Source organism: Staurois parvus, unplaced genomic scaffold (assembly GCF_062004578.1).
Source record: "Staurois parvus isolate SC_StPar_1 unplaced genomic scaffold, SC_StPar_1.0 ptg001349l, whole genome shotgun sequence".
NCBI classification, from domain to species: Eukaryota; Metazoa; Chordata; class Amphibia; order Anura; family Ranidae; genus Staurois; species Staurois parvus.
In genome coordinates, this window is record NW_028319145.1 from 62,312 (window position 1) to 134,400 (window position 72,089).

The 72,089-nt window shown below is 41.6% G+C and overlaps 1 non-coding gene across 1 annotated transcript; it reads left to right on the forward strand.

The window, feature by feature from the left end:
- The first annotated feature begins 33,785 nt into the window (after positions 1 to 33,785).
- LOC149436706 (U6 spliceosomal RNA) lies at positions 33,786 to 33,889 on the forward strand. The gene has a single exon (XR_016308285.1). It is a non-coding gene; the product is annotated as a U6 spliceosomal RNA (small nuclear RNA).
- Positions 33,890 to 72,089: the final 38,200 nt, after the last annotated feature.

A 72,089-nucleotide genomic window follows, 5' to 3' on the forward strand; every position in this document is an offset into this window, starting at 1 on the left:
GCATTTCAGCCACAGACAGTCATGTACCTTTTTGTGCACCGAACTTTGCATGTTTTTAACCATGCAGTTTGACAAGTTTGATGTTATGATGTGCTCAAAAATACACATCTGCTTGCTGCATTTGGAGTGTCATTAACATTTTTGCATGCACTCATAGGATGCTCAGACGTTAATGCAGCCTAAAAAAGGGTAAAATCCTAAGCACTCATTATCCAACTGCTGTGGGTAGGAGAGATTTCTATGGTCAGAGGTGACCAGGTCACTGTAGGAGGCAACAAGGATTAACTGAGATGAAACTTCATACAGAATGGCCCTAAACCAGGATCACAGTGCAACACTCCAGTTAATGACCCAGCAACTAATTCCTCAGAATTAAAATCAGTGGTGCCCAACCTTTAATAAACAAAACATGGACTACTCACAGAATGAGTCTTCATAAATTGGTTAACACTGGACGCTGTGCCATGGTTTTGGGCCTGGAAAGCGCTTAGTGGCTAACATAGTACACAGAGGCCCCAAGGTCAAATTCCAGATAGGCACTACAACTGTCTAGTCCAGCGAAGTCCAGGTGCTGATTCAAATCGCTGCATAAAGAGGCTAGCTCAAGCAGCGCATAGATGAAGTCTTGGTTAAAGAGAAAAGTTAGCAAAAATGTTATAACTTTTCTAGGTATAAAAAAAGACACCCATTCTCCTAGGACAGGCAAAAAATGAGACATGCTGAGACTGGGAGGGTTTATACCAGGACAGTCACTGTTCTTTTGCTAGCCTGAGTCCATAAAATCCAGTAGGTGCCAATATAATCCAATTGTTTCTGGATCCTATACCCCTCAAAGACTGAGAGTTATTTTGATATCCTGATGTTACTCTGATTCTACCTATTGTCCCATTGACTGATGGCTGTTCGCATTTAAGACTTTCACTGGTCTGGCAGCCTTGGGTACCATCCAGTTCCACCTGCTGTCTGAAATAGGACCAATCTTCACCCAGTCTGCCTATTCTTGGCTCTATTTAAGCTGAGCTCCGATCAGCCATCCTTGCCCAAGCAACATGTGTTCTGTACTGTAACTGCTTGTCCCTGGAAGTTTCACCGAGAACTCTGCTCACCTGTCCCTAGAAATCCTGCATGTTGAGCTGAATCCTGGCCCTGAAAGTTCCACAGTGCAATCTGCTTTACTTTCTCTAGAAGTCCAGCATGCTGAGCAAGACTCTGTCCTTGGTAGTTCCTCTGTGCGCTCTGCTCACCTTTCTCTAGAAATGCGGCATGCTAAGCATTACCCTGTCTTTGGAATTCCACTTTACACTCTACTTACCTGTTATTGGAAATCCTGTACGTGGAGTCATAAACCATTCCTGGGGAGACATTTACTGCAGTTTGTACCCATAACTCTCATTCTGCAAAGAATTTTAAACTTTCTACTACTACCTAGAAGTGTAAAGGCATTAAAATATAGCTCTCATTTATACAGAAAAGGGACATTTATAGTGCTTTAAAGTGTTACTAAACCCACAACAGTACAATCAGTCTGTATATGCAGTAAAGCATGCTTGTTATACTCACTGTGGAACCTAAGGGGTTAATTACACTGTTCAACAAATTTTTATTTTTTGCCAGTTTTGGAAACAAAAGGATCCATTTCTTAATGAATTTTACATTCTGAGTTCAAATATAACAATGAAATTTGTCAATTGGCTCTAGTTTTTTTGTAAACGGAAAATTTTCTACTATAGGCGTAATGACTACATAATGCACAATAATTATATATAGAGATGAGCGAATCGAACATGACGAAGTGGAATTCGTTCCGAAGATTTGGAAAAATTCTATTCGCGACGAATCCGAAGATTAGCAAACTTCGGATGCACGAATCGAATTTTCCCAAAAATGGCGGCGACGGAGAAAATGGACAGAGAAGATGGGGCGGGGATCTCTGGGAAGGCGCGCAGACAAGGCGTGCTGACCCATAATGCATTCATGACATGTGATCGCATTAGCCAATCAGCAGCCAGCCAGCACTGTGTAATGGTGGAGCTATAAATCGTGGCGGCTGTCGTGCACAGTTGGTGCTGCAGTTTGCCGATTGTGCAAAATAAACTGACTTTCTGCTTCACAACCACTATTGTACGTTCAAAGAGTTAGATCCATTTACACGCCGGGTGGCGGTAATATTTTTTGGGTGATTAGTGCATTCCAGTGACATAAACGTACAGTTTCCAGCCAACGGCAAGCTGCAATTGACCGATTGTGCTAAATAAACTGACTTTCTGCTTCACAACCACTATTGTACGTTCAAAGAGTTAAATCCATTTACACGCCGGCTGGCGGTAATATTTTTTGGGTGATTAGTGCATTCCAGTGACAGAAACGTACAGTTTCCAGCCAACGGCAAGCTGCAATTGACCGATTGTGTACAATAAACTGACTTTCTGCTTCACAACCACTATTGTACGTTCAAAGAGTTAGATCCATTTACACGCCGGGTGGCGGTAATATTTTTTGGGTGATTAGTGCATTCCAGTGACATAAACGTACAGTTTCCAGCCAACGGCAAGCTGCAATTGACCGATTGTGCTAAATAAACTAAATAAAATTTTAGCTGCTTATGCTCCGCCACTCTGCCATGGGCCCCTGTACCGCCTCCTCATGCTGCTGCCAGGCCCGTAATCTGCCATGGGCCCCCGTACCGACTCCTCATGCTGCTGCCAGGCCCGTAATCTGTCATGGGCCCCTGTACCGCCTCCTCATGCTGCTGCCAGGTCCAGAGTGTGTCATGGGTCCCTGTACGGCCTCCCATTGCTGCTGTCTCCATCGCCACACTCTGCCATGTGCCACTTTCAGGTCTCCTCACACTGCTGGTGGGTTCCATTTTGTCATAGGGTGCTGTATGGCCTCCCATTGCTGCTGCCTCCACCGCCACACTGTGGCTCCACACTCTGGTTTTGGCCCCGTGACTGCCCAAATGAGTGAAGTGTGCGGTGATTCTAAGATCGACGGCACTCATCTGCATGTCATACTGACTGACAGTATTATTTCTCTTCCCCAGCAGACTCCAAGGGCATTTAAATTAAAGGTACAGTGTTCTGCACTAATATAAAGGCTCTCTGAAGCCTAGAAACACCCTTTTTATAAGTTAAATTCGCAGCGAATATATTCGGCTCGAAGCGAATTTATTCGGCGAATTCGGCGAATCAGCCGAACCGAATTTTTGAATAATTCGCTCATCTCTAATTATATAGATAGATGTCTTTCCACAAATATAAAGCAAGTGATATTGACTACATAACAAAGCCTAAATGGCATAATATATTGCATAGGATTACCAAGAAAAATTATAGCCATAAGCTAAGTTGAATCATTTTAATACTTAGGATTCTCACTAGTTTTGTCTTCAGTTTGTGTCGGTTTTGCTTCTCTTGGCTTTTCTCTTGTATTCGAGGAAAGGGCTATCTCTTACAACTGTCCAGCAATAGTCAGCAAGCATTGATGGGCTCCATTTACCTTGATATCTTCTTTCCATAGCTGCAATGTCTTGATGGAAGCGCTCTCCGTGTTCATCACTCACTGCTCTACAGTTTGGTGGGAAAAAATCCAGATGCGAATGTAGAAAATGAATTTTTAGAGACATGTTTTTAGAGAATTTTTAGAGACATTTTTAGAGACTCTCGAAATCATTGGCACAGCGAAAGACATAGATGCCTTTCTTCCATTCAACCATTGCTCCAGTGCCGTCCCACAAGAATTGCAGCATATATGTGGTGCCCAGCTCTTGTCCTGGTCTCCTATCTTGCAGCCAAAATACAAGTTGTAGGCTTTCTTAATCATTCCTGTTATCCTCCTTTTTTGTGAGATAAAAGTTATTTCACCGCAGATATAGCAGAAATTATCTGCTTTATTCACACAAGTTCGAGGCATTACTGAGTAGCCTATATAAGCATAAAACGAAATGTAAAGACGCTGTCGATCTACAATCACCTACAGATACTGCATCTTTTATGCAGTGAAGTGATGCAATTAAAGGCTAATATTGCATCATCTCAGTATACATACAATTTTCTATTGGTCACCAGTATCAATTGCGCAATATGCAGCTGAAGTTGCATCATAATTTTGAATGGCTTACGTCATTAGATGGGTGAATATATCATGGAAACTAGAGCCAATCAACATTTTTTAGGGTCATTTTCATTTTCAGCACCCCAAAATTATGTAAGATTAGCTAATTTTATGCCCAAAACTTTTTACCTGTTGAACAGTGTTATTTGCATTGTGTAAAAAGGCCCTTTGATCCTTTCTTCTCTGTTCCTCCCTTTTTTCAAGCGACCACCTCTTATCTTCTGATAAGACAGACTAAACCGTAGGCATTTTGCACATGCTCAGTTTGGTGTATATTGCTAGAGATTTTTTTTTTTATCTTGGGAGAGTTCATGTGATCAGCACAGGGCCAACCAGCACTGGTCAGACAGAGGTCAGGGGTTTTGCATCCTCCTAGGGCAGAAAGAAAACTCCTCCTACAAGCTTTAGCTAGTGGTTGGCTGAACACTGATAGAAGCCACAAGACTGCTCTAACTTCTGATGAGAAAAAGTATTTAACAGTTTATATTTACTAAAATAATTGCATTCCATGTTCTGTGTATTGTGGGAGACCATATATAGTGGATGCAGGGTCCTGGGTTTAATAACACTTCAACCTACACTGTATCCTATTATCATTTGAGTTTTAAAAATAATTTGTTATTTAAGTACAAATGTGAAAGCAAAATTAAAGCTTCTCTCTTGAAATTGTACATCTTTCTGAAAACTAAAACTATTTCCACTACATCACTTATATTTGAATATCATTTAAATACATATTTCTCAAATTATTGAGCAACTGCTTTAAACAATTCAATTGTAAAACACTCAGTTATCATACAAACATTTTTCTAAATGTTTTTACTAATACATGTCTTCATGGATATCTGTCCACCTCTTCAGGTACAAGTCTGAACGTTGGAGATAAGGGAAATAATCTTTGTTTTCTCCCACACATAGGTTACCTTCATGTAACAGTGGTAAGTTATGTAACTGTGGTCAGGCCAATCGAATGGTTCCTAGACACAAACACTGCCATATGGGAGGAGGTTACATACTTCACCATGCCCTGGAAGCACCAGGTATGGTCTCTGGCTGCTGCTGTGACAGACGCAGCGGAGAATCGCTGATATTAAAAGGGCATTGTCCTTTTGCCTTGAATGGGTAAGATAATAGTTCTTCTGTAAGGTAAACCTGACATGAGGTAAAAACAGAAGCTGGTGACCCTCTTCTGTAAATTCTAGTTGCCTGTCTGTAAAGCGGACTCACTGGAACCAATGTTTGATCAGACAATGAAATGGAACAAATATCCGATTGTTTATAGGGGAGGGGGGTATATCTCTTCTCTGAGTTTATTTTACCAAAGTTGCAGAAGGAATCTGTTGGAAACCTTTTGCTTGTTGTAAGTACTGAATAAATATATATTTAAATAAGTACAAAACACTTATATGATTAAAAAGGTATTAAAATTTTGTTTAGGCACCCAACAAAATAAATACACACATACTCTAAATTAAATTATATATACAGTGGATATAAAAAGTCTGCACACCCCTTTTAAAATGTCAGGATTCTGTGATGTAAAAAAATTAGACACAGATAAATCATTTCAGAACTTTTTCCACCTTTAATGTGACCTATGAACTGTACAACTCAATTGAAAAACAAACTGAAATATTTTAGGGGGGGGGGGGGTGTGGGAAGTAAACATGAAAAACAAAAATAATGCGGTTGCATAAGTGTGCACACCCTCTTATAACTGGACATGTAGCTGTGAATCAGTACACACCTGCCACCATTTAAAGTGCCTCTGATTAATGTCAAATAAAGTTCAGCTGTTCTAGTAGGTCTAGTAGGACATTTTCTTAGTTACATCCTACAGCAAAAGCCATGGTCCGCAGAGAGCTTCCAAAGCATCAGAGGGATCTCATTGTTAAAAGGTATCAGTCAGGTGAAGGGTACAGAAGAATTTCCAAGGCATTAGCTATACCATGGAACACAGTGAAGACAGTCATCATCAAGTGGAGAAAATATGGCACAACAGTGACACTGCCAAGAACTGGACATCCCTCCAAAACTGATGAAAAGACAAGAAGAAAACTGGTCTAGGAGGCTGCCAAGAGGCCTACGGCAACATTAAAGGAGCTGCAGGAATATCTGGCAAGTACTGGCTGTGTGGTACATGTGACAACAATCTCACTTATTCTTCATATGTCTGGGCTATGGGGTAGAGTGGCAAGACGGAAGCCTTTTCTTATGAAGAAAAACATCCAAGGTCACATTTTGCAAAAACACATCTGAAGTCTCCCAAAAGCATGTGGGAAAATGTGTTATGGTCTGATGAAACTGAGGTTGAACTTTTTTGGCCATAATTCCAAAAGATATGTTTGGTGCAAAAACAACACTGCACATTGCCAAAAGAACACCATACCCACAGTGAAGAATGGTGGTGGCAGCATCATGCTTTGGGGCTGTTTTTCTTTAGCTGGAACAGGGGCCTTGGTCAAGGTGGAGGGAATTATGAACAATTCTAAATACCAGTCAATAATGGCACAAAACCTTCAGGTTTCTGCTAGAAAGCTGAACATGAAGAGGAACTTCATCTTTCAGCATGGCAATGACCCAAAGCATACATCCAAATCAACAAAGGCATAGCTTCACCAGAAGATTAAGGTTTTGGAATGGCCTAGCCAGACCCCAGACCTGAATCCAATCGAAACTCTGTGGGGTGATCTGAAGAGGGCTGTGCACAGGAGATGCCCTCGCACTGTGACAGATTTGGAGTGTTTTTGCAAGGAAGATATATATATGTATGTGTGTATATACAGTTAGGTCCATATATATTTGGACAAAGGCACAATTTTAGTTTTATTCAGGTATGTACCAAAACATATTCAAGCTACAGTTATATAATAACCAAAAGTAATTGGAAAATTGAATATAATCATAAATAAAAAGTTAATTTTTAATATTTTGTTGATAATCCTTTACTGGCAATGACTGCCTGAAGTCTGGAACCCATACACATTACCAAAGACTGGGTTTCCTTCTTTCTGATGCTTTGTCAGGCTCTAACTGCAGCTGTCTTCAGTTGTTCTTTGTATGTGGGCCTATCTGCCTTTAGTTTTGCCTTCAGCAAGTGAAATGCATGCTCAACTGGGGTGAGATCAGAGGATTGAGAACAGGCCATTGCAGAATATTCCACTTCTTTTCCTTCAAAAGCTCCTGGGTTGCTTTTGCAGTGTGTTTTGTATCATTGTCCATCTGTACTTTGAAGTGCCGTCCTATCAACTTTGCTACATTTGGCTGAATCTGGGTTGACAGTATCTCTCTAAATACTGCAGAATTCTTCTGGCTGCTTCTGTCTTCTGTCACATCATCAATAAATACCAATGACCCAGTGCCACTGGAAGTTATGCATGCCCATTCCATCACACTGCCTCGACCATGTTTTACAGATAATGTGTGCTTTGGATCATGAACTGTTCCAAGCCTTCTCCACACTTTTTTCTTCCCGTCATTCTGATACAGATTAATCTTAGTTTCATTCATCTAAAGAATGCTTTTCCAGAACTGGTCTGGCTTTTTTAGGATTTTTTTGGCAAAGTCTAATCTGGCTTTTTTATTCTTCAGGCTTATGAATGGTTTGCAGCTTGTGAACCCTCTGTATTTGCTCTCGTGAAGTCTTCTCTTGATTGTAGACTTTGACAATGATACGCCCACCTCCTGGAGAGTGTCCTTCACTTGTCTGGATGTTGTGAATGGGTTTTTCTTTACCATAGAGAAGATCCTGCAATCATTCACCACTGTTGTCTTCCGTGGACGTCCATGCCTTTTTATGTTGCTGAGGTCATCAGTGCATTCTTCTTTTCTCAGAATGTACCAAACTGTTGATTTGGCCACTCCTAATGTTGCTGCTATCTCTCTGATTTATTTGTTTTGTTTTTGAAGCCTTACAATGGCCTGTTTCACTTGCACGGACAGTTCCTTTGAACGCAAGATGTGGGTTCACAGCAATAGATTCCAAATGCAAATACCACACTTAGAATCAACTCCAGACCTTTTATCTGCATAATTGATGAAGAAATAACAAAGGAGTAGCCCACACCAGGCCATAAAACAGCTTTTAATGCAATTGTCTAATTACTTTTGGTCCCTTGAAAAAGGGGGGTTGGCTACTCTTAAGAGCTGTAATTCCTAAACCCTTCTTCCAACTTGGATGTACGTATCCTCAAATTAAACCTGAGAGTATGCACTTTCAGACCATATCCATTTTATAACCATAGCTTGAATATGTTTTGGTCAATACGTTTTATTTTTTGTGATCACTTTTATTCCCATTACAAGGAATGCAAATATCCCTTGTAATAGAAATATGAATGACAGGTCTTCTTTAAGAAGAGATCTGGGGTCAAAAAGATGCTAGATCTCTCCTTTACGCAAAAGATCATAAATAACATTTTTTTTTTGATCTTTTGCTTTAGAAAAAAAAACTGTTTACATCCGCTCCGGACCAGAAATTAAGTCATGAAGTCACTCCGGTCCTCCAAGGCCATAGAGGCAATCAGAGACAATAAAGAATCTCATCGCCTCTGACCAGCCAGCAGCACCATCGTATTGTTTCTCAGGTGTGCTGGTTGAAAGGGCAAGCCCAAAATACACCTTCAAGAGAGCAAACCAGTGACTAATGAGCCGCTCGGACTGCTTTCATGAGAAAGTTGACTGCCGGCTTAAAAAAAAAGATACATGGGTTATGGCTGATATCTTCAGCCATAACCCCAGTAAGCCACTTGCAAACCGCGACGTATATATACATATTGCAGTTGGCAAGTGGTTATAATAAATTCAGTGGATTCTTAGTTCCACTAAGCATTTCAAGTTTAAATGTAATATTTTATATATTACCAAATGAAATAGATATACAGAGAACAATAAAGCTTAAAGTAATATACTTAAATTATTCCTTCTTTTTTTTCTTATCCATAGTATTTTGTTAGCAGTAATTCTGTACCAATATAATGTAACTGTCATTTATCTGATAAATACTGTCACAATACTTATCACAGGCTTATATTATAGTAAATCTGCTCTGAATGAAGATGAATTTGCAAAAGATAATTCAGTTATAGCTCAATCCCCTTGTCAGAAGCAGGTGTGCAAGGATATACCCAGCTATGAGTTTAATTAACAGTGCAGACAGTTCTACTATTTTACGTATCGCATATGAATTGTCAAGGTTAAGTGCTAATTTGAAAGAAGTGTGATGCCACTGGGCCATATTAAGAGGCCATTAAAAGCCTTCAGTATCTGCTTTGTGTCCTTGTAATTCAGACAAAGACACAGTAGGGTATACCTCATTGGTCATTACTATCCACTCTGCCTTGGTACAGGTATGTTTATGTGACTTAAACCATTTAAGCATGAGTTAAGGTTTCACTGTGCTGTATAATGGCTTCTTTGTGAAAAGAAAGGCTTCAGACAGTGATTTCAAATCTTCCTGGTGCTTTTCAAAGTGTGCAGTCTGTTTATAAGCTGATGCTCAGCTAATGGGTTTCTTCTGAGTTACAAGTTGATTTATGGACAAAGACAGGGCGAGCTTTCATTGAGTTTGTTCCGTACATTAATGACAAGCTTGAGTCAAGAGTTTTGATCCCTGTATGGATCGGGTAAGTACTCATGGACTTCGCCAACCTCCCATTACATACCTCATCTGAGCTAAGAAAATAAAAGCTGCCTCCAAAAAACAATATTAAGATGATAATCCTAGTCTGTAGTATTTTGTAATAGTTTACTTTTTTACATATGTTTGATGAGATTTGGGGCATATGTTATTAACATTTTTCAAACCTATAATGGTTGATTCTATCCTATTTTGATAGTATAGTTAGGTTAAGTTATAAGAACAGGAACAGCTTTACATCTACAGATATGTGTGGATGCCATGATCTAACAACTGTGACTGGGGTGTCTTTAAGCAAATTAGGTGGTTGTCCTAGTCCACAGTTTTGTTCCTCTGTCAGCTAAGGACTAGGGATGAGTGAATCTCCCCGGGTCTGATCCATGGGAGGTTGGTCAAATCTTGCTTGAAATCTGCAAAACCTAAACATGCTGGGTACACACTATCAGTTTTTTTTTTTTGTGTTCAACCCAGCAGGCTGAATGAACAAAAACTGAAGAGCTAGAGAGGAGCTCACTATACTATCTGATCCCCCCGCTGAGGTATTCTGTTCTGACAGGGAAACCGCTGCCCCCCTCCCCAGCCAGAAAACTCCGGTCAGTGCTCGCAGTCACTGGCTGCCAGCACTGATCGGATGCCGAATGGATGCTGGTTTTCAGTTCATTGATATTTGGCAAGCTTCTGTCAGACAGGCTGGTGTAAGTACCAGCCGAAAGTTGTCCAGTTTATATTTAACCAGCCGATATTCTACCCGTGTGAACCCCCAGTGAAGTCTATGGGGAGAGAATTTTGATACTATTTTCTGCCCATTTTCAGGAAAAATAGGTAAGTTATTGTCAAAACGGGCACAGGGTGCTGGGCACTGCTGTGAGGGACATTTAAAGTGTTAGTAAACCCACAACAGTAAAATCAGTCTGTATATAAAGCATGTTTGTTATGCTCATTGTGGAACCTAAGGGGTTAATCTTCTACATTGTGTAAAAAGGCTGTTTGATCCTGTCTTATCTGATCATCCCCTTCTTTCACAGTCCCCAATCCATCTGCTGATACCACAGAGTGTTGGGGCAAGCTGCACATGCTCAGGTTGGTGTGTATTGCTAAATATTATTTTTTTCTTGGAAGAGTGCATTTGATCAGCACAGGGACAATCAGCACTGTCCAGACAAAGTGGCAGGGGACCTGCAGCCTCACAGAACAATCAGGGGAGAATGAAAACTCCTGCTACAAGCTTTAACCACTGCTCTGCTGGAAACTGACAGAAGTCACAAGACTGCTATATACTACTGATGAGAAAAAGTATTTAACAGTTTATATTTACTAAAATAATAGCATTTCCATGTTCTGTGTATTGTGGGAGACCAGATATAGTGAATGCAGGGTCCTGGGTTTAGTAACACTTTAACAAAGAAAAAAAAATTAAATGCCTTTCAGTGAGAAGAAGGTCCTCTCTTTTTGCGACTTTGAGGATGACATAGGAAAATCATCAATCCCTGCAATCGCATGTTTGAGAGATGCCTTTAAGCTGTATGTAGTACAGAACAGTATAATTTTCACGAACAGCAGCAGTGACATGGCATTCTGGCATCATATATTTTGAACTTGTAATTAATTTTTTAACATTTATCTTGGCTTAAATTCAACCGTAGCACTATGAGTAATTTCAACTTGAAAAAAGGGTTTTTTAACGTAGTTCTTGCTAAAACACCGATTTATTTTAGCAAGGCAGCTTTTAAATATCAGGGGGTTATGATCAGAGAAATGCTGAAAGATTATAAAATACTATGCATGATTTTTCATCTGTGTATGTCTCTGCCAGTAACCATTGTCTCAGTGACTGCTGCTATCACACAGATGTGAATGAAATACCCACTGATTTTATTACCACTTTACAAAAGGAGACATTTATTTTCTTCTTTTTATTTGGGCTTTTGTGACTGTCAAGAATAGCACCTTGGGAAAACTGCCATAATGAATTAAAATGATTTAATGTATTCTTAAAAAAGAATTCTTTTTAAACTGAACCTACAATTAAACAGTAAAAATTCCCAAATTACTCAAACACAGAGTAACAACCTAAAAAAGGCCTAATAAAAGTGAACTCTTCCATTCATGTAAACATAGTGGTACTTTATGCTCCACCAGCTGCTTAAAATAGATTATTTAATTCCCAAAAACATGCAGCCTAAGCAGATGAGATAGCACTGTTACTAATATGCAAATCTTAATTTTTTTGTCAAAAGTCAACAGCTAAGTCCTCATCTCCAAACCACTCATACTGACCAATGATGTAAGGTGATGTATGAAGACAGCAGTGACACTTGAGTGTCACAGAAAGGGCAAAGGTGTCTTATATATATGGACTGTAGTTGACAGTCTTTGTCTTCTCTATACTATGCAGAAGCAAGATGGCGGCGTCCAATGGAGGAATAACTAAGTCTTTAGGGAAAACATAAGCAGAGTTTTTGTGCAGTGAATATGCAATGATAAGTTGTTTATATGCTGAGCATTTCCTATTTGGCAGTGGATTCTGTAAACATTGGCAAAGAAAAGGATTGCTTTATGGCATAATGCTAGTAGCAGGCAGGTACTGCTGAAAACATTGTGTACTTGACCTTGTCTCTGCCCCTTTATTTATTTCTGATGTGTCAATGAGGCAAGTGTTGTGATTTGCTTGATATCTACCCCTGTTCTATAAACTGTAGCCAGTGTGCGTTCATAGCAAGAACTGGGATAGCTGTGGTGTCCTGTGATTATGCCAATAGTGTAGAAGCACATGAATGTCTCTCTGGCCCTCTCAATCACTACTTGGCAGTCGATGAATTGAGTAGGGTGTTCAACACAAACCATGATGTGCTCTTATGTTTAAAAGATTACAAGCTGAAAGAATAGTTATTTACTCCATCCTGCCTGTACATGTAATTACCTGTCAGCTTCAAATTTTTTGGAGACTACAATGGTGAAATGTCTCTTTAGTAGTGGTGTCTCTATAGTAAGGTTAATGCTGAACTCCAGGAAAGGCAAACATTCTTCCTTGCATTGGAGCTGTGCCTACACTGCAAGGGTTAAATGCTAATTTGGGTCTAGGGCACCTGGAAAAGCAGTACTAGATACTCTGCTCTTGCTGGCTCCTCCAGACTGCTAGTTTGCCACCAGCCTCATATCCCCTGCACTCTGATGGTCTAAGGTCCTTTGATATGATCAAAACCAATGCAGGGCCTACAGACCTGCATTTAGCATGAGGACACTAAAAGAGTGGAGGATAAGGTAAGCATAAGGTAGCAAAAGTGCTCTTCCCATCCCCTAGATAGAAACAAACATTTGACACTTGTAGCATGGGCTCATCCACACTGCAAGGGAGGAATTTCACTTTTGTCAGGGCTGGGCTTTAAAAACTAGAACCTGGATAGTATACTTTTGCTCTACATCATGGGCAACATTTGTGTTTTGCTTGTCAGAAGTAGCCATTTTAAAAGCTACACAAGAAAACTGCTGGTATGACCGTCATCTGGGAACTTACCATATGGGGTATATTTTAGGACACTCCAATTTTCTATATCTGTTCTTACTTCTCTAGAAATTAGACTCTCTTTAGAGACAGGTAGCTCTGAAAATGGCCAGAAAATCTCAAACCTGATTTAGGTTAATGAAAAGGGACAGTCATTGATTGCTATGGATTCCAGAAAGTCATATAGGAATCATTTCCTGTAAGCGGTCACCTCTACACGGAAGGGAAAGTAGACCATTTATTTTCCTGAAAATGTATACAAACAAGCTTGGAATGTGAGAGCTGGACTGTGGTTGGGTGATGTAGACAATACCACTGCCTTCTCTCCACATTTGATACACGAGCCTAAGACCCCATTTACAACTGAGAGTCTAGTAGCTTGTAGCTCAAAGCTGGTGTTTTGGGATCTAAGGTATAATTGCTGTGTTTCTGCCTGCGATCCTAAATCACACTGCAATAGTGGGAAAACGCACCATGCACTTTCAGTGCCATTCATTTTCAATGGCACCTAACCGCGGTGCAGTTTTGCAGCGATTGTTGTTCGATAAATTGTGCGGCAATCACGGCAAACTGCATAGTGGGAAACTTGTTGCCCAGAAAGGAGCAGGAGCTTCTTTTGGGCGACAAGCTTTGCGCAATCTATTGCGTGACAATTGTGGCAAAACCGCACCGTGTTTAGGTGCCACTGAAAATGAATGGCATTGACCATGTGTGGTGCGTCTTACCACTATTGCAGTGCGAAGGCTAGTGGAGGTCACTGAAGTAGCAGCATCTACTTCAGTGAGTTCTAGATTCCAGGGGAACTGGCCAGGTATGGTCAAGCTGGACCAATATAACTATGTAAAAAGAAAAAATATACCATACCTGGAATTATTCTTTAAATGTGTGGACCCTGAAAAGTAGGGTGTTAACCATTAGGCATACTAGTCTGATTCATGTTTATTACCATAGTTATTAGGATAAAAAATTTGCTAATAAACGAGTGCATACTTGTCTACAATTATTGGCATTATTTCCAAAACTTCCAAAATGCCTTCCGTATTCCTGCTTTATGTTTGTTAAACAGCTATGTACTTGAAATAAATATACTAAATGTATAACAGATTTAAATATTTAAGGACCTACAAGAAATATTTATGCACAATAGGAGTGCTATGAAAATATGTACAGCTGAGCCAGGAACATGCAGCCCACAGAGCAGGAAGGCTTTAAAGCTACAGAGTGGGCCGGCTGCGCAGAATCACATATATATACACGATTCTGCTTTTCTGGGTAGGGGGCACGCACCCACCCAGCAACATTGTCATTGCCTCCCTTACATGCCAATTACTGGGCCCCGGCCAACGATTCATGACCGGGATCTGGCAATCAGTGGAGCGAGTGACAGGAGAGAGATCTGTAAACAACACAGATCTTTCTCCCATCAGCAGGGATGTGCCGCTTTTATCTCCCTGCAAAGCAGGGAATAAAAACCAGCACATCCCCTAGTAAAACAGTACACAGTACAGCTAGTAAAACAGCACACCGTAAACCCTTTGATCACCCCAGATATTAATCCCTTCCTGCCTAGTGTCATTAGTACAGTCAGTGCATTTTATAAGCATTGATCACTGTATTAGTATCACTGGAGATGGCAGTTAGTCAGTTTCCACCTATTTTCAGTTAGTCCTCATGCACACTTGAGGTTTTTACAGCTGCTGTTTTTGGCTTTTGATGTTTTTTTATACAGCTAGTAAACCCCCAGCATGTTATCCTATGTGTCCATGCACACACAGACTGTAATCAATGTTTTTTGGGTGAGACATTGTTTGACTGGAAAAAAAACCCAGGACTAGTGTGTTTCTAGAGGAGTTTTTGAGCTGTAAAAATGCTCTAACGCTGAAAAACACGGAAAAACGCTGTAATACACCACAAACCGGTGTTTTTGAAAATTTTTTTGGCCAAAAAATAATTTTTTTGTAAAAAAATGCTAAAAAACACGGGAAAACGCTGCTAAACGTGGCAAAACGCTAATGCAAAAACGTTAAAAAAAGCAAAAAAACTCAAATTTTTAACGTGACTTTACGCAGCTAACTTTACGAGCATTATCAAAACGTCCAGTGTGCATGAGGACTCAGTGTCAGATTGCCGCAGCACTGTCACTGCTATACGTCGCTGATCGCTGTCATTAAAAAAATCCAGTATCTATACCATTGTTTGTAGCGCCATCATTTTCACGCAAACCAACTAATATAAACTTATTGTAAATTATGTTTACCAAAGACATGCGGCAAAATACATTTTGGCCACATTTATCAGGAAATTGTTATTTATTGGATATGCCTTATAGCAAAAAGTTAAAAATATTATGTGTTATATTTCAAAATTTTCAGTCTTTTTTCATTTATAGAGCAAAAATAATCAACCCAATAGTGATCAATTTGTAGGTCTTTTTTTTTGTTAATAGCGCAAAAATAAAAACCGCAGCGGTGGTCAAATACCATCAAAAGAAAGCTCTATTTGTGTGAAAAAAATTATATAAATTTAATTTGTGTACAATGTTGCATGACCGTGCAACTGTCAGTTAAAGTAGCACAGTGCCATAGCAAAAAATGGCCTAGTCATGAAGGGGGGTAAATCTACCAGAGGGTAAATAGTTATTACCATAGTTATTAGGATTAAAATAACTACCGTAAATAACTAGTGCATATTCTATAATTATTGGCAATTTTCCAAAACTTCCAAAATGCCTGTATTTCCGCCTCATGTTTGTCAAACAGCTATGTAGTTGAAATAAATATATTAAATGTATAACAGATTTAAATATTTAAGGACCTACAAGAAATATTTATACACAATGGGTATGCTATGAAAATATGTACAGCTGTGCCAGGAACATGTAGCCCACAGAGCAGGAAGGAACCGCTTTCTTTAATCATATACTTATGTTTCTAGTACTCATAATAACTTGATTACTGCTACTCTTATGTCAGTGCAGGTCCACTGACAAAGATATGTTAAATAGAAATAGTTTTGCATTTTCTTTCTGAAAGTTTACAAGTAGATTTTTCTTTCGTTTGCATATGAAAACTTTATTTAAAGCCCAAATGAAGTTTCATGCTTTTTTATCTCTTTGTAGTTTTATTCATTTCAGGTGTCAATTTACACAGCACTACATATGTATTATACACATCGGTCTCTGCCGTCAAGGAGCTTACAATCTATGGTCCCTAACTCAAATTCATACACATACTAGGGCCATGCAAACACCAGGCAGGTAATGCCATGATTTGGATATGAGGCGCTGACCCTAATGCTGCCACGTGGACGTGCTAACCACTTAGCCCCTGTGCTGCCCACAGTTCTGTACATGTTATAATTCATTACTGATTTTTGCCTGGATATGCTTTAATATGCCCTTTTGTGCTGACAGTGCTGAGGAACAGCCACACACTTTATCACTTGTCCTCATACAGACTTGTAATGAAGAGAAGGAAGGGGTTTTGTGACCACAGTTGAACATTTTTGTTTAACAAATAAACATTTATTAACATGGCACTCACTTTTCAAAGCTTGCCAGGTTTTCTAAGGAGAAAGCACTGCCTGCATACTTGTTGGCAGCCTATGTGTAACTGAATAATTAAAGTAGAAATATAGGCACATTTTTTTTTCCGTTTTGGATAGAGCAAGGGCGGGTTATAACCCCTATTGTTTTTTTTTCGATATCTCTGTTCCATTGAGTAGATTTCCCTTCACTTCCTGTCCCATAGCCAAACAGGAAGTGAAAAGAAATCCCTGCAAATTAAAGGAAATCCTTGAGGAACCAGAACTAGTGTCCCCATTGGAGGATTTCCCCTGTATTACTTTTCTGGGAACAACCAGAAATTTTGGATTTTCTGTTACTTTCACTTTCAATGATAATGGTAAACAGGACAAGTAGAGAGGGTGAATCTCCCTAATGGGGGCACATACAGCAATAAAAACTGACAGGGGTTCTAATCCCTTTGCACTTTATCCAAAACTAAAAAAAAGTTTTGCCTTTAGTTATACTTTAAAGCTAAACTCCAAGCACATATAAAATAACACAAATTAATGCACCTATGTATTCAATAATGTAAATGTATTTTTTAATGTAAGCAGTGTAAGTACCCAAATCTGACTTGATATGGGCCTCTTCCAATACTGGGGGTGGGAGAAGCAGCCAATCTGTTGTAGTATAAGGAGCATGCTTTTAGAAGGAAATGTGACAGGAGATGAGCTCATCAGTCTGATACTTCTACTTTTATTCTCCAGTCACAAGGAAGACGTGGAGAAGAGACCATTAAAGGGTTACTGACCTGCAAGAGAAAAAAATAGGTTTCTTCTACTGTATCAGAGCTGCATAACTCTTAAGACTGGAAGGACATAATACGAATCCACTGACAGTTAAAACTTCCTTATATAAATGTCCTCTGTGTTTTTAGACCTTTGCCTAGAGTTTGGCTCAAAAGTGGTTCTACCATCAAGCAGATTTATCATGCCAAATACATTAAATGCTACTCTGGGTGACTGTTTATTTGAGATCACAATAGCTTGCTTTTCTACACCTGTCAATTGTCACAGATAATGGAAGTACATATAATGCAAAAGCACTATAATGTGGCCACAAAACTCTACGCTGCAGATTATAAAGTTGCAATACCTTAAAATAAATGTTGGTACAACAAAATATAGAGAAATGGAAAGTCTTGAGGTAAAGAATGCGTCTGGTTTATTGTCTGGCCTTTGTGAACTTCTAAATTCAGCAGGAAAACAATCAGCACTTACCTATGGAAAAATCCCTCAGTCGACGCTCAGCCAGAGACACCAGGGACCAGAAAGGTAAGAAAGAGAAGCTGGATGGATAATATGAAAGGAAATCATTTCATTTTTGTTCCTAAATGAAAGTTAGAGAAATACAACATAATCGATTTGCTAAAGACTCATCTTGAAGGCAGTAGAACAAGCTGCTTTATGACCAGAAACTGCACGGATTTGTAAAGCCATGATCAGAATAAAAAGAAGGTAAATGTGATATACAGAATATTTTCAGCTGTTGATGTTAGAAAAGCAGTAGAACAATAGATAAGGAACTCTGTCTATGAGCATAAGGAATATTCTCATCATACAGTCTTGTGGTCAACACCTGACTGGGTGCAAAAATACTAGTGTCCTATAAATTCACCTTTGTGTCTCAAAAGAGAAAAAAAAACAGACAGATGTATTGCATATTTGGGTACTTTTTATACACATATACCTTATTTACAGCATACCCCAATCCAGCTTCACAAAGAGAAAGAAAAGTGCAGAATTGTGAAGCATAGGTAGAACAATTCATTAAAGAGAACCTGTCAGGAGGACTTTTAGAAGCCAAGAAAACCTGTCAAGAGCCAGGCCTCCACACTAAAACTACTACTGGCTGAACACCAGAAAAAGCACCGTTAGTTCCAGTACCAAATATCAGAGCCAATACAGTAACAATTCTGACCTTAACTAGCGCTACTTCAAGGATTTGGCAATGGCAGCCTCTAGAAATGGACAAGTGTGAAGGGTTGCCTCAAAGTGTATGTACAGAAACATTTTTTTATTTGTGGATAAAGTACAGAATGATTAAAATCCCGTCAGGTTTTTTTTTTTTTACTGTATGTTGTACTGTAGGTTGATTCCCCCACTCTATTAAACCTGGCCACCATGTCACCAAGACAGAAAGTGATGAAAAATCCAAAGTTTTGGAGTTGCCACCAGAAAATCTTCCAATGAGGATACCTCTTCAACAGACAAAAGAGGAATTCTCCCCAGTGGGACACAGCAAAAAATGAACTGACATGGTTTTTAAAACTTCCCTACTGTATTCACATCTAAAAAATGCTGGTTTAGGTATGGACGTGAACTTTACCTTGTAAAACAACCCATCCAATTTCAAACAGGTTGCAGAATAGGGGTAGAGAAACAGCAGTACACCAATCTTCCCAGTGAAGAGCTGTGCAGGGGGTTGTGTCAGCAGGAGGCAGAGAAAGAGAAATTCACTGACCTTCCAAGTGAAGAGCCGTGCAGGGAATGTTTCAGCACAAGTCTGATCACTGGAGGACAGGTAGACTGTGCTCCCAACACAGCCAGAAAACTGACCACACTGGAATGAATGTACTTCTATGCCTAGTGTGGTCAGTTTAAAATTAGAAAGCAGGGGGGACTGGCAGGATCATAAGGTATTTCACACAAGAAATAAATACAAAAAGAATAGGATACCTTTTAACAGAAATACAAGGTACAACAGACACATATCAGGAATATCAATTGTTGAGGCAACATACACTTTAATATAGGGTTAAGCAAAAAAACGGTGAGAGGATGGATTTACTGCCGACTGATTCTTCTGTAATTCAACAGCATGTGAATGGGTGTCATAACCTAGCCATTCTAATGCTCTTGAATCCAGGAGAGGAACCATTTTTTTTCCTTCTCTCTTTTTCCTTCTATTACCCCCCTCATGACCATCCTATATATAGTCCCCCCCCTCCTCTATCTTCTCCCCCACCATCATCACAATATATTCCCGTACCCCTCAGAAAAAAGAAAATTAAGAAGAACAATTGGGTTGTAAGTTATAACGTTGAATTACCAACCAAATTAGAGTTATAGAAATATTAATATGTTTGTCTTTGGACCTGACAAGTTGCTGAAAAATTATGATCTTGTATATCCAGATTGTAAATCTGCAGACTTAGTTAAGATTGTATGTTTACCAAATAGCTGTCCACCCTTCTGTTTCCCTCTTTAATAAAACATTTATTAAAAAATGTTGCTCTTGGACACCTGCCTGAATCTGAACTGCTAAATCTTACAACACTTAACCCTGTTAGCATCAAAAATACTTGATATAACTATACAAAAGTTTATTCAGGCTGGCGCGTATACATCACATCTAGGATTAAACGTACTTCCCAAGTAATCCAGGGTCTAGAAAGGTTTGGACCACCCTTTATTTATCCAATATATTAAAAGCTAATGCACCATGAAAAATGGATAATTCCTGGGCGGCAAATAATTAACTACACAAGAAAAAAAAATCATAAGAAAGTGTAACAAACCTTATTTAACAGAAAAGCTAAAAAAAAGCAAAGAAAAAAACCTGTACTGCAAAGGCCAGGCGACTCAAAAAAGACAATTTAAAAACAAAGAATGCAGTCATTTTTCATGCTTTATACCGGAATAAAGGTTTAGCAAAGTCAGCACATGCAAAATAGGCAACAGGTAATTTTAAATCTCATATCATATTGTAACAATGTTTATGATGAACTTTCATAAGAACAGGCTGTGCAACAGTCTATATAGAAATATTTCCCAAAGTACTCAGCTGTAACGGTTATTGCACACACTGAAAGTCATGAAATAGCCACAAAGCTGATGGGTATTGAAAGCATGGATACTAAATAATTGATTCAAACTATCAAAATCCTGATAAAGGCTGAAGCCAAATTCATGTAATTAACCACAGAAATACTGCTACAGGACAGCAGGGCTGCGCAAAATCACATATATATTGCAGATTTTACACTTTTGGGTAGGGGGTGCACGTTCGGTGCCATTGGCAGCCTCGGCTATCAATCACTGGGTCCCGGCCAGTGATTCTCCGCTGGCACTCAGCGATCACCGAGTATCACGGACGGGGGAGAGACCTGTATGTAAACAATACAGATTTCTCCCCTGTCAGCTTCTGCACACAGTTAACCCTTTGATCGCCCCAGGTGTTAACCCCTTCCTGCCCAGTGTCATTAGTACAGTGTCAGTGCTTTTTATTAGCACTGATCACTGTATTGGTGTCACTGGGGATGTCAGTGACAGTCAGTTCCGCCCAGTGTCAGAATGCCCGCTGCAGTCCTGCTCTAAGTCACTGATCGCCGCCATTACTAGTATATAGATATATAAAAAAAAATTCCAGTATATATACTGCCATTTGTAGATGCTATAACTTTTACATAAACCGATTAATTTATACGTATTGGGATTTTTTTTAGCAGACATGTAGAAGAATACATTGTGGCCAAAATTTAAAATGAAATTTGATTTTTTAAATTTTTTTACTGGATATGTTTTATAGCAAAAATTGGCGGTCTTTTTTTATAGCGCACAAGTTAAAAAAGGTTATAAAATACCACCGAAAGAAAGAGCTATTTGTGGGAAAAAAAGGACATAAATTTCATTTGAGTGCAGTGTTGCATGACCGCGCAATTGTCAGTTAAAGTAACGCAATGCCATATCGCAAAAAATGGCCTGGTCAGGAAGGGGGGGGGGGGGGTAAATCCTCTGGAGGGCAAGTGGTTAATAATAACTGAAGCTCAGTCCATATAGTCATGTTAAAATGTCACAAACACTCTATGAGCAGTATTGCAAACAAATTAGGCATAGCACTTTTGGTACAAACATAAGTCTCTTGATGTGAGCTGAAGCACATTCCATGCAATTAGTCAAGCATACATGCATTCAGTGTGATAAAGGATCCAAAGCAAATAGCATGCAAGTTATTTCAGATAGCAGAATAGCAGTCCTGGGCACTTAATTGTGGTAACACACTACTTCCTTACCATCAAAATAAACCTTTGATGTAGATATCTATCATGTATTGTGGTATGCTACAACGCAGGTGCAATAGGGTGCTATTCAAAATGAAGAGCATCCCAACGCATCTTATGTGCATTGCTGTGAACAGTAGTGCACACATTACTGCAAAACAGAAATGTAGATCTGGTTTTACTGTTTAAGTAGCATTGGCATTATGAGGTAAGTTTTTTAAAACACATTTTTGTGAAAAATTAGTAATAAGTTTAACACACCAAATTTATTAAAATGTTCTCTTTTAAAGTAGAACTGTAGGCAAAACTTTTTTTTCATTTTGGATAGAGTAAGGAAGGTTATAACATAGCCAAACAGGAAGTAACAGGAAATCCTGGCAACTGAAGGGAATCCCTAGGGGACCCGCAGGTCACCAGAACTAGTGTCCCCATTGGAAGATTTCTCTTGTGTTACTTTTCAGGGGATAAGATTTTCTTTTACTTTCAATGATAATGGTAAACAGAACAAATAGAGAGGGTGAATCTCCCTAAAGGGGGCACAAACAGCAGTAAAAACTGACAGGTGTTCTAATCCCCCTCCACTCTATTCAAAACAAAAAAAAATGCCTTTAGTTATACTTTAATGTACTTTTTATGTGAAGCTAATCAGAGAGCCACTTAAATGTAATTATACAGATGCACAGCTCATTCACTCATACACCTTTCTAAAGGTCTATTTTTTAACAGCATTTTGAACCCAGGAAGAACTCCTATATTTTTTTTTTGCCACAACTTGACTGGCAAATGTACAGAAGTCAACTGCTCATGCACAGGGGGGTTTAACTTCTTCCCATCCTCCCAGTCTCTTACCCTTGGACCTCTCCGCTGTCTCTGATACAGTTGACCACCTTCTCCTCCACAAAAAAATGTATTTTCTTTGTCTCCGTGACTGTATTCTCTGTTGGTTCGCATTTTACCTGTCTTGACGCACCTTCAGTGTCACTTACAGCTCTGCTTCCTCCTTTCCTATTTCTCTTACTGTCGGGGTATCTCAGGATTCTATTCTTGGATCTCTCCTATTTTCGATCTACACCTCTTCCCTAGCTTAGCTGATAGCTTCCAAGGTTTCCATTACCATTTCTGACACAAAGATCTATCTCTCTGCCCCTCAGCTCACCGCATCAATTTCCTCACGTAGCACTGATTTATTAACAGACATATCAAATTGGATGTCAAACCACTTCCTCAAACTCAATCTATCCAAAAGTGAGTTCATAATATTTCCTCCCCCACCTGCCTCTTCCCCCTGATTTCTCTGTCAAGATCAATGGCACAACCAACAACCTGTCCCCGCATGCCAAGGTGCTAGGGACAACCCTGGATTCTGAACTGTCCTTTCAGGCCCACATCCTTTCCCTGTCCAAATCATGCTGCCTCAACCTCTGCAACATCTCCAGAATACACCACTTTTTAAGCAATGACACCACAAAACCTCTAATTCACTCCCTGGTAATCTCTCGTCTCGACTACTGCAACTCCCTCTCCCTTGGATTACCTTTACTTAGGCTATCCCCACTTAAGTCCATCATGAATGTTCATCCACCTTACCAACTGTTCAGTGTCTAGTACTCCTCTCTGCCAATCTCTCAAATGGCTTCCACTCACCCAACGAATAAAATTCAAAATACTAACAACAACTTACAAAGCCATCCACAACTCTGCCCCCAGTTACATCACTAACTTGGTCTCAAAATATCAACCAAATTGCTCTCTTCAGTCCTCCACAGACCTCCTGCTCTCTAGTTCCTGTGTCACCTCCTCCCATGCTTGCTCCAGGACTTCTACTGAGCCTTTCCCATGCTACGGAACTCCCTACCCCAATCTGTCTAATCTATCTCCTAACCTATCCACCTTTAGACGATCCCTGAATCCCTTCTCTTTAAAGAAGCCTATCCTATTTTTAACTAATACACTACGTTTTTACTTTCTCCATCAGTTCATCCCCCACAGCTATTACCTTTTGTATCACTTGACCCTCCCTCTTAGATTGTAAGCTCTAATGAGCTGGGCCCTCTGATTCCTTTTGTACCAAATTGTATTGTAACTGTAATGTCTGCCTTCAATTTGTAAAGCGCTGCGCAAACTTTCGGTGCTATATAAATCCTGTATAATAATAATAATAATAATATAGACGCTGGACGGGAAGCTGTACATCAGCCCACATCGGCGGCTCCTGTGCAGCTCACACATCGCGTACCCGGGTGCCCGGCGATCAGTATGTTGCCTGGGCAAAGCGGATCACATTACCACTGTGTCTGGGTGATCACATGGTGTTTACCATGTGATTGCTGTGTCCAATCACATAGTAAACAATGAAAGTCAAAATGTAAAGATCGGCTCTCTCTGCTCTCTCTATGAGAGCAGAGAGAACCGATGCTGCAGCCTGAGTGTACAGCAGCCTGTCAGGCTTCATGTACAGTCACAGACTGCTGTGCCATCCACCCCAGTGTCCCTGATCACTGCCTCAGCATCCCTGATCACTGTCCTAGTGTAGTCATAATTAGAAATGCAGCTAGTCCCTGTCACCTGTCCCATTGCTCACAATAACACCGCAATACACCATACCAATGTCCTGATCACCGCCATACCAGCATCCTGATCACTGTCAAACTCCATACCAGCACCATGATCACCGTTATATGCCACACCAGCACCCTGATCACCTCCATACAACACCATACCAGCACCCTGATCATCGCCATACCAGCACCCTGATCACCGCCATACACCATACCAGCTCCCTGATCCCCACCATACCCCATACCAGCATCCTGAGCACCCCATATGCCATACCAGTGTCCTGATCACCACCGAACCCCATACTTGCATCCTAATCACCCCATACCAGCATCCTGATCACCCCATGTGCCATACCAGCATCCTGATCACTGTCACACCCCATACCAGCGTCCTGATCACTGCTATACGTCATACTAGCATCCAGCATTTTAGGGTCTGATGAATTTTCAAATATATATCCCATAGTTTGTCGATGCTATAGCTTTCCCACAAACTAAATAATATACAATGTTTTGGGTTATTTTTACTCCCAAAATGTAGCAGAATACATTTATGATTGAAAAATTATTTATTTGCAAAATTGTATAACAAAAACTACGCAAAAAAGTTTTTTTTTTAAATTTTAGTATTTTTTAATTTACATAGAAAAAAATAAAAAGTGGTGATCTAATACCACCCAGTGGTGATCCAATACCACCAAAGGAAAGCTCTATTTGTCTCAAACATTTCATATGGGTACAGTGTTGCATGACTGAGTAATTGTCACTCAAAGTGTGATAGTGCTGAAAGCTGGAAAGTGGCCTGGACTGAAAGGGGGTGTAAGTGTCTGGACTTGAAGTGGTTAAATGACATTGCCCCTTCTCACTTCTGGTAGAAGCAAAAAAGGCACCATATACAACCTTCAGAAACGTAAATATTCAAAAGAGGGGGAGGTGCAGCGCTATACAAAATAACAGACACTAATGAAGGTAAAAGTCAAACATATAACAAATAGTGACTGTGTGCTGATAAAATAAAGCCACTGGATGGTGGCTATAAAGTGAAAGAAGTGCTGCACCCCTATGAGTACGAGCCTTTGCTCGAAACGCATCAGGTAAAGCTACAGTAGGTTGGACGCCACGCCGCCGGCGCCACGAGGTGCCCCGGCGGCCATCTTTGTTTACATCTGGGACAGTAAAAAAAATTTTTTTTTGATTGAATTGTTTCTGCTATCCTGTGCCTGTATACCAAATAAAATACCTCAAGGATATTACACTATGTGGCCTTCTCTGTTTATTTGAGCTCTGGTGAAAACCAGCCAGATCTACAGAGCAGCCGCATCTATCCGAGTGCCAGGCAGCAAAAGCCATGTGACCAGATCTGACCAGACCAATCTGATGACACCAGAGGTCCAGTGATTTGATATACAAATGCGCATAAAGATTGCGTATCTGGTGAGTGCGCAATCCTTACATTATTTATCACCTGGCTGTTCCAATCATTGGACGTCTGAGGATCATCCTGGATCTTAAGAGCACCCTTTCATTGGACTCTTTTATTTATTTATTTTGCACTTCTTTCACTTTATAGCCACCATCCAGTGGCTTTATTTTATCAGCACACAGTCACTATTTGTTATATGTTTGACTTTTAACTTCATTAGTGTCTGTTATTTTGTATAGCGCTGCACCTCCCCCTCTTTTGAATAATTGTAATTTTTAGCTCCACCCAGATATGTTTCTGGTAAGGTATTAAGGGGCAACAAATTTAACACACCTAAACTGATTTACCACTATACCAAAGACTAGGTGTGTGGTAGGAAAGGAACAGGTATAACTATAATCCACCTCAATGTTCCTCAAGAGCAGCACTATGCCATTCAGTGGGGTTAATTTACTAAGAGCGAACAGACTGTTCACTTTCCAAGCACAGTTGCAGTCTGCAAAGGAATCTGAACCAGACCTTAGTAAATGAGGTAAAGCACTGCTGGCTTCAGGAAGTAAACACTCCCAAATTGCATCATCCAATCATGTGCAAGTAAAAATGCTGTTGTTTTTAAACATGGATATTCTTTGCAAAGTGGGTATTCTTTGCGAAGTGAAGCTTCACCTCATTTACAAAGATCTGGGGATATTCCCTGTCAGAGTGCAACTGTTCTTGGAAAGTGAACAGTCTGTTTGTCTTTAATAAATCAATCCCTAAATGTTTCTTACTTGTTTCCTTCTCCAGCACTCTAGCTTCTGTGCTCTACTTATGAGTCATTTCCTGCTGGCAGATTATCCAAGAAAAGTTTCAATAAAAAATACTTGAAGCAGGACTTTTACAGTAGGCACTGCATGAATAAAATAGCATGGTGAGTCAGATTAATACCTATCTCCCATAGCCCCTTCATCCTAGGCATTGCAGAGAAAGTAAATGCATCTAGGCCTATCAGCTTAGATTAAAGCAGAATTTTCTTTCCTTTGTGTCCTTGCCTTGTGTTATATGCTTTCTGAACCTTTAGATGGCTTACATTCAAAACAATAAAATATAATTTTGCTTATTTAAACAGCTGACCATCAAGAGTGTTATGACTTTGGTGCATCCAATCAAAATCCTTGGAGCTCCCTTTTTAAAAGGCAAATTCTGAAAATTAGTGAAGCAAAGCAAAAACTAATGCAATCCAGTAAATATCATAATTGTGCTAAAATAAATAAGAAAACTTAACTTAAAGTGGTTGTAAAGGGCAAAGGTTTTTTACCGTCATGTATTCTATGCATTGAAGAAGCCATTTGCTCCTGCTGCTGTCCATCACAGCCAGTGAGGAGGGAAAAAGGGGCGGGACTGAGGCACGCTTTGTGTGACACACAGAGCCGGCATGGGAGAGAGTACACACACATGCCCCCAGAGCAAGCAGCTTGCTCTGGGGACATTTGGCAAGGGGGAGGAGCCAGAAGCGCTGGCAGGGGGCTCAAGAAGAGGATCAGGGCTGCTCTGTGCAAAACCATTGCACAGAGTAGGTAAGTATGATGTGCTTATTATTTTAAAGGGAAAAAAATAAATTCTTTAAAACTACTTTAATGCATTGCAGGCAGATTTCATATTTGGTAGTGCTTACTTCCTGAGTCCTCATGAGTCCCTCTACTTGCCAGTGTGATTATTAGATTTAGAGCTCATTTATGTTTTTGCATTGCGTTAACATGTGTTATTTAGCACATTATGGTGTGTTGCATTAATTCAGCCCACTGAATTGTAACACACTACTGGGAGTTGCCTTAGTGCATTGGGGTGCCTTTTAAAATTAATGGAACATCAGAGCAGCAACAGCAACACATGCAATGTGCGTTACGACAGCGCAAAGATTTGTATAGGCCCTAAAACCTCTAAGGTAAGTTTGCATTTGATTGGCAGCTCTAGGAAGCTTCTTTGTAATATCATATGGATACATCAGGTTTTCTGCATGTGAGAGATAGAAGTCTTCAATGGGTGAGTTTGGGAATGCTTCTCCAGCATTACACACAGGTAAGCAAAAGGGTTTACCAGATTGCTGACAAAAAAAAGTATGGTGGACTAGTGCCACACAACTAGGCCTGGACGAAAGACTGAAGCCTGTGAAAAAAGGATGTGCTCCCTAAATACACTGCAAGGGTTTTTTGTCATTTCTAACTGAAGCATATTGTCAAGGCTACTAAACAATATTTACTATGATGTATGTGATCTCCACAGTCCACAGCCAGTGATGCTGAAATGTTCTACCATTTATTCAGAAGCAGAGAATTGACTAGCAAAGAATAGCAGACATCACATTTGGTTTTTAAGATACAGAACTGTACTAACCCAGACAAAATGTCATTCTGGAAAGAAAAAGGAAAAAAAAAACATTTAAGAATCATTCGTTTAGCCATGCTCTATGCTAATGCTGAAATGGATTATGAATAGACACAAGGGAACTAATTACTTTTCTGCTAAATTATTATTTTGGAATAAACGCTGAATAAAAACAGATAGAACAATACTGTTATTTCACATTCAGTCCTTTATGAATATAGAGATATAAAATGTCACAATGCCTGTATTATGCAGACTCCCTAGCGGCACTGCACCTCTAAAAACTGGTAAGGCTGATAAGCTAACACCTTCCACATTTCCCCTATAGATGGCACTGTTGCATTTCTAGCCAGTTAGCAGGGTGGGCTTGGCACAGGATGCAGAGACATTTTAATTGGAATACATACATACACACAATGAATAAATATTATAATTCCTCTCCACCGAACAGCAACATCAATATTACAATGCGTTTGATGCTTGGATGTCATTGCCCAGAATAGTCTCACTCACCTTTCATGGCGGAGATCACACATAAATTTATGGATTGCTTTACCTAAGAAAGAAAAAAAGAGACAAGATTAAATTTCACCAAGTTATAAATCTCCCTTATTTGAGCTCTTTGAAAGCCAGTCAATGATATCTTCAAATAAACATTCTGTAGAGTGCAGGGCAAGAAGCCAGCAAGGTAGCAGCATCCTGCAGATCTGTACTCATTGCTGAAAACTGTTCCTTATTTTGGTGAATTGTCCAGGGTACGGTATGTCATGTCAGATGCTGCAGGAACAATACAGGCAGACAAACAGTTTTGCAGATATTAAAGAAAAACCTTTAGGATACAAATCATCAGCACAAAGTCAGAGACTAGACACTAGCTGTCTTTATTCAGTAAAGCAAGGGGCAATGAGCAGTAACCCACAGCCAATAATCAGAATCATTCTGAGGCTTGCTTTTGGGGACACTCAGCAAGGGGGAGGAACACTAGTACCGCTGGCAGGGGTCTCAAACAGAAAAGCATCAGGGCTGCTCTTTGCAAAATCATTGCACAGAGCAGATAAGTATACCATATACCATGTTTGTTTTAATGAAAACTTTTAGACTCTATGAACACTGGGTGTTTAAATAACGCTGGTAGCGTTAGCTGTGTAAAGTCACATTAAAAACGCAAGTTTTTCAGCGGGTTTTAGCGTTTTTGCATTCACATTTAGCCACGGTTTTCTGTGTTTTGACTTGTTTTTCTGCATTTGCGGTTTTAGCATTTTTTAGCGTTTTTTTACACAAAAAAGTTTTGCTAAAACAAAATCTAAAAATGCCAGTTTGCTGCATTTTACTGTGTTTTGCCACGTTTTACTCTGGTTTTCAGCGTTATAGCATTTTTACAGCTAAAAAACTCCTCTAGAAACCCACCAGTTCTTGGATTTTTTTTCCTAGGCAAAAAAACACCCCTGCCAAAAAACGCTGATTAAAGCCTGCATGGACACTTAGCATGCTGGGGAGTTTACTGTCTGTAAAAAAAACGGCAGACGCCAAAAATAGCCGCTGTAAAAATGTCCAGTGTGCATGAGGACTTAGAATCACTTTGTTTCAAAAATACAAAATCTTAGGGTTTTTTTATCTTTATAATCAAACCAATAAAGATATTCAGGGGAATTCATTAAGGGAGTCTTAAACACTCTTTAGAATTCTGTTGAGGCACAGCACTGAAAGTGTTGGTATCTGCACCCAATTCATGTACCTGCCAGTTTGTAGTAGGGGTGGGCAGAGCCTGATGGAGAATGGAAAGACAAGTTCTCCATTAGGTCCACCTTGCTGTTTATTGCCAGCACACAGTGGTGGGCTCATCCACAGCCACTATTTTGTCCAACAGTGGCTTTCAAATCCACCCACTTCTGTGTGCTGTCAATTAAAAATAAAGGGGAGCTCATGGGGAACTAGCCTCTCAGTTCTTCATCAGGTTCTGCCCACCCAGTGACAAGTAATTACCCAAATATGAGCACTGCCATCTTTGGGTAATGATGTTACCACTATCCCCACCCCCTTGTTTACATTTAGCTTTTGGACAGGAAATCTCCTGACCAACAGCTGAATGGGGCCAGGGATAGAGCCCTGTGCTGGAAATTGTCACACACATAACAGTTTCCCAGCGCAGACATGGTCTGTATACCAGCTCAGAGCTGTTTTTAATTACCACCATTTTCCTAATCTGAGAACTGGTGACAGGTAGCAGTAGTAAGAACTACCTGAATGTGTCAACTGTGTTGACAATGTTACTGACACTGGCACATAATGCTTGTATGATTTAGGTTAGTAGACAGAAAACAGAAAACAGTTGTAATAGCTTCATTTAATTTCCGCAGATTGTATATTTTGTATATTTAGGCTTTTCTTTAATCATTCTTTCATGTATTAATGTATTTTCAACACACGAGTAAAAAAATAGACAAGAAAATAAAAAAAAACAAAGAAACTAACAGAATATGACATCCTTTTTTTACTAGTCATGGTGATGATGCTACATAAATCCAAACAGCAGATGAGTGTACTGCAACTGTCCTTGTGCAAAAACAACACTTCATCTTAAGGGTAGCTATTACAACTGCTTACTAAGACATGGAACATAACACCCCTATTACAGAGGTTATCAAGCTTAACCGCAACACAATATGCTTTTATACAGTAGTAAATAATGTAAAGCTGAACACCTTTGTATACAGAAAACATTGACAGGGTAATGGTTCCAATAAATGCATTTGCTGGCACCAGGTATGGTGTTTAGAACCACTCTAACCACATTTTCTTTGGCATTTATTTGGGGTACTTCTATGCAGGTAAGTCAGGTGTTCTAGGAAAAAGCAAAATCACATCACAAAAGTTCCGATCTATTGAAACTGACAATCGCTGTGACAGTCTCCACCCATGGGACCTCCTTTCTAAGGCATTTTGACAGGGCTTACTCATAGAGACACAAGCAGGTTTTGTAGTTTCAGATTCATATTAACCCTAGATACCCACTTACTGACTGTTGTTGGGAGTGGTAAAGTACATTTTTGTGCTGGCAATTTCCTTGCAGGGAACAATGCTCCGCTGAACCCCAACGTCAGATACGACTGAATTTCTGTGATAATATGTTGGATAACGGCATTCCTGTTATTGGACCAGATTGGGACATCTCCAAAGAAGATGAACAAGAGCTCATGAAGCTTGGTTACAACGAGTGTGTCTGGGCTATCATGGAGGCCTGGCCTGTGGAGGAACGGGAAGGTCCCATATGTCCTGTATATAATATATAGCTGAGCCAACCTCTGGAAGGCTGATATTAAAATGGAAGGGAAACCTGAAACACTTATGACCACGTCTTCCTCTATCTGTCCAAAATCTCGGGCCATTCTCTACGTTTTAAGAGATATTTCAACAGGTGTGTGTGTGTGTGTGTGTGTGTGTGTAATACATCATTCTATATAGATGAGAAAACTCATTTTGAGCTGTGGGACATTAATATGTTTTCTATCAATTTTTAGAGATTTTAAAAAATAAGACAGATTTTGCTCTTAAAGGGGAGATTTACTAAAACTGGAGCACTCAGAATCTGTTGCAGCTGTGCATGGTAGCCAATCAGCTTCTAACTTCAGTTTGTTCAATTAAGCTTTGACAATAAAACCTGGAAGCTGACTGGTTTCTATGCAGAGTTGCACCAGATGTTGCACTCCTACCTACAGAAGGGTTTTTTTTTTTTTTTAAAGACAAAGTCCCTTAATGCTCTTTAGCTGCTCACAGATTCACCAAAGTAGTCAGATGTGCATGCCAAACCTGGAAGCTGGCCTGCAAACATGACAGCTCAGCTCTCTGATCCAGACAGATCAAGTGATTGTCATCTCATGTCTATGAGCACCCTAATCCACACAATTTAATGACCAGGATTAACTTTTGTTTGAACTTTGATACTGGTACAGTGCAGCAACTGGACGTGACCCCAGTGACTGACAGATGTAGAAAACTGTGAACAGTGAAGAACAAGTACTAATAATGTATGATCATTATATTAATTGGGATGGATTCACATGTCCAGCAAAAGAGAGTGCTTAACAGGCAATTCTGACCCACATCAACGACCTCCTAAAAATGGGGCTTTAGCAGTGAACTGAGGTGGAAAGTACAGTAAGGCTGCCCCAGTCTTTTGGGCAAAGTACAGGAAGATGCCATTGTTGTCTTACATTGCTCTTTACAGTTCCAAGTAAACAGGAAGATTTAAAAGACTGCTCAATGCTGCCAGAACAACAAAAGCACTAGATCAGCCATTCTCAACAAGGGTTCCGTGGAATCCTAGGATTCCTCCAAAGGATGGATCCCTGGGGTGAGGCTGACCAAACTTCCATTTGATGGTGTCTGCAGAAATTCAGAGCCAGTGCCACTTTGCAAGGCAAGCAGCATAATGCTAATGATCTGTTTAGCTGTCTGCAAAGGTGGCATTCTGGCCACCACTATAATGGTTGAATTCTTCCTACTGACTACCAGTGCCAGACCCATTTTTCCCACTGCCCCCAATAAATTTGGTTTTATTAAGGACGAAGGCCTGGAAATAATTTTAAGGGATTCTCTGGGATAAAAAGGTTGGACATTAACAGTTTACTAACTGAGCTAAAAAAAAAGCAAGAGCTGGCTGAATGTATCTTCCAGAATGCCAATTGAGACTCAGAGCCTAGGGTGCTCAGTGTGTTCACTGCAAGATCCTGGGAAATGAAGAGTATAGAGCTCTTTCCTTCATGTTTGAAGACACCTTCTGGTGCCTTCTTTTATCACCTCAGGTCAGCTTTTGATATTTACTTTTGAAACAACTTGCTCAAACTTTACATCTAGAAATTTCAAAGCATTTAAATCAAAATGTTTATTACAAACTATACATAAATATTTAATTTTCTGAAATTATTCTGCATTGATTAAAGGTGCACTGGCTGTCAGTCATGTCTAATTTGCTCCTGCACCCATGAATGCCTGAGCATTGCCTTAAAAAAATAATTAACAAAAATCTGTCATTCATACATCTATGCTGACAATTCTTTCTCATGAATAATGAATAGACTGTACCCACCCACCGAAAGGGCTGACATTTTCCTCCCTAAATATTGTAAATCCTGTTACCGAGTCGGAGAGCAATGACTGTGCCCCTTTTGTGACTCTTATCTGTGATCAGCAGAATGGAGGAAATTGGAATTCCGAGACTTGGTGAAGTCTTATCTCACAGGCAGCAATAGAACACACAAGTCTGCTTTGCATAAACTCCTCTCTTAAATGTGTACGTCTATAATTGGATTCTTGTCTGTCTCTCACTTTGTCTGACATTAGGTTTTTGTTGTGCATTCATATTCCCTTGGATTTTGAACGGCCCAAATGTCTTCTGCTTAGTGAAATGGGAGAAAAATAGGTCTCATGTGACCTGGAAGCAATAATGATTCTCTTTTATAAAATAGGAATGTATCTTATGCTGTCACTAGCAACATGTATCCTCTGGCTGCAGCCATGAGTCTGATTACTTATTGTGCTATGCAGCTGAAGATACAAGATACAAAGAATTTGCATTGAAGGGTGACAAATGCTGTTGCCCAGTTTAAAAAAAGAACTACAGGTGCCTGTTTTGGCAGCACACATACTAAAATTGGAATGATACAGAGATTAGCATGGCCCCAGTGCAAGAATGACACTCAAATTCGTGGAGCGTTCCAAAAAAAAATAAAAAAGTACTACTACTATGTTTTTACTCTTTACTCTATGCAATTTACTCTCTTTACTCTATGCAATACCCCCAAAGGTACAGGTTAGCAACTGTTACCATGGTCTTGCAGATATGGATGCATTACGTCTTTATGCTTATATGCTTTATGCCTGAAATTTATGTTTCTTCTTTAACTTTCATGGGCTTTTGGGGGCTTACCCTAAACTGACAGTTCTCAGTGCAAGGATTATGCGTGCCAAAACAAAGTAAAAATAACACATTGTTCCCAACATATAACCCTCACCCTAAGGCTGTATAGGATTGGATGGCTGCACACTCCACTAGAAATGCCAATTATTTATTAAAGTATCAAAAGTTCAAGATAAAAGCATCACAGCACAAGAGCATAAACAGGTAGGAGGGTTGGCACAGTTCACACACAATTGGTTATGATTAAGAGCTGTTGTGCGTGAAACGCGTCAACCCTCCTACCTGTTTGTGGTCTTGTGCAGTGATGCTTTTATCTTGAACTTCTGATACTTTAATAAAGAACTGGCATCTCCAGTGCAGTGTGCAGCTGTTCAATCCTATATATGTTTTATCTCAGAGGCGAGCTGGGCAAGACACCTATTTGTGAACTGCATATGGGGTAGAGTGCTCTCAACCTGAAGCAGTGTTACCTTTTGTGTGGACTGTTGGATCTCACTCTGTGGCTACTTTCACACTTCTCCCTTTGCAAATATATGGTAAAAATGCATATGCATTATTACCGTGTTTTTGGCCCACTTTGCACCTTTGAAGAAAAAAAATATGTGACTCAAAAAAACACAATCACAGGTGCGTTTTGGATGAATTTTTTATGTATTTTTCAATCATTTCAATGGGAAGGTACATTTTTGGTGCAATTTTTTTAACGGCACCAAAGATGCACCAAAAATGCAGCAAGCAGGACTTTGAAAAATGCAACAGATATGAAACTGACCAGTGTGAAGTGTTTCATAGGATTTACTGGTCATGCCATTTCTTTTTTTTTTAACACCAATAAAGAAGAAAAAATGATCAGTGTGAAAGCAGCCTAACACTTATAAACGTGAACTCTTGAAACCTAAAGTGTATAACAAAGCAAACAAAACTCATTTTGGACAGATCCACTATAAGCAGAGTTTTTTTTGTTTTTGCCACCTATCTCCCACTGGGCGAATTTTCCTTCTCAGAACATTTCCTATACTGTAGGAACAAGAAGAAATGTCAAGAAATTTCTTTTAAGTATGGCTGTTGTCACTGCAACAAGTGTTGGAAGTTTTCTCCTCTTTTCCAATTCTGATGACAATGGTCATCTGGATAAAAAGTGAAGACAAATCTCTCCAATGGGGACATAAACAGCAATAAAAACCTGTGTCCAAGATAAACGTTTTTGGTTTTGGATACACTCTAATCTCTCTCCTATAAGGCCTCTCTTAGCTGCAGTGTGTCCCTCATGGCATTTTAGTATGCTCAAAAAACTGCTTTTGGGACCCTCCTCCTTGAACGTACAGGGCCCTAAATGCTAGTGCCATTCAGCAATGTTGAGCCACAACTGCCACAGACTTTGACAGGCTGCTTGCAGTGGTGCTGTACACTGCACCTGTCTCTCCCAGGAGGGATGTACTGCAAATGGATGGCTCCATGTGCAAGGGGCCTTAAACTTGAAGATTGAATTCCAAGCAAACTGCTTAACAGACTGAAAAAATAGCTATAAGAAAGCTGTTTTGCTTACCATAAGGATACAGCTCTACAACACAGCATTACTTTATCTGTCATTCTCATTTATCCTCCTATCAGCATACTACTTCTAATTCAAATGTTCAAGTGTTGCTTCCCCCTTCCCTTCCCTGAGCTCTGCTATACAGGACTGCGAGAGTTTGATAACAACTAGTGTAAAAAAGTGTACTTACACTGCTTGTATTAAAATACACACAGGGATGCTGCAGTCTTTTATGTCTGCCTAGAGTAAATTCAAGGGTTTCTCTGGAGCTGCAGAGGGCATGACCCTGGAAACGCATTAGTCACAGGCCATTTGAGATTGACTGTGCTGGTGGGTCTGGTATACAGTGACTTATGTGAAGGCAAACTGTATGGTGGATGGATGTGCCTTAAGTGACAGTGTTATTTATTTTCATGCAGAGTCAAAATTAGATTTTTGAGCACCTATACTATTTTGTTTACGACAAAGTTTTACTATACAAGGAGGAAGTGCTCTGTTTTTTGGTTATATTACTGCCTGGAGTAAAGCATTAACCCTCTAACAGCTAAAATAAACCAAGCTCTCTTACCTCTCACACTAACTCTAACATAATCTAATCACTAAGGGCTAGTTCTCAATGGATTCAGGCATTAGGGAAGTATTTCCTTTGACAGGCATTACTAAGCATGTAGGATTCTACAACTGTCAAATATTGCTAGTAACATTCAAGTCAAAATCCAAAGCAAAGCTTTCAAGTTTTTTTAAAAGCTTCCAAAACCTATACCAAACATCTTGCCAGCATGAACAGACCCTTACATTGCTGCAAACCCCTTTTGTAGCTTCCTTAGCTCATCTGGAACTGGAGCAGTGAGAGCCTAAGGATTATAGTTTCACACTGAAATGGCATGGCACTGAGATGACCACACTAAAAAACTCCTGAACCCCTGTCCAAATACATACTGGCATTATTTCCGATGGTAGGAATGCAGGTTATAGACAGTATTTGGTATTCTGGTTAAAAAAAGGTGTAGTAGGCTTGTCACTTTAAGAGCTCATTCACATCAGCTGCTACATTACAACACTGCGGCGGGTGCAATGAGGCCGTAATCAGAGCAGCGATGAGCTTGGTGCATCGCATGGTTTCCTTTTTTTTTTTGTAACTAAGTTTATTGAGATGTCACAGAGAAATTTCATAAAGTTGAACTGCCAGCCATGTGGTGCGAGGCAGAACATTGCCTTGCACTGAAATGTGCATACACAAAGGGCTGCATGTAGTACTTTCTTTCAGCGCATCATGCCCACACACCACCACAATGCAGTGGCGTGAACAAGGCACATAGGAGACAAGGTATTTTGCCTTATCCATGTGGTGGGGCTGCGCTGGAATATTATTTATTAGAGGTACTTATATAGTGCTTTCAATTTACGCAGCGCTTTACATATATATTGTACATTCACATCAGTCCCTAATCCTCAAGAGGCGTACAATCTAAGGTCCCTAACTCACCTTCATACAGGGGCGGACTGACAACTCATGGGGCCCCCAGGCAATAGGGGATCATGGGGCCCCTGTGTCCTTGCCCAAAATCAAAAAAGAATATGAAAAAGGTACCAGGGGCATCTCATGGGGCCCCCTACTGACCCTGGGCCCTCGGGCAGTGCCCGAGTTTCCAAATGGTCAGTCCGCCCCTGCCTTCATACAAGCACATACTAGGGACAATTTAGACAGGATTCAATTAACCTACTAGCATGTCTTTGAAGTGTGGGAGGAAACTGGCAGAAACCCACGCAAGCACAGGGAGAACATGCAAACTCCAGGCAGGTGGTGCTGTGGGTAGGATTTGAACCAACAACACTAGTACTGCCAGGTGGAAGTGCTAACCATTTAGCCACCCAACAGAGTCCCACTGCATTTGGTGTAAACCTAGCCTCAAGATGTAATACAGGCACATAAACTTTACAAAAACCCCTAATAACCACAAAGGATATATATCAACTTTGTGTGCACCAAATGCCTTTGCAAACTAAGTTATAACTTTGTAGCAGTGGCATCATCACTGTGCTGTACATAGCCTGTGCAGAGAGCAGAGTTGTGGGAGGGGCCCAGCAGCTCCACCCACTACAGGCTGCCTGCAGAAAACAACAGGAGGGGGCGGAGACAAGACCACTCACAAGGATAGGGAGCAGCAGTGACCGGTCTATATTACAGGAACTCCTGTGCAGAGCCAAGTTTCATACTGGGCAACTGCACAGATCTGGAGGAAATACACAAAGCTCTCCAAGATTCAAGTACAGTAAGAATACACATGCCTCATATCGGCTTATCCTGGAGTTCAGCTTTTAAGGGGATTGTTCCTTGACATCAAATGTGGCACAAAGGGTAGTTCATTTTGGCAACTTTTCACATTATTGCAAGTGCAGGTTAAAAGATCTTTTTTATACATTTATGGTTTTTTAAAGATAAAACTGCATTCACAACATAACCAGCATCCACACACCAAAGAAACCCTTTTTATTCCAACACAATGCAGTACATGTGCTTTACATGTAGACATCGTGGTGCATTAAAGGGCTATAGTTTACTACACAAATGTGCATTGGGGACCCAATAAAAAAAGAGCAGGAGTACCCCCAAAACACATGCACAACATGTGTGCCCAAAGTAGGCTGATGTCCAATACAAGGTGCATGTATAGGTGTAAATCCAAAGTCTACTCACTAAGTAAAGCAGAGGAAGGGTTCAAACCTCTGCCAGGTTTTTACAGCTGTCACTCTGACTGGAGGAGAATTCAAATTTTCCCATTGATGACCAAGACAACAAAAAAATCACAGGCAGGGGCGGACGGACAACTCATGGGACCCCCGGGCAATAGGGGATCATAGGGCCCCTGTGTCCTTGCCCAAAATAAAAAAAGCCTATGAAAAAGGTACCGGGCATCTCATGGGGCCCCCTACTGACCCCGGGCCCTCGGGCAGTGCCCGAGTTTCCAAATGATCAGTCCGCCCCTGAGGTTGGAAGTTTCTCTTGCTTCATTCAGAATGAATGATTTGTATAAATTGCCAAATAATGTTAAATCCATTTTTATTTTTGTTAAGGAGAATTGTTTTGCATTTAAATGCAGCCGCCATAAATATTGTGAGAAAAGACACAAACAGAAATACAGGATGTAACATGCAGGAAAATAAATCAATGTAACCTTTTTTCTTGGAGAGCTATGGGACACATGTAACATCATTATACTGTATAGTCAAAACATTTTTTCTTTCTAGATAAAAACATTACAACCCCTCTCAGGTCATTTTTTTCTGGCTCTGTCCTGGCGCAAAATGGCGCAGCTGCAGACGCATTGGGCTAAAGTCAGCAACTCGCGTCATTTTGCGCTCATTCCCCAGCTGCAGAGAAGGGAACCTAGGTTAGGGACACATCCAAAAAACACGTCCCTGGGCAGCTGTGACTAAAAAGCTGACCCTGTAATGAAAAATATTGTTATCCAGGGGCGGACTGACAACTCGAGGGGCCCCCGGGCAATTGGGGATCATGGGGCCCCTGTGTCCTTGCCCACACTCAAAACACTCCCAAAAAAAACTATAAAAGGTACCAGGGGCATTTTATGGGGCCCCCTACTGACCCTGGGCCAGATAGCAGTTATAACACACACAGGTGACAGGACATACCATACCTCACTCACCCCGACTTCTCAATCGCCTCACAAGGATCACGTGACGCCCCGAGAGCCGCTCTGTGTGTGTGAGGTGCGCCGCGCGGTACCAGCCCCTTCCCGCCCTTTTGTTCCGCTCCCTCAGGAGAGGAGCGCAGCGCGCAGGCATTCTAGTGACCTCACGAGTTCCTCACCTCAGCGGAGAAATAAGCTGCGTCAGCCGTGATACGCAGTTCTCGTGCCTTTGACGATATAACGGAGCATGTCCGCGCTCACAGGACACTAAGAACGGCTGGCTACACATTCAGCCGGCTGTCGTTGCTCAGGAGGCACAGCAACGAGTGGTAGAAAAAAAGAAAGAAAAGCCTGACTGTGGCCTGAGAGGACATGCGGGGACTTGTAGTGCTGGATGGGTTTGTGCAAAACCTAAATAGGCTTTGTATGTGGTGAGAGGGTCTGCTGGGACTTGTAGTTCACCTTAAGGCACAGGACTCTGGCCTGAGTGGACATGTTGGGAATTGTAGTTCACTATTAGGCACAGGATTATGGCCTGAGAGGACATGCTGGGTATTGTAGTTCACCATTAGGCACAGCATTATGGCCTGACAGGACATGCTGGGTATTGTAGTTCACCATTAGGCACAGGATTATGGCCTGAGAAGACATGCTGGGACTTGTAATTCACCTTAAGGATCCGGACTCTGGCCTGAGAGGACATGCTGGGACTTGTAGTAGTGGAACAAGTTGTGTTAATCCCAAAGAAAGGCCTTGCATGCGGTGAGACGACGTGCTGGGATTTGTAGTTCACATTAAGTCACCGGACTCTGGCCTGAGAGTACATGCTGGGACTTGTAGTCCACCTTAAGGCACCAGACTATGGCCTGAGAGGACGTGCCGGGACTTGTAGTCCACCTTAAGGACCCAGACTATGGTCTGAGAGGACAAGGTGGGACTTGTAGTTCACATTAAGGATCCGGACTATGGCCTGAGAGGACATGCTGGGAGTTGTAGTAGCGGAACAAGTTGTGCACATCCTAAAGAAAGGCCTTGTGTGTGGTGAGAGGGTCTGCTGGGATTTGAAGTTCACATTAAGCCACCGGACTCTGGCCTGAGAGGACATGCTGGGACTTGCAGTAGCAGAACAAGTTGTGCACATCCTAAAGAAAGGTCTTGTATGTGGCGAGAGGGTCTGCTGGGACTTGTAGTTCACCTTAAGGCACAGGACTCTGGCCTGAGAGGACATGTTGGGACTTGTAGTTCACTATTAGGCACAGGACTCTGGCCTGAGAGGACATGCTGGGAATTGTAGTTCACCATTAGGCACACGACTCTGGCCTGAGAGGACATGCTGGGGCTTGTAGTTCACCATTAGGCACAGGACTCTGGCCTGAGAGGACATGCTGGGACTTGTAGTTCACCATTAGGCACAGGACTCTGGCCTGAGAGGACATGCTGGGAATTGTAGTTCACCATTAGGCACACGACTCTGGCCTGAGAAGACATGCTGGGAATTGTAGTTCACTGTTAGGCACAGGACTGGCCTGAGAGGACATGCTGGGGCTTGTAGTTCACCATTAGGCACAGGACTCTGGCCTGAGAGGACATGCTGGGACTTGTAGTTCACTATTAGGCACAGGACTCTGGCCTGCGAGGACATGCTGGGACTTGAACAAGGTGTGCAAATCGTAAACATCGGCCTTGTATGAAATGAGAGGGTGTGCTGGGACCAGGGGCAGACTGACCATTTGGAAACTCGGGCACTGCCCGAGGACCCGGGGTCAGTAAGGGGCCCCATGAAATGCTCCTGGTACCTTTTTCATAGGCTTTTTTGAGTTTGGGCAAGGACACAGGGGCCCCATGATCCCCTATTGCCCAGGGGCCCCATGAGTTGTCAGTCTGGGACCTTAGTTTACATTAAAGAGTGGAAGCCACCTCTTTATGAAGCAATACACTTTTCTTAAGGCATGCTGGCACTTGTAGTATCACAAAAACACCTTGCATCCACCAAAAATAACCCGTGCATGCTGAGATTTGTGGTTCACCATCTGCAGTTTGTCTCACCAAATAACATTTTTGCAGTCCTGAAAAGTCGGTATAAGGAAGGGCTCGCTCAGTGACCAGAGGCGGGTGGACTGATCCCAATCACAGAGGGGGTTCTGGTTGATGGAGGATTATGCCAACACGTTTTGGGGGCAAGGTACCGATTCATCAGGGCTGTGAGTGGACGGTGGATTGTTCCTGAGGCCCAGGAATGTGAGGTAAAACTCAGCATTTATTAACAGTCTATTCAGATGGGGACACTTTACTGCGTGCCCTGTGCAGATCTGTGTTTTCCCAGCATGGGGATGCACAGGTGTTACATGATGATATCCCATTCATTTCTAATGGGACACAGCCACGGTGTGCTAATATGACATATGTGCGAGTGTGGGTCTCTGGACACATACAGGGTGTATGGGGACCCGCTCTCACCTGCAGAAAAATATGCAGGAATAGAAGTGGGTTGTTGCCTGGTTTCCTTAAAATAGCACTTAGGACGTAAGTACTGTAAGGCTGGCCATACATTATACAATTATCTGCAGATTTTCTGCCCAATTTCCTTTAGATTTACCTTCAACTATGTAGTGCAAGGGCCTGCCTAATTGGATACAACTGAAAGTGTTGTTTAGGTTTGTCCTCCTATTATATGGTTTTTGGTAAATCTAAACCAAAAATCTGCAGATAATTGTATAATGTATGGCCAGCCTAAGTTCAAACAAGCAATGAAACAAAGTAGCACACCTGTATTCCAATGTCACGTTTGGATGTATGCCAGTTCCTAGTATGTAGCAGTCAGTGTATCCATTTAGAGCTGGCTCAGATCCAACCTTTCACTGGCAGGTGCAGGGATTGAAACTGTGTCAGTTCTGCACTATATAAACAACAAATGCTGGAGAATGATGACATACAATCCTGCACTCCTTTTCAATTGTCAGATGTATTTTATTATTTATCACGGGTTTATTGAATGTGTTTTTCCCCGAAAATAAGACCCAGTACCTTTTTTGGGAATTCCTAAAGTATAAGACCCACCCCAAAACTATGACCTAGTTGTGATCAGGGATTTTTTTCAGCTGGAATGTAGCAGAACGCCATTCCGCCACCCCCCGCACTGGCCTTGCACACACCAATATCTACTGTCTATTATATTCACAGAAGTGCAGCTGAAGTGACAGCACCATCCGCTCCCACAGAACCTCCCTACCTCTACTCACTGTGGGACAGGGAAGGAACAGATATCTGTGTGTGCAGTGTGTTTAGGGGCAGGGCGGGGAATCTCTTCCTGCAGCCTAATGCATAGGGGGATCGCCAGGCAGTGGGGAAGAGGCGGCGAGTGAGAGCGCTTGGGATAGGACCTGAAACGGGAGATACTATAGAGAGGGGCCGGCTGCTGACAGCTGTGTTTTGCAAAGCTAGTCTCCTAGATTGTAAGCTCGAAAGAGCAGGGCCCTCAATCCCCTCATGTTTTGCATTGTATTGGTATTGTTCTGTCACATGTTTTGTCCCCCTCTGTAATGTACAGCGCTGAGCGAACTATTGGCGCTTTATAAATACTGTATAATAATAATAAAATAGTTAACCTTATGAGGGCAGTGGAGGGGGGGGGGGGGAGGGATGTGCAAAGGTGAGCTGCAGTCAAGAGTTGCAGAGGAAAATTGAGTCAGGTAAGCTGCAGAGTGCATAGGTGAGCTGGGGGTGCAGAGGGCAGCTGAGTTGCAACCCACCTCTGTACTCCCCCGGCCTCAGCTCTGCACCCCCTGGCCACAGCTTGCCTGTGCACCCCCCAGTCACTGCTCACCTCTGAATCTCCTGTCCACAACTCACCCCTGCACCCTGTCTGTGGCTCATATCTGCACCCTGTCTGAAATTCACCTGTCAAGTCACCTCGGCACCACCTGACTGCAGCTCACAACTGTCATCAGCCGGCCCTCTCTATAGTAACCCTCATCCACAACTGCCTGCATCTCACTTCTGCACCCCCTGGCCACAGCTTGCCTCTGCGCCCCCCGGCCACTGCTCACCTCTGCATCCCCCATCTGCAACTCACCCCTGCACTTTGTCTGTTGCTCATATCTGCACCCTGTCTGAAACTCACCTGTCAAGTCACCCCTGCAACACCTGACTGCAGCTCACAACTATCATCAGCCGGCCTTCTCTATAGTAACCCTCATCCACAACTGCCTGCAGCTCACCTCTGTACCCCCTGGCCACAGCTTGCCTCTGCACCCCGCAGCCACTGCTCACCTCTGCATCCCCCATCTGCAACTCACCCCTGCACCCTGTCTGCGGCTCACATCTGCACCCTGTCTGAAACTCACCTGTCAAATCACCTCTGCAACACCTGACTGCAGCTCACAACTGTCATCAGCCGGCCCTCTCTATAGTAATCCTCATCCACAACTGCCTGCAGCTCACCTCTGCACCCCCTATCCACACCTGGACATTTAAAAAATAAGACGTACCCCGAAAATAAGACTTGTGTGTTTTTGTGAGCCAAAAAGAAATATATAAGACAGTGTCTTATTTTCAGGGAAACACAGTAGCACCAACAATTTATGCAGACATCAATCCCTGTCCTCAAGCTTCCAATCTATAGTCGCACATGTATACACATTCTAGGGCCTTTTTTGTGTTCTGTCCGGGATTCAAACCAGCAACCACGGTACTGTAACCACCAAGCCGTTGTGCTGTCCACGATTCGTCTATAAAACAGCCTTTTTTCAACCAGGGTGCCTTCTTGGTTCTTTATGAGTGCCTTGGCAAAATGCCTACAAATTGCCCAATATTGCCTAAAAATTGTGTACAAGCCAGTGGGTGGATAAAATTTGCTTTTTTTTGTCACACAAAGCTACTGGTTTTTATTGTGCACCACACAGTGCAGGGCAGCCTCGGACATCCTAACAACTGCTGATATCACTGGTTGAGAAGGAGGAAAGCAGACACCTAGAGGTGTCCCTAGGGTTGGTGTCACCCGGTGCGGTAACATGTGGTGTCACCCCTCCAGAAAGGAAAAACGGTGCCGGTGTAGTGGTAAAATGAGTATCCCGTGAAGATATGTATCCCCTGAAGCAACTGCGCATGTGATGGTTTCAGGCTGAAGAAGCTGATCTCCGACGTTAGCACAGAGCCGGTGATCGGCTTTTTCGGCCTAAAACCGACACATGCGTAGTTGTTTCAGGGGATACTCATTTTACCTCTACACTGGGGCAGGGCAGCTGTCACTGTGCCAGCATCCTGCTCCTGCACCCTCTATGATGGTGCCACCCGGTGCAGCCCGCACCCCCCTAGGGACGCCACTGCAGACATCTGCACATCATCCTTGTTTGACACCCCTCACCCACTCATCTCTGTAAGCACTGAGGTCATGTTAGCTGCATGGGGGAGAGATAGTTAGGAAGAAGAAACACTAGTCATTATCAGTGTACAAAAGTTTATTTGCTTTGAAAGAATATATCACCTTTAGCCTGGGTTCACATTGATGCAGTGCGGAACTCGCACCGGTTTCTGTGCGAATTCCGCACCCCATCATAATCGCAACCCCATTAATGCGAACCGCTGCGGGTGTGCATGTTAAGTTAACAACACCCCATAATCTGTTCGCAAAACGCAGTGCGATGTACAGAATCGGATCGCATGGGTGTAAATACCAATGTGATCCGATTCTAGTGCGAACAAAAAAAGGGTCCTTCACCTTTTTGGTGCAGATGCAGTGCGATTTGAGCCATACAAAATGTATGGCTCAAATTGCACTGCACAGAATTCGCATGTGATTTGCATAGGAATGCTGTGTGGTTCCTGTGCGAATCACATGCGATACGCCACACTTCAGAAGTTTGAACCTGGGCTGAATGTTGGGTGTCTTATGAGTGGAGATGCAATTGTGATATGTAAAACTATTAGTTTAGTTTTTTACATTTTAGAAGGAGGTACAGTGCCTCAAGGTTGTCCGTACTTTTAAAGGGCACCTTGACTGGAAAAAGGTTGAGAAACACTGATCTATAGTACAGAGAGCTTCCTTTGTCTAGTGGGCCCACTACCCAGAGAAAGCATGGTTTACATGCTATATTTACCACGAGTGCAGAGTTTTATCTTACCATTCCTCCTACTGTTACTTAAAGTGTTACTAAACCCAGGACCCTGCATTCACTATATCTGATCTCCCACAGTACACAAAACATGGAAATGCAATTATTTTAGTAAATATAAACTGCTAAATACCTTTTCTCATCAGCAGTATATACATAGCAGTCTTGTGACTTCTACCAGTGTCCAGCTGAGCACTGGTTAAAGTTTTTTGGAGGAGTTTTCATTCAGCTCTGACTGTCCTATGAGGCTGCATGAACACTGACCCTCTGGACAATGCTGTTTGGCCATGTGCTGATCACATGCACCCTCCCAAAGAAAAGAAAAACTCTCTAGCAATACACAAAAAACGGAGCATGTGCAGAGTGACTCCTACAGCTCTGTACTATCAGCAGATGGATTGGTTACAGTAGAAGAAGAGGATCAGAAAAGACAGAATCAAACAGGCTTTTTAAATAATGCGGGGGATTAACCCTTTAGGTTCCACAGTGAGTATAGCAAGCATACTTTACTGCATATACAGACTGATTTTACTGTTGTGGGTTTAGTAACACTTTCATGCTTTTAGGAATAGTTAGAAGTGAATGCAAATGTATCAACTATTTGCTGAACGATGAATGTTCAACTGTGTGAAACACCTAACGAGTATTTGGTACTAAACAAATTGGCACCTGTGTACCCCAGAGAATTCTGTTTCTGTGGTTTGAAAGCTACATTCAGGATGCTAGTTGCACACCAGTTTGATAGCTCAAATGCCAATGAGTATGGCTTTTATGTTGGTGGAGAGTTCTCTGGAACTACAGAGATATCAATGTTTCCTGCAAAGTATCATTTCAAATGGGAAGAACTAAACCAATACCGTGAAATGGTAGAAATTGTAAATTTGCAAAACAAAGTGGTAATAAGAGCATTTTTTGGGGGCCTTCAGAGTAGACCTGACAATCGCCTTTAGACACGAGATTGGATGTGACAGAGTGAGGAATGTACGTAAGTGACACAGGCAGATATATTATGTAGAACGCCGTGCTGCTGCTCATTAGATATGCAGGCTTGTCCCTTGTGATTGTGGCATTCACAGAGCTATTGGACATGAAATGGCTTTCTTGATACAGGCTCAAAGTTAGGGACGCATTCACGACAGCTACAAGATTCAGTCAGGAAATATAAATGGAAAAATTGCTGAAGCTGAAATTTTATTGCCAAGTTATTTATCTTTGTTATTGCTTTCTGCTGCTTTTGTGTAGCTTGTCCTAGGAAACAGACAGGTCCAGATGTTCTTACTTACACTAAAAGTCAGAGATTTGGAGAGCGAATGGAGAACTACCAGTAAATGACATGTAAAAAAGGAAGAGAGGGCACTCTATTCAGTACAAACCAGCAGCGTTAGAAATGTAATTGGTTAAGCACCAGTGTTTCCCACCAATCCACATATTTTGGCCTTAAACCTTTTCACCTTTGCCCCCCCCCCCCCAGCTCTTATGCAGCTGAGAGCAGAGCGAACTTAAGAAAAAAAAGGTGTATATAATGTTATTTATATCGGTAAACAAATGTTTTACCTTTCATTTCTATTTTAAACTGAATGGGTTGTTTTCCAAGGTGAGGGTTAACAATCACTTTAATTACTATTACAGTGCAACAGCTTCAAGTAGTGAGAGAACATCTGCAGTAAGGACAAAAACAGAAATAAAAAGCTTCTAAATGCACTTCAAGTTCTGTCTGTGTTGCTGTTGAAAATTTCCCATCACAGTTAGACAGTGAATGAGGGAAAATCTTTCTAAGGGTTCATGTCAATGGCCATTCTTGTTAAATGGTGCATTTGAATGCATGTAGCTACTATACGTCAGAGTAAAAACTGCTGCGCTTGAAGTAAAAAGGCTGAATCTGCTAAATGTGCCTTTCCTGTAGTTTAAACACATCTAAGCGAACATACTGCACCTACAGAAACACAGCAGAGCACAAACCAGGTGAAAAGCAGCTGAACCTCTGGTGTACTGCTCATAGAAATTCAATGGGATTTTTCAGACTTGTGTTTGCCGTTCATTAGAAATACTGGAAAACATTGCCCATCGAAATGAACACTAAAGGAGCCTCAGAGAGTAGTAAAACTCAGCAGGGGTTCTGATCCTCTTCCACTGTATTCAAAATAAAAAAAAAAAGTTTAGGCATAACATATACTTTGAAGGGTAAGTCTATGCTGAACTGATATGCTGTACTTTAGTGTTGAATAGTTGCTAGCTGTTCTTAGATATCCCTCAGTCATTAGGGTTCTCACACTGCTTGTTAGGAATTTTTTTTTCATGTTATCGAAAATGCATGTAACTGCTATAGAGCCTCTGTTTTTTTTGCTGCTGCTGCTGTATTATCCTTCTGCAGTGTTGACAGGGTTAAACTGAATATTCATTAATGCAGAAGTGCAGCAGCCATCTTTAAGGAGACAACTTTGCATTGGTCGATTATGGAGTGTCTCCAGTGCAGAGGGCAGCCATCTTGGCTGTGTCTTGATCGACTGGACCTACATGGAAGAAAAATATATTTTAAATATATTTTAAAAATATTCATCCCAAATATATTGACATATATTTGAAATACTACAATTTTGGCTGTATTCAATATATTTAAAAAAACAAAAAAAACCCATATTTTTAAAGACATACAGTATATTTGAAAATTTATTTTTAAAAATATTTTTCATATATTGTGTAATGAATACAGCCAAAATTGTAGTATTTCAAATATATGTCAATATATTTGGGAAGAATATTTTTAAAATATATTTAAAATATATTTTTCTTCCATGTGGGACGGGTGGTGATTGGTTGATGCAACAGAGCAAGGTGAAGTGTGTCTGCAAGCTGGTGATAAAAGAGAGGACGAGCATGAAGCAAGCAGGTGTGTGGGAAAGAGATTGAGCTGCTGCTGCTTCTGCTGGATGAATAGATCCCTGCCATAGCTGACCACAATCAAGTGATAAGGCAGAAAAGTAAAGGGACTGAGAACCTTCTTCTTGGGAGGGTGTGATTTGGATAACTGGTTAAATCAGATTGTACTAGAGAGCAGTCCAACCACTTTTAAGGAAGGATAAGAGGAACTGTCTTTGCAGGACTGAAGGAGAGATAGTAACTTTTGTCCCTGTCTGACATGAACCTGACTTTTACTGAATCAGAGCACATGTCCAGAGACCCACAAGAGTGCACTCTGGGTCTAGTAAGAGACTAACAATGCACAAGTTAATATGTTGTCTTCTGGGAACTGTCCCCAACTTTGCTGGCCTATTTTTGCTTGTTTTCTTTTTCATCATTCACTGGCAAGTGGGATAAAATGGGACTGTTATAACAAGTTTGGACTGTCTTTATATATAAGCCTGCTATGTTAAAAAAAATTGGTTCTGTTAATTGCTGATGGTCAGAATACTGCAGGTGTTTAACCATATCTCTCAGAGTAATGTTATTGTTTTATTGATTATTTATATAAATACACTTGCTAATTGTCTCCTCTTTTAGGCTATGCTTCTTTTAAGCTGTTCTTTGAAATACCTCAAAGTATGTCAGTAAGTGCTCAGTGAGTGAGGTATGTCATCTTCAGGTGTTCAGAGAAATCACAAAACAATTCAGCAACTCCTCTGGCAGTAGCGCTAGAGGATAGAAAATTCCCTGAAGTAGCAAGAAATGTGAGTGTCTAAAATGAAAAGCCCAAAACAGAATGAAGGAGATTTCACCACTGGAGGTGGCAAGAGACAAAACCACCAGTGAATCATTCCACTACAGCTGTGAAATGATTGTCATAGGTAGATTGTAACTGTCTAGCTGCTGTAAATGTAAACGGACTTCCAGCAACACAATTTTAGTAAGAGCAAGGAAGGATTCGAACATCTTGTTTTTGTTCCTTTCTGTGGCCCCTTTGCATGGGCCCTGAGGTAGGAATGGAGAGAAAAGCTCCCCAGTGATGCCAAATAAACCATTAAAAACCTGAATGAGGTTCTAATCCTGTTTCAGTATATCCAAAACCAAAAAAATTTGCCAGTATTTGTTCAAACAATAAAAAACAACTTTATTATGTCATAATATGCTTTATGTTCTAGTAATTAGCTACTGTATTATGCAATAATATTATTTCCAGGAATGCTTGAATACACATTCTGGCTCTCATATGAAGACATCTGTAATAACAGAATGTATGTCCTGATACTTGAGATTCATTTATAAGACCTCATACTATGTTAGTGTATTCTTAATATCAGGCAGCATGAATATGACTGCAAATTAAGAGCCAAATGACACAATCACACTAACACAAAAAAAAAAAAAAGCATGAGTGTAAATATACTGACATGCTAGAATTGAATAGCATGGTGATCTTTTAAGACACCGGGGCCTTGCACATTTTAATACATCTGTAAAGAAGCTTTATCCTGCCCCATTCAGCAGAAGGCAAAATGCCCTACATGTTTTGTTTTTTTTGGTGCCTGCATTTAGTAAATAAGTCTAAATTACATGGAACAGAGGTCACAACCCTATGCATCAAGTGCACAAAGCAGCAGTTCCTATGTGCTCAGGTGCACTATGCATTTATGCATTGTGCAGACTCATCCCCCTTACCAACCGCTCCGCTTCTGCCACCCCCCTCTGTCATTCCCTCCACTGGCTCCCGATTGCCCAACACATTAAATTCAAACTACTAACACAGACATACAAAGCCATTCATAATGCTGCCCCAGACTACCTCACCGACCTGATACCCAAATACCACCCTACACGCAATCTTCGCTCCTCACAAGACCTCCTACTTTCTAGCTCCCTGGTCTCCACCTCCCATGCCCGACTGCAGGACTTCTCCAGGACTTCCCTCAACCTCTGGAACTCACTACCCCAATCCATCAGACTGTCTCCTCACCTTTAGGCACACCCTGAAAACCCATCCCTTCAGGGAAGCCTACCCCGCCCTCACCTAACAGCCGATCTCCTCCACTCCTCCTACCACTCCATCCCCCACAGCCACTTCCTCCTATACCACTATCCCCTCCCTCCAAGATTGTAAGCTCGAAAGAGCAGGGCCCTTGAACCCCTCATGTTTTGTTACTGTATTGTCTCATGTTCTGTCCCCCACTATAATGTACAGCACTGAGCAAACCTTTTAGCGCTATATAAATACTGTATAATAATAATAATAATAATAATAATAATAATGCCTTTTGTAGCAACAGAAGATGAAGTGTGAGCGACATTCTGTACAACAGTACTGTGAGCCCTGACTGTCATAATGATGCATCACCAGAGAGTGTGTTCATGAGGGCTTGGGTTCACAAACAGTGGGTTGAATGATGTTAGGTATCATTCAACCCAGAAGAGGTGTGCCATCTTGTGGATGAGCAGACTTTCTGTAGGGAACAGTCCAGGGTGAAGATGAGTCATTCTTAACACGTTTTTTAAATGTTATATTTAAAAGTGCAGATGAGCTTTGAAGGGACATGGTCACCTTGTTCATGCAAGGAAAGTGACAATGTCTCTGGGGAGGGCATTTCTTGACCTCCATTTACCCACCTTACCTGCACTCCCTTGTAGCTCCTTTCTCCTCCGCAGCTGTGTTGGAGGCCCTGGAGAGCAGTGACATTACTTTCTTAGTCATGTAAGGCTACGTTCACACTAGCCTTGTGTGCAGGCGGCAGAGAGGCGTTTGGTAAGCGTTTTTACCGCTTCCCAAACGCCTCTGCCAATTCTGCACATTACAGCACATGGTGCTGTTCTAACGGGAGTGTTTGCGTCGCGTCGCGGCAAAACGGACGCCTCTGGACGAGTCAGGAGGCTTTGAAGCCTTCTATTCTCGTCTATGGTGCCGCTCCGCAAACGCCCGGCCGGCATTTGCGGTGCGGTTGCGACGCGGTTGCGGGGCGTTTGCGGAGCGGTAACACCACTCATACTGCATTATAGGCGTTTGTGGGGCGGTATTAACGCTCGGCAAACGCCTAGCAACCGCCGCTAAACCGCGCATGCGGCGTTTGCGGAGCGTTAATAACGCTCCGCAAACGCCGGACCAACGCTTGCCAAACGCTATAGGGGCGTTTGGCAAGCGTTGGCAAAACAGCCTAGTGTGAACGAGCCCTAAGAGTGCTTGGATCTAGCGATGGGCTGCTAAATCCAAGCACTGTCACAGGGCAGCAAGTCATATGTTCCCCCGATCCTGGAAGTGACAGGTATTCTCACTGTAGAGGGAGCTACCGAGCTGTGAGGGAACACAGGTAAGGTGAGTATGGGGGTGGTGTCCTTTACAGAGATACTGTCCTTTACAGAGATACTGTCTTTTTCCCCTAATTTTGGTAATATGATAATATCTTTGTTTGTGCTGTCTGTTGGGGCAGACAGTCATTGGCTCCAGCCATTGATAAGGAGACACTCTCCTTGAAACACATTCTGTACCCTGTGAAGTAGATGGAGCCAGGTGTGTTATCATCGTTCTGAGCTGTGGATGCTCAAGGTGTTCATCCATTCTGCACCAGATGAGCTTCTTGCTGCCTGTAGCTAGGGGAGCCCAAACCTCCTAAGGTATTGATGTTTCTAAGTTCATATTTTTAATTTTTGAATAATATAGCATCCTTTTAATACAATGCTGCTGATGGTGTTTGCCCTTCTCTTTTTTGATCTTCTGTTATAGTGCACAATTGTGTAAGAGTTACTAATTTAGGGTGGTATTCCAGTCATTAACTAAGGCTAAACCTACTCCCACCCCCATTCTAAGCCTATTCTACCTAGCCCTGTAAAGAAAAGATGCCTATACTTACCTATTCTGAAGCCGCTCTGGATTGGCCAGTCCCAGGATCATCTGTCAGTGACAGATTAGTGGAGGGGCAGCCAATATGTAGTGGAGGGGCAGCCGATAACAGATGCCGAATAGTAAATCTATGAGTGACGTCATCTCTTAGGCATTCCAAGATAAATCATTAGCTGAACTGCCTATTTTGCTTTTGACATAAGTTTGATGTGTTTTTGAGATGCAGAATTCATTGGAGGTTTAATGGCCCTGCATTTGACATGCTTTAGCTGACTCTGCATTCCCTTAGCTCCAACTCACACTAGTGTAATGCGTGAAAGTGCACAAAATTTTGCAAGTTTGTTTGCATTCTCTAATCATGTGAAAAAGACATGTCGCACTTATGGAACCATTATCGGCACTCTTATGCACCACCGAACTGCAAAAATATGCACCAAAACGCAGCCAACAACACGCAAAACCCGAAAAGATAGATGAATTAGGAAATAAACTTGTATTTGTTGCGGAGAATTTCTAAAGAGAATTAAAAACTTTGACACTGGTCTTTCACTGCCTTCTAGTTGCAACATTGGCTAAATTCCATGTTGTTCCGATTGGTCAAGCTTTGTCACTTCCTAGTAGTGTTCAGACTTGTCTGGCTCCTGCTGTCTCCCACACAATCTTGTTAGTCAGAAGTAGTGATGGGCCGGACACCCCTGTGTTCGGTTCGTGGTCGAACATTTGAACCTAATGAACCTAAAGTGACATCACCACCTACGTCACTGCTAGCTTTGCCCAATTGTGCTGTGACTGGCCAAAGCATTGCACCTGAACTGTGATCAGGTACATTGCTATGGCCAATCATAGCTCTCTCAATGCACTCTGAGAGCACAGTGCATTGTGCGGCGCTTAGTGGGCGAACAGCCCACCGAACTCCCTTACCATTTGTGTGTTCAGCTTATGTTTGACTCAAACAGCAAGCCCATCCTTAACCCTTTGAGGACCAAGGGACGTATTTGTCCCATGTTTTTAATTGCCTGTATCATCTGATTAAGAACTTAAAATACTTTTTTTTTTTTTGGTTTGAGTCAAAATATTAGTTCTTATCAACAAATGGATCTAGCTTTTTGGCAATTATTTCATGAAATGGCTTAGTTACAGCAACTGAAGTGTACGAACTTTAAAAACAAAAAAATTATTCTTTTGGCATTCCGTAATCTTATAGTCCTAAAAGGGCTAGTCAGAAGAGCAGGCCATCATAGTGTTGGTGGATGGAAGGGATCAGGCAAGCTCCAACACTACCAAGAAGTGTCAAAGCTTTGAACAACAGTTAAACATTATGGTATAGCTAAGACACTGAATACTGCTGTAGGTATACAGTATGTAGACATCACTAGGTATAGTAGACATGCTCATCAGCAATGACATGGTCACTTTAAACCAAACCTGTGGTGAAGTATTTCAAAGTTAAAAACTCAGCAGGATAGAGGGAACCAAAGTTAAACGAATGTTGTATTTGAAGGATAATATATTTTTTGCAAGTGTTCTTATATACGCAAATTTTATCATGGTGGCAGAATAGTCTATTGAACATAAATGTCTTTGCTAGTAAAGTGGTTCTAAAGGCCTAAAAGTTTTTTTTCACCTTAATGCATTTTATGCTTCAAAGTTAAAAAACTTCCAGTATCAGCTCCCCAATAGCATTGCACAGAGCAGGTGAGTATAGCATGTTTATTATTTTAATAAAATACATTTTGCCTTTAGTAATGCTTTCAAATACAAAAGAAGTAAGTAATACTATTCTTTATTTGTATTATTTCACTGTGTTGCCCTGATCTCTCTTAGTATATCAAATCTATTAGTAAGGTGAAGTCAAACTTTCAAGTCGAAGAGATTCTTACTTAATTATTTTGATGTGTATTTAATTGGCTTAATTTGCTTCAGTATACTTTCAGAAGCCTGATATCTTCTATTGGATTTATTTAATTCCCATCCCCTGCAGAACTCAGACCACTATGAAATGTTTTAACAAAATAGCAGTTTTGGTAACCATGATCTTAGTGGTTGTCCAAAAAGTTTTGCCTTGTCCTTAGCGTCTCTCTGATCTCCTTCCTTTATATTTCAACTTCGTACTGCGGTTCGGAAGTTTGCTTCCATTTGCTCAAACTCTCTTATTGCTGTATTAATTATGCATGGGGAGACTTAATTTTTAATTGGAGTGCCTCCGTCTCTTTCTCTCTTTGCCTTTTCTCTACTGTTTTAGCCTTCGAATGAGTTCCCAGGAGACTCTTTCTATGCTGATGGGAAGAATTCAACTTCTTGAAAACTTTCTAAGGTTTATTTAGCTGGGCCCATATTCCCCATAACTGTTATCATTTGCATAATAATAGATATTGCTTTGTTTTCTCTTTTATTCTTTATGTAGAAAACATCTTATTGTGAGGGATTATTCTAAAGCTTTACTGTACAATTGCATATTGAAACATGGGGACTATGCTAAAGATTATATTTGTAAAGTGATGTCATTCTGTAAATATGTAGAAAAGCTTCTTTTTCTGCTGCTGGTGCCAAGCTAAGTGGAACGTCAATGATTCTTTTAAATCGCAATTCCAAAAACAAAATTCACAGATGAGTTCATAGATTTTCACTTTACAGACAGGTGCTTAGTTTAGACCAGGTTTGTTTTCCAGACTTATATTTCAAAATTAAGAAACAATTTTACATTTTTCTATTAAAGGAAACAGAAATTTCTATAGCTGTGTTCCACGGAGATACTATTGACCCTGCTTACACCTATTATAATGAAAAGGGGCCTGCAATATACTAAGTCATATGTGCCAGCTGAGGTGGGAACTAAGAACACATGTCAAATATCTTCCAGCATGGGTCTAAACCAGATCTCAGTAAATCTATGGAAATATAGCACAGAATTGTTTGTCCATGGCAGACAACTGAATGCTTTATGCGTCATCACATCTCCATGGAATCCAGCATTGTCAGTACACCTGTGTGTTGCAGGCAGGGGCGGACTGACCATTTGGAAACTCGGGCACTGCCCGAGGGCCCAGGGTCAGTAGGGGGCCCCATGAGATGCCCCTGGTACCTTTTTCATAGGTTTTTTTGAGTTTGGAGAAGGACACAGGGGCCTCATGATCCCCTATTGCCCGGGGGCCCCATGAGTTGTCAGTCCGCCCCTGGTTGCAGGTCACATTCAGTCTGGTGTTTTTTAGACTGGTGAAAATTACTATTGTATAAAACCTTTATTTATAAGTGAGTGTTGTGTTTAGAATGGAGTTCTCCTTTAAACACAAATTCTGAGTGCACTGCAGAACCTACTGCCCTCTTGTAATACCAGGACCTATAGTGGAAGCATAGGTACAGCTAAGTAGACACTGCTTTTATTTTTTTTATATTTTAGAAATAAATGTTGTGTTTTTTTTCTTGTGATCAGCCTGGAAGCAGCAGTAGTTAAAGGTACACTTAAGCTGGCCATACATGAGTCGAATTCCAAAAGAATTTTCTTTTGAAAACTTCTCTAAGAATTTTAGTTCAAATTTCACACCATTAGTGGACCACAGCAATGGACAATTTTCAAATTTGAGTGATCGGGCATGTTAGAAAATTTTTAAAAAACATATTTCTAATCAATGACTGAAGAATCGTGTAAAAAATGTAACTGAAAAGGAAATGAGCATGAGCTGTGATCTGGAAAGAAAAGAAAATTCTTGGCCATGAAAATTCTTTTCTGTAGCAACATGACGTGAAATTAAACGCTTGATTGGTCCAATTTCAAAATTGATGGCGACACCATCGGATTACAAAATGCACAAAATTTCCAATTTTCTAAAGAAAATTAGTCCAGCCCATGTATGGCCTGCATTAGACCTAATTGGGAAATGTTGCATTTGAACTTGAAATGAATATACCTGCTGATTGAGTGATTGATTAATTGATTGATTTAGCAAGCTCAGTTTAAATGATTAGTTCATCTTTACAGAAAACTGCCTATGCAGCTGAGGGGTGTCTGTAGATAAAAACAAACGGTGTACCTCTGACTAAAGTTGAACAATGCTCTTGGAATACTCCCAGGATGGTGCTAGGATGTTGCTAGTGAGGCCTAGTCATTACCACTCACCTATACCCTCAGAGTGAGATTTTTTCAAACCACCTTACATGCACTTTCTCTCCCCTGATTCAGTAGCTCTGAGTTCAACATTTGAGAGCTTGATGGAAGAGGTGAACAGTAATGGCTAGGCCTCACTTAGCAACGTCCTAGCAATGTCCTGGGAACAATCCAGTCAGGCTTCAGGAGGTATGTAAATGGTCTACACCTATAGCAAGGCCATTATCCAACTTTAATCAGACCTACATAGTTTGTTTTTATCTGCAGAGGCTTCTTATCTTTGTAGTAAGTTTTTGGTAAAGGTGAACTAACCTTTTAAAGGCTAAGTTCACGTTTTGGAGCATGTTAAACGTTACACCCATATTTAGAGTGTAAAATGTAATTTAGAGTGTAAACTGTAATATGCTCTAGCAATTTTGGTGTTACAAGTTCATATACATATGGTTCTTCTTCCCAGACGTGTCACTATTGCATTTGTGTAAAACTGCCATGCATGTATGTGCCAGTGCAGCACTTACCTGACTGCAGCCTCTATCACGACAAAAGTATGAGGATGTCATTGCTGACGTTTCCTTGGAGAATGTAATATCCCTGTTTGTTTTGCCCATATTTTACCTTTACTGGAATTCTGTCATGTTTCTGACACCCATCTATACATGCTTGTTCAAAGTCAGGTAACTAGCATGTTCAAAAGAGGATCAGCAAACAGACCCCATACTTTTCCCATGATGGTGTCACTTTAATTTTTAACACCTCTAAGATATACAGGTTCCACTGTTATATATTGTATAATAAGCAATTGTTTTGCTTTCAATTAATCAACCACAAAACCTGGGTCATTCATATATGCCAGTAATTAAAGGGATGAACAGGCAATCCCATTGAAAATCCACTGATAAATATGTAGCAGTCAGTTTTGCTCTAGATAAGTTGCTTTAGCAGCATTGCACTTGTCATTGTAAATTCTCCCCAGTGTGTTGGAAAACTGAATTGTACTTTGATTTTTCAGTAACTGTGTTGAATTATCTATTAATGCAGTGTGCTGCAGCATAGCGATCAAGAAACAAAAACAGCTTGTGGTCTTCTGATCAATGGACAGTGCCCTTGCTCATTGGGAGGGGTTAGAATGTCACTACTGTGTTCTAAGTAAATAAACATGTACCTTTCTGTTCTAAGCCTTTTTATTACTGCCACAGGAATGTACTGGTGACTAGTTCTTTAAAGAGAAGTCATTGAGCTTAGAGCCCACACTCCTTATCACTGTGAATAGCACTAACGGCTGGATATAAACACACAGCAAGGCAGAGAATTGTATAAAAGCTTGGTATTGTTATAGTACAATGGATAGTACTTGCTGCAGTAACTAGAATTGCACTTAATAAGACTTGTTATTAAATTACTTAAGTTGCAGAGTGAAACAACTGAATAGACATATTCCTGAAGTGCTAAATTGTGTGACTATATGAAAACAGCCACCTGATGCTAAACCACGAATACCTGCTATGGATAGTATGCACACATCCACTGCAGCAGAAGGTGAGCTGGTTTCACCCAAGAGACAGAACTGCGTGGCCTTGATGCTGTAGTACCAACTTCTTGTGTGCAGTATGAAAGAATAATAGCAAAGAAATGAGAGGTGGTAGCCATTATTGTTTAGCTGATGTATTTATCCCAAACAGAATCATTTTTTTTCAACACCTCATTGTCTACAGCGATCAGGAGATCATGAGAAAGCAGGCAGAGGAAGCAGCTGTTATTGTTTAGCAGCTTTGTCCTCCTGCTGCATTTGTTTCTTCTCCCTGGAAAACCATAGTAAGAGCTGTGAGTTATATGTGCCAGTTACATTGATTAAATGAAGGTGCTATACACATCTAACTGTATTTTTAGAGCAGAGAAGGGTTAAAACCACTGCAGCACTACTGTATAATGCCAAATTTATTCGGACACATTAGATTCAGGTGTTCCAGTCACCTCCATGGCCACAGGTGTATAAAATCAAGCACCTAGGCATGCAGACTGCTTCTACAAACATTTGTGAAAGAATGGGTCACTCTCAGGAGCTCAGTGAATTCAAGCATGGTACCGTGAAAGGTTGCCACCCGTGCTATAAGTCCATCCGTGAAATTTCCTTACTACTAAATATTCCACGGTCAACTGTTAGTGGTATTATAATAAAGTGGAAGCAACTGGGAACAACAGCAACTCAGCTACGAAGTGGTAGGCCACATAAAATGACAGAGCGGGGTCAGCGCATGTGTAGACGTTGCCAGCTGTCTGCAGAGTCAATAGCTAAAGACCTTTAAACTTCATGTGGCCTTCAGATTAGCACAAGAGTGCATAGAGAACTTCATGGAATGGGTTTCCATGGACAAGCAGTTGCATCCAAGCTTTACACCACCAAGTGTAATGCAAAGAGTTGGAAGCAGTGGTGTATTGCACTGGACTCTAGAGCAAGGGAACTCTTAAGACGTCAGCATACCTAGACATTTTGACCAATTTCATGCTTCCAACTTTGTGGGAAGAGTTTGGGGATGGCTCCCTTCTGTTCCAACATGACTGCGCACCAGTGCACAAAGCCTCACAAATGTGCTTCTGGAAGAATGGCCAAACATTACCATAGACACACTCCTAAACCTTGTGGACAGCCTTTCCAGAAGAGTTGAAGCTGCAAAGGATGGGCCAACTCAATATTGAACCCTAGGGACTAAGACTGGGGTGCCATTAAAGTTCATGTGCCTGTAAAGGCAGGCATCCCATTACTTCTGGCAATATAGTGTATATTTTAAAGAATGTAAGCCATAACAAGTTTGCTTTTAAACCTATTTACACATTCTGCCATGTATATTTTTTTTTATTTTTTACTTGCCTTTTCAATACAAAATCTAAGAACATACATGTCATACATGACAACAGACCATACAGAAAGTAACAACAACCAAGACGATTGAACAACAGCACCAGTAGCTACTACAGCATATTTCAATTGTCCACATATAGGATATCACGTGGAACCTCACAACTGGCATTAGAGATCTGTGGTAGGGTTACTTGTGCCAACATAAAGTGGGAGCAATTATGCACCTGTAGAGGGTTGTACAAATGGAAGACAATTCAGATACAATAGCCACAAACACATATGTCAACAGTGGTCAAATGAATCAAATTAGCTGACAGTTAATTTAGGCCAGGTATAACACTAATTATGTAGGCATCAATCAGACACTGTGGATCCTGAACTAATCCATCCTCCCCAAACTTTGTCAACTTTGAGAGGTACACCCCGAGTGGCATGGGTAGCCTTACAGTATAAAATGGTAAAGCTTTATTTATCAGCTTTGCAGCTAGACACTGTCGGTGCGGAGGCCTTCTTCAAGGAGAGAATAATATGTTTTCTAGCATAGAAGAATAATAATGTAAGCAAGGTGTCAATGTTTCATGTGGTGGCTAAAGAGTCTACCAAATTCAGGAGGCATACATTGATAGTGGGAATAATAGCAATGGTCATAACCAATTGAATACAATCTGCTATCTCCTGCCAGTACTGCTGAATGACTGAACACTCCTAGAATATATTAATTAAATTGGCAGATCCCTGTACTGTATATTCTAGCCAACCTAGCTGGGGTCAAATAGATTCTGTGTAAGTATTTATGCTGGCTCATGTGATCCCTAAGTGACATCAGTCTAGTAAACGGGGTCTCTCACATACAGTCTCTCACATACAGTGAAAGAAATAAGTATTTGATCCTGAGAGACAGAATAGCAATAAAAAATTCAAAAGAAATGCATGTCTAACAAATGATGCACTGATTTGCATGTTCATGAGGGAAATACGTATTTGATCCCCTATCATTCAGCAGGATTTCTGGCTACCAGGTGTCTTTCATACAGGTAACAAGCTGAGATTAGAAGCAGTCTCTTAAAGGGAGTGCTGCTAATCTCATTTTGTTACCTGTATAAAAGACACCTGGCCACAGGAGCAATCAAACAATCAGATTCCAAACTCTCCACCATGGCAAAGACCAAAGAGCTATCCAAGGATGTCAGGGACAAGATTGACCTACACAAGGCTGGACTGGGCTCCAAAACTATTGCCAAGCAGTTTGGTGAGAAGGTGACAACAGTTGGTGCAATCATTTGCAAATGGAAGAAACACAAAACAACTTTCTGTCTCCCTAGGTTTGGTGCACTATGCAGGACTCGTGGAGTGTCAATGATCGTGAGAACTCATCCTAGAACTACACATGAGGATGTTGTCAATGATCTCTAGGCAGCTGTGCCCGCAGTCAACAAGAAAACAATTGGTAACACACTACACGGACAAGGATTGAAATCCTGCAGTACCCACAAGGTCTCTCTGCTCAAGAAAGCCCATGTCCAGGCCTATCTGAAGTTTGCCACTGAACATCTGAATGATGCAGAGGAGGACTGGTTGAAAAAGTTGTGGTCAGATGAGACCAATATTGAGCTCTTTTGCATCAACTCAACTCGCCGTGTTTGGAGGAGGAGGAATGCTGCCTATGACCCCAAGGACACCATCCCAACTGTCAAACATGGTGTTGGAAATATTCTGCTTTGGGGCTGTTTTTCTGCTAAGGGGACAGGACAACTGCATCACATCAAAGGGACAATGGACAGGGCAATATACTGTCAACTCTTGGGTGAGAACCTTCTTCCCTCAGCCAGGGCATGGAAAATGGGTCGTGGATGGGTGTTTCAGCATGATAATGACCCAAAACACATGGCCAAGGCAAGAAAGGAGTGGCTCAAGAAGAAGCACTTTAAGGTCCTGGAGTGGCCTAGCCAGTCTCCAGAGCTTAATCCGACTGGAAATCTGTGGAAGGAGCTGAAAGTTCGAGTTGCCAAACGTCAGCCACCAAACCTTAATGACTTGGAGAGGATCTGCCAAGTTATATCATCCAAACCCATGGTGTCACGGTGACAAATTCCTACTATCCATACCAACCTTTCTTAACCTTTTTAAATGTGTTGGAACCCTTAAAATAACTATCCAAGCCCATGGAACTCCTGGTAATAATTGCTGTAATTGTTACTAGGAAGAATGCTCCTTACAATTGTGGTGCTTGGGAAGAATCCCCCCCTACAGATAGATAAAAACATTATTGTTGTCATTGGTTACTCATCAGAGAAGCAGAAGTTGCTCATTTCTTAATGAACCCCTAGAAACCTGTAGAGGAACCCTGGGGTTTCATAGAACCCTTGCTGAAAAAAGCTGATCTCTACAATGACCTTGCTAAATGAGAATCTTTGTGGAGAAATCATAGATTCCACTTGATGGGTCACTCCACCCATACTCAATATTTTAGTTATGGATTAATAATGGGGAACTAAATCAGCTATTAGCTTCCTTTGCCTCCAGGGGACATCAGCAACAAGACATCCTTCTTCTGTAATAAAGTTTTAAGCTGGCCATACAACCCTCAGTTTTTCATTGAGGTTTGAAAAAACTGAGCAAGAAAACAACCAATTTTCCTATCCACACAACTGAGGGGAATTTTCCCCACTGTATCTTTGTACTCTGACACGTGCAGCTCTGGCTGAACTAAAGTTTTCCAGCAAGCCTATTTGTTCAGTAGATCAACTGCTCTCAAACAAGATAAATCATAGATAGATTGATATTCAGTTGGTCCATGCCAAACGGTCCAAATTTCAATCCATTTATGGCCAGCTTTACTCCTTTACTCTGCTGTAGAAGAAGATACAAGAAGTCAGTAAGTGGGTGGGCTGAAGAGCATTGTAACCATAGCTTTGCTTTGTAACCATAGTTGTAGGTGGACTGACCCTTTAAATAGGGATCAGTTTTTGAGATGTGTGCAGGTTGATGGTTGCCTGGGTAAAAAAAAACACACACAAAAGCCTAACGCTGTTTGAGTATCTCTCATAAAAATGAAAAAATGAAGCAGCAGATCAGCCGTACAATATCCTGTGAGTAAGAGGCACAAAGTAATACCAGCATATTTAAAGAGTGTGCAATGCAATATTGTAGTCTAAAAGGGAAGGGAATAAACAGGACAGCCAGCGAGCTGTGTCATTTCCATGAATTTCTGATATGAAGCAAATATTAAAAAAAAAACCAAGAGAATGGTTGTGTTTATATTCTAAAAGGGAGCTGTCTGTAAAAGTGGAAAGTCTTGTGCATTTCTTTGTCCCTTTGTCTTTTTTCCATAAATGTAAGATAGATTATACAATATTTCCATGGGCAGCAAGAAAAGTTCTAGGCATATTTCTCTGTATATGTGTATTTCTTTGCATTTGTTATTTGCACTTCTGTTCAGACCTGGATCTATGGGTCCATGTGCTCTGCACAACTTAAGTGAACCTAAGTTTCATATTATAAGCAATGCTCACTGCTTGTAAAGAGTGTATAAACATATGTCATCCATATTATCAGTAGTCATTTAACCACTAGCCTACAGGGCACTTATACCCCCTTCCTGCATAGGCCAATTTCCAGCTTTCAGCGCTGTCACACTTTGAATGACAATTGCGCTGTCATGCAACACTGTACCCATATGAAATTTTTTAGCATTTTTTTGTGACAGAGCTTTATTTTCATGGTATTTAATCACCTCTGGGTTTTTTATTTTTTCTTAAACAAACCAAAAACCACTGAAAAGTTTGAAAAAAACCCGTTATTTCTTAGTGTTTGTTATAAAATTTTGTAAATAAGTGCTTTTTCTCCTTCACTGATGTGCGCTAATGAGGCTGTAGTGATGGGCACTGATAGGCTGCACTGATGGACACTGATAGGTGACACTGATGAGCACTGATGAGGCACTGGTAGGTGGCACTGATGAGCATTGACAGGCATCACTGATGGGTACTGAAAGGCAGCACTCATATATGGCACTGATAGGCTGCACTGATAGGCGGCACTGACTGGCACTGATAGGCAGCACTGATTGGCACTGTTAGGTGGCACTGACTGGCACTGTTAGGTGGCACTGATAGGCAGCACTGACGGGCACTGACAGGCAGCACTGATGCACACTGATAGGTGGCACTGACAGGTGGCACTGACTGGCACTGGTAGGTGGCACTGATTGGCAGCACTGATAGGTGGCACTGACTGGCATTGCTAGGTGGCACTGACTGGTACTGATGGGTGACACTGAAAGGCAGCTCAGATGGGCACTGATATGTGGCATTGATGTGCACTGGTAGGCACTGAAATGTGGCACTGATGGGCACTGGCAGGTGGCATGGGTGAGCACTGACAGCTGGCACTGATGGATGCTGAGAGGTGGCACTGCTGGGGCTACACAGATTATCAGGGCACACTGATTATCAGTGCTCTGATGATCAGTATATATGTCCCCTCCGAGGAATGCCGATTACCGGCTCTCATCGCCTCTCGAGCTGTTAGCATTACAGCTCGTGAGGAGAGAAATGCCGATAACCAGCATTTCCCTGTTTACATGTGATCAGCTGTGATTGGACACAGCTGTTCACATGACCGAGCCCACATCTTCTGCTCTTTCCGTTGATCAGTGATCCGCTGTGTCCGAGGTACACAGCCCACTGCCGATCACCACGCTGCACGCTCCCGGAGCCGCGCATGCGCGGTTAGAATGGGACGATGTCATATGACATCATCCCAGAACGAGAGAACCGCCTTGCGCCCGTCATTGTACTATATGGCGGGCGGGAGGCGGTTAAAGTGGTTCTAAAGGCTGGAGGTTTTTTACCTGAAGGTAAAAAACCTTCAGTGTGCATCTTCCCCCTTAGCTCCCCCAATACTTACCTGAGCTTGATCTCGTGCCAGTGATGTGCACAAGAGCATCGGCTCACCCAGGTCTCTTCCTCCTCATTGGCTCATACACAGCAGCAGGTACCTGTTGTCAATCACAGCTAGCGAGGAGGGAGTGGGGGGTGTGTGGCTTATGGACATACAGGACCTGCTTGTGAACGAGCACGTACGAGTGCCCCCAGAGCAACGGCTTGTTCTAGGGTCACTCAGCAGCAGGGAGGGGCCCGGGGAACCCAAAAAACATTTGAACTTTTACAATCACTTTAACAATATTCTAGTCAAGAATTAAAATATAACCCCATCTCCAGCAACACAAATTATTTTTAGTTTTGGGTGGAGTGGAGAAAGGTAAGAATCGAAAATTAGTTTTTTGTTGTTGTCTCTGTCCTGTTAGGGAGCTTTTCTCTTATTTCCTGTCTACTTGATAGTTTTCAGAAAAAAGGGCGAGGGACTTAATGGGGACCTAAAAGCAATGCACACATGACAGAGATTTTAACGTTTCTTCTTTCTGCCTACACTATGAGATCGCTGTATGACAGATATTTCTAGTCATAACATTTTCATAGACAAGTCCTTGAAAAGGAAGTTGGTAGCTGATCAGCACTGCCAGAGTGAACTATCTACCAACTTGCTATATTTACTGTATAGGGACTTCTGAACCATAATCTTCCTATATGAGTTTTTTTTAGCTCTGCCCTGTGCTGCTATCATTTCAGATACAATAAAAAGATAGTGCTAATCCCATAGGAGCTGCAGGAATATTTTTCAGGTCTTCCCCTAAAGCATTGTCCCGCAGCCAGGCACATAGGCTCATTCACACATTTCTTCAATGACCAGTCTAGGGAATAATTTTTGTTGTTTTTATTTTTGGAGAATTTGGATAGGGTTGAGGAAATTAAATGGGATACTCCAAAACCAATGTATACCTGATGACTTAGATGATCTTCAGGATAAGCTATAACAAAGTCTGTGCTTGCAACAAACAGTGGACATCAGCTTTAAGGCAGCAGAAGTAGAGTCCCTTTTGAGTAGGGGATTAAATGGACAAAGCTCTTTGGAACACCATTTGGTGCTCCCTATACTAGACCTGCAGCTGACTCCCTAGCACCAGGGGGATTTTAGCAGCACAAAGTCTCAAAGATCCTTTTAGAGGTGTATGTGCACACTAAGGCCCAAAGACAGCTGGTTACCTTCCTCTGTAATACCAGACAAGATCTTCAGTAGACGGTCACTCAGTCAGCTTTAGCAGAACCCAGGTCTCAGCATTCAGGTCCCTAAATCACTCACATGAGGCCTATGACAGCAGATGCAGCAGCATTGCCTGGGAGGGCAGCATGCCCCTTCCAGGCATGACCAAACCTATCTAGGAAAGACCCAGAGCTCAGTGTTCTCACTGAATATATACAGTATTCTTAGCATGCATAGAACCTGCCCTTCTAGGATAGGACAGGGCTGTATCAACTTTCATGCTGCCATCTACATAGCTCCACACTTATAATTCAGAAACTTCTCAAGCCTTTTGGATGTAGAGGGAGCTTTCAGGCTGGCAGCTGATGAACACACACATACTAAATCTTATCTACCTAAACCTAGCACCAATCTAGGAGGGTTCTACAAAAGGAATTAAATAGAGGAAATAAATAAAGAGTTCAGAAACAAGAATGAGACTCCTTTTGAAAACATCAGCAGGGACAGCTAGGAATACAGGTGCAAAGGATTCTTCATCAGGTGGACTGAGAAATATGTTAGTAAGTGAATCTACCTGCTGTAGCACTACCCCAATAGGAGTTGCTGAATTTTTTGGTCCCTCTTTAGTCCTGCACAGCCAGGCAACACACATTTCCTTTCAGAATAGAACTCTAGAGACAGTAAACAGTCCTTAAAATTGTCTTTTTGGATTTTATTAGGGGTTTTGACTATTGCACCAGGCCGCTATTCAGCCTCTTATTAAAAAACAAAATACCTAGCTCCCCCTAGCTTTCCTAGGAGGGTGTTACACTACATTTGCTAATATCTGCACAGAACCAGGGGCAAACTGACAACTCATGGGGCCCCCGGGCAATAGGAAATCATGGGGCCCCTGTGTCCTCGCTCACACTCAAACCACACCCAAAAAAAGCCTATGAAAGGACCAGGGGCATCTCATGGGCCCCCTAATGACCCTAGATCCTTGGGCATTGCCCGATTGCCTAAATGGTCCATCTGCCCCTGCACAGAACTGATTTTTTTTTTGAGTGGAGCTGTATTGGAAAGGAAAGTTTATTTGCTCCTTCAATAGATTCTGAGAGTTGGGCTGTAAATCTTCTTTGCCTTTATAGTTCACAATTCATTACTCTTTACTTCAATTTATTTACTTTAATATCCATTTTATATATATGTTTTGTGCATTGTGAGGCAGGGATATTTACTGGTATTTGGGATCCTGGCAGTGAGGCCTTCCTCTACCACTAGTCTGACTGTGATATCCGAGACTCTGCTTCTTTGAGGTGGATTGCTTTGGTAAATTTATGAAGACCATAATAGTCACTAGTCCCCTGATGGATGCTTTAAAGGGTGTGTGGAGAGTACATTCTAGAGAGAAGAAGCAGAAATTTCAATTCACACCAAATTCTATATATCATTACCAGGTGGCGGACTGACCATTTGGAAACTCGGGCACTGCCCGAGGGCCCGGGGTCAGTAGGGGGACCCATGAGATGCCCCTGGTACCTTTTTCATAGGCTTTTTTGAGTTTGGGCAAGGACACAGGGGCCCCATGATCCCCTATTGCCCGGGGACTCCATGAGTTGTCAGTCCGCCCCTGACCATTACCAAACTGTGGTAGAGGAAAATCTCCTTTCTAAGGTTAAAAACAGCAGTATGCACTGGGAGAAATTGGTAAATTTCCACCTGAGTACAAATGTACTCTCAAAGCAGACATTTGCATTTCTTTTAAGCAGACAAAATAAGGTAAATGATGACCATATGTAAAGCTACAAAGGTTTCAATGAGAGTGAACTCATGCCTTATTCAGAAAGCTTTCCACACCAAATGCAAAGCAATGAGCTTCCATCAGTCATTATCCCAGGCAAATCAGTAATTAATGTTATGAGAAAGTTAAAAGGAGCATTGACACTTAAACACTTCCCATCGACTCGGCGGGAAAGATATCTTCGGTGACACACAAGTAATGTATGCATGCTGAATTCTAGCCGCTTTCTCACCGACATCCTGTGCACCTAATCAATTATCATCATTTCAGATACAAGAGATATGTCAGCATCAGCTCAGCAGCAGAAATAGTTTGTGAGAGGTTAGCTCTAATTAACTCCTGGAATCAGAACACGGTAAAAAAGGTTTCAATTCATGTTCCGCTTGCATTGTATTGCAGAGCTTTATTATGTGCCACAGCTCACTTTTATCTGCATCTCTATTAAGGAGAGGGTTGTTTATCTGCAAGTGTAATCTTTGGTAGTTTCATTTCAGTAGAGGGAATAAAATAGGATGCGTCTGTGATACCAACTGCTGATGCTTGTAGGGAACCTTCAGCAAGTACTGCAGGTTGTTCTCTTTGTTGTCTTGAAGTTGGGTTCATTGTAGGACTGCTTATTCACATGAGCATTTTTAAAGGGAAACTGTACTCTACATTTTGTATGATATACTGTACATGTGAAAGTGTTCAATATGCTGTTAAAATCTTATCAACTTGGCTTCCAATTTCAAACCTTGTTTGTGTGTATAGTTCATAATTATATATGTGCATAAGGCTATTCTCTCATTTCATATGCAAACTCGGCTTCCTGCGTTGTAGTGTCTAACTACTTAACACTGCCTCCCCGCAGCCCTTTACAGTGGAACTACACCTACCTTCACTAGCACTGCGGTGTCCTGGAGTTCCCCACTGGTTGCTGATATTTTTGGTTGGGCGGTGCCGATCTCTGATCGTTTGAATTAGTCTGACTGTGATGCTGTCACTACCGCACATGCACAGGAGTTCAGTCATCTCAGCATTGCCAAAATCAGTCATCTCAGCTGATCTGCCAGTTGATCCTGGCTTCCTGGTAAATATGCTGCTGTCAGATCTGAAGGTGCTTCTCTGCAAAGATGTCTGCCAAAAGGTGAAAGCATGTTAGATTCCCCCCTTGGCGGGCGAGGTAAGTCCTGTTGTCCAGTAGCATCTTGACTCGGGCTCCCTGGAGATCTTCCTGAAAAGCCTGTAAAGCCAGAAAGGCTGCCTTAAGTTTCAAATAGTTTGATTGCCTGTGCTTTAGTGGGTTCCGATAGTCTTGGATTTTTTTCCCCTGACAGTGGGCCCCCCAACCCCAAAGACTGGCATCTGAAGTGACAATAGTCCAGTTCTCTGGATTGAGGGGTACCCCCCGGAAGAGATTCTCTGGCACGGTCCACCAACCTAAATCTCGACGTATTCCCTCTGGGATGTACATTTTCTGGTTTTTGGATAAGCCATCCCATTGGCTCAAGAACCTGTAACGCCCTCATATGCCACCTGGCTCATGGAACTACTGGAATTGTGGCGGTAAACATCCCAATCAGGACCATGCAGTCCTTGGCTGAGAGAAGGGCAGATCTCATTGTGCTTTGGGTACACTGACACAGTTGTTGAATCCCCCCTATCTGCAGGGGTGTGGAAATTTTTGAAAAAACTACTTGTCCAGGGACTAAATCGGTGCCCTAATCTACTTGTCCCTCATGACAATCTACTTGTCCAGATAAAAAAAAATGTAACCAAAACTGTATTTAAATTGGAGGTGATATTAGGAATGTCTGGGGTTTTTAAAAACAAAAGGGGCTTTATGGTGAATAAAACGTTTAATATTTTTACCATTGTGCTGTTTATCTCCTCCTCACCTCCCTGCCTCTCTTCAGCACCGCACCCGGGGACTAGCAAGGAGGGGAGAGACCTTGCAGTGTAATGGCTGCTCCTCAGGAAAAGGACGTGTCTGGCTTATCCTTTATCCCTATCGCTGCCAGAGCTGTTTTTGCATGTTTTGCACAAGTTTAAAAAATAATTTTAGGGTTGAAGATTACATATAATCCCCTAACATTATATATTTTCTGAAAGCAGAGACCCTAGAGAATGAAATAGTGGTAGTTCCAATTATTTATGTCGCATGATATTACTGCAAAATTTCAGTAAATATACAAGTAAGCAATCAATTACCCTATTTTTTTGTAAAATATGAAAGATGAGTAAATAGATATCCAACTTGTCAAACCTTAAATTTGTGCATGCTCATGAAATGGCACTTTAACTTCAGTACCCTATAGGTCAACACTTTAAAATATCCTTATAGGTTATCAGTTTAGCTTTACAGAGTAGGTCTGGTGCTAGAATTATTGCTCTCATTCTGGCGTGCGCGGCGACATGTGACATGTGTATAGCAATCGATGTTTTCATGCATCGGTGCCCCAGCGTGTGCTTTTTTGTACGTGTATATATGTGGGGGTGGGGGGCCTCCATTTTTTTTGGGAGGGGATGGTATGTGCTTTGGCGTGACTTTCATTTTTTACAATTAAAAAAAAAATCTTTTACTTTTTTTTACTTTTTTGTTATCACATAGGGACAAAGTCCCCTGTGTGATGATTTTATGGTGACAGGTTCTTTCTATGGAGGTCTAAAAGACCCTATGTCTCCCCTGTGCTCCCCTGAATGTAATGCGGTGCACATCGCACCGCACATTCTTTCCCGTCTTCCATGGCCGGAAATCTCTTAACGGGGACCTGGAGGTGACATCATAACATCACTTCTGGGTCAGGACAAGAAGAGGAGGGGTGCGGACGTGTCCGTCCTTCTCGCTACTCTCTAGCCAACGATGGTGAGCTGGTCCTGAGCCCAAATGCTTCCACCTGACAGGGGAGAGCTGCTGCTTCCCCGCTGCAGGGCTAAAGGTAGTAAAAAACTACCTACCCGACGCCTGAAACATCCCTGGTCTGGGAGGTACACCCGTCCCTGAGAAGTAGACAATATTACTCCCAAGTACTCCATTGTTTGGGAGGGACAGAGCTGGCTGTTTTGTATGTTTACCATCCAACTGAAACTGTTTAGGGACCGAAGGACATGGTCCTGTTGTTCCTTGAGTTGTTGAGTGGAGTTTCCCAGAATGTGAATATCATCTAAATAATATTCTTATTCCCTCCAGGCGAATTAGGGAATTGATGGAAAGGAGGATCTTCAAGAATATCCTTGGTGTAGTACAGATGCCGAAAAGGAGATTTGTGAATTGATAATGGTGGTATGTACTGTGAACCTCAAAAACCCCTGATGTTGCTTCCTTATGGGAACATGCAGGTAGACGTCCAAAAGTTCCACTGGAATGAGCCAGTTGTTCTCCTGGACCACTTTGACATTTTGAACCACCCATTGAAGATGTAATTGTTCAGTCTCCTTAAATCCAAGAAAGGCCTCAAGATCTCTGAGGCTTTTGACACCAGGATTAATGAGGAGTAGAAAACGCTCCCTCTCTCTTCTGCCAGAACATGCTTGATGGCCCCTTTGGACAAGAGCTCCTCTATATAGGCCTGCAAGGACTGTCTCTTCTTGGGACACCTTGGCCACTTAGTTCTCACAAAGCATTAGATTCGATACCCCGGAGGAGGGAACTTTGAGTCTATCTCCACTGGGGTCTATCCTGCCCTGGCCTGTAAGCTTCCACCTCTGAAGCATCTGAAGGTTGGCTGACTGGGCCATCCAAGTTGTCTCTTTCGGTCAGGGAGAAGAGCCGACTTACTCCCTGTGACTTTTTTGATCACATCTTTCAAGATCTTTCCAAAGAGTAGTTTGCTGTTGTATGGTAGGCAGCAAAAGGCCTGTTTAGAAGCCCCATCCACCGACCAACGACAAAGCCACAGGGCCCTCTTTGCTGTAACTGCATTGGCCAAGGACCTGACTAATAGCTTTACTAGATCAACTGAGGCCTCCGCAAGGAAATCTGCCAATAAGTTCAGCTCCTCCAATTTTGTAATAATTCTAGAGGGGTCTACACACGAGTTTAATGTTGGAAAGCCATATCTTCAAGGCTTTAGATAAGGCTGTCAGGGCAATAGCAGGGTGAAGGGCTGATCCAGCCATGGAATAAATTCTTTTAATACCTGCAACCACCAGATGATCCTTTGGATCCCTGAAGGTAACCAGGTTATCCAGTGGTAAGGACACATGCCGGACCAATCACTATAAAGCTGCATTCACAGCTGGTGGGGTCTCCTAAAAACTAGCATGTGAAGCGGGCATAGGATAAAATTTTGAGTGTCTGTTTTGCAGACTTGGTCTTTTATCTGGTTTCTCCCACTAATCTGGGAAGGTAGGTCCCTCTCTTCAGGTTAGGAAAAAACCTGTGGATCTTTTGTGGCGGAATTGACGCTGGCTCCCAACCCAGGGCTTCCTTGATGTCTTCCACAAAGGGGTCTACCAGATCATAAGCAAAGGTCACAGGCCCAGTCTCTTCCAGATCCGAGGATACATCCAATAAACCCTCTTCAAGTGAGGAGTGGGATGTCTTGGGCTGTGTAGGCCTATGGCAAGACTGTCTAGTTGGAGTCGCCATGTCCTGGAGACTCTCCTATACTGCCTCACGGATATAATCTTTAAATCTTTTTGCATCATACTCTTTGTCTGCTGCCACCTCCCTAAGGCAGCTCTTGCAAATAAGCTTTCCTGCTAAAGCTGGGAGTTTGCAGGCCACCCCTAGGCCCTGTCCGGGATGTTGTGCTTGTGTCTGGGCCAAGATAGATGCTTGTGTCCTTAGTTCACGCAGGTTAGGAGACAGCGAGGACCTCCATGCAAATGGAAGGGATCCATGATGCTGGGAGGACACAAAACGTTGGCGGGACTTGTGCTTTGACAAGCATCTATGCTTTGGGCTTTGGATCTTGCAAAACAGCTGAGACAAAAACCTTGGGCAAATGGTAAGCACTCTTTGCACTTGTCCCATGCCACTCCCTCATACCTTTCTTTAGATCTTCGTACCTCTGACCTCTACAGTGTGCTCATCTAAAAACCGGAATCATCGCATGAGAGAGGGACCATGGGAAAACAACGTTAGTTTTCCTTCCCTGGTGTCAGTTATATTCATTTGAGTCT